Source organism: Caretta caretta, chromosome 7 (assembly GCF_965140235.1).
Source record: "Caretta caretta isolate rCarCar2 chromosome 7, rCarCar1.hap1, whole genome shotgun sequence".
NCBI lineage: Eukaryota > Metazoa > Chordata > Testudines > Cheloniidae > Caretta > Caretta caretta.
The window spans coordinates 66,430,933-66,503,021 of record NC_134212.1 but is presented as its reverse complement, the minus strand read 5'-3'; the positions used below and the strand labels follow the sequence as shown (position 1 = coordinate 66,503,021).

General features: G+C 41.6%; 1 long non-coding RNA gene across 2 annotated transcripts; it reads left to right on the top strand.

The window, feature by feature from the left end:
• Positions 1–26,170: 26,170 nt before the first annotated feature.
• On the top strand, positions 26,171–50,880 carry LOC125640492 (uncharacterized). Of its 2 annotated transcripts, XR_007357795.2 has the most exons (4): positions 26,171–26,276; positions 35,149–35,252; positions 37,351–37,509; positions 46,732–50,880. It is a non-coding gene; the product is annotated as an uncharacterized LOC125640492 (long non-coding RNA). The 2 variants fall into 2 exon arrangements; XR_007357796.2 differs by lacking the exon at positions 37,351–37,509.
• Positions 50,881–72,089: the final 21,209 nt, after the last annotated feature.

The following is a 72,089-nucleotide window of genomic DNA, read 5'->3' as shown; positions in this document are numbered from 1 at the left end:
GGCCAGGAGCCTGTGCAGGCAGCTGCTCTGTACCCACTGTAATGAGCCCTCCAGTCCCATCCAGAAAGGGAGGACAGCATCACAGAACCACGTGTCACAATCTTGATACACGCCTCAGAGACTGTGCTGATCTCACCACTGACTTCATAATGCTTCGCTTTGCGCTGATAGATGACATGATGCAGAGCTAAAAGAGGAAACTGACATGCTTCAATGTATGGCATCTTTTCATGCCTCCCTAAATGATTTGTCAAACGATACAACTGATAATATCATGCAAACTGGTATTTCTTACAATCATACATACAGACTTTGGACTTGGTCTGATACTTGAGACATTGTGGCTTCTTGAAAACAAGCCAGGCTGCAAGAGAAAAAAATTCAGGAGGTATTTTAAATTGCTGAATGTACAGGGCATCCAGCATCATGAAACTAACACTCAATAGCAGGACAAATCTCTATAGCATCTAATTTGCTTGTTAACACTCTGATGAGCCTCTGCATTTCACATCCAGATCATACAGCTTTGAATCTAGACAGCAGGGAAACCATAGTTTCTCTCAGGCTTCCCCAAAAAGATGTGATCAAATAGCTGGCCTGCCAGCTCAATAGGTGCCATATCCTCACAGAGTGGTCTAGCAAAGACCCCAAGAGGGAGGACTGAGTCAGGAGTATTGATGAAACTGCATATTTATTCCCCTCCTGAAGTGAGTATTTCTTTGCAGTGGTTTCCCTGAGGCTCTTCCCTCTCACTCTTCTTACACTGCACTAAGCCCAGGTGCCCTTAGAGACAAAGAGCTGGTTTTTGCCCCCTTACTGTGACCTGGACATCACAGGGCTAGATCCTTTGTAGTAGACAGCGGGGCCACTCCCCAGCCACTTGCTCTGTGTGACTTGGGCACTGCTGTCTATCCTCCCTAAGGGGGTATGATTCCCCACACTTAGAATCACCCTGCTGGTACAGATTGGACTATCATCAGGGGGTGAACCCTGCTGTCTAGATTCAAAACAGCAACTAGACCCAAAGAAAGATCTCCACCTGTGTCCCTCATGGGAGATACTTTACTCCACAGAGCTTAGCTCTCTCACACTATTCTGATGTGAAATCTGTTTTGTGTTAGTCATGTCAGAATTCAGAGTGGGAGAATGAGGGGAGGTTTGTAGATTATACATATAGCAATAATTAACTACATACCTCTGGTTGGGGTGTGTGTGTATATATATATATACACACCCACACACCCCTCCACCCCCCAAATAGAGGCTGGGGAATGGCCCTGCTCTCGCTCTCTCTCTGTATGTATTATATACATAAAATCAAAGCCCACCAGAGACATGGAACAGAACAATTTCACAGAAATTCCAGTAGTGATATATCTGTATACAATACACACACACATATATATAGTTACATAGTTATATAGATATAGATATATAATTGAATTATTTTTTATATGTGTGTGTGTATTATATACAGATATATCACTATTGGAATTTCTGTGAAATTGTTCTGTTCCATGTCTCCAGTGGGCTTCGATTTTCCAAGGCTGCCCCAGGTCTCTGCCTGATGGCTTTGTGAGGAGGAAGTTGGAAGCTACCCAAATTTAGTCATCTTTCAGCGGGGAAAGAAGAAGTGAACAGTCTGGTTCTGAGAAGCAGAGTTAGCAATACAGCAGCTGATGCAATCAACTCCACAAAATATCCCACTGCAATCCTTCAACACCAAACATCGTTAGACCCATGAATCCTCTGCTTTCTACCCCAGTCCCTCTCAGCTAAATTCCTAGAGATGCTCAAAGTTCCCACTCTTTCTCCTTGCAAACTTCCTGAGTCTCTATTCAACTGGGATAGACGGAACATTGCTTTGTTTAATATACCTAATCCATTTTTATGAGAACTTTATCATTTTCAATCTGTACTCAAGTTTAATCAACCAAACAAAATAAAAAAAAATCCAACTCCTTTAATAGGGGAGCTATTTTTTTAAGTAAGACAATTTACACTGGATCTTGCAACAGAAAGAAAGAAAGAACTTTATAACCTCCCAACTCCCTTCTATTAAATACACCACAGGACAGGAAATACTTCCCACCGCTGACTTCACAATGCTGGGCTTTGTGCTGATAGGATGACATCATGGTGCAGACCTAAGGCAGGAAGGTGCCTTGCCTCAAAGTATAGTATCTCTTTATATCAGTCTAAATTACTTGCCAAGTAATACAACTGATAATAGCATACAAAATGCAGTGCCAGTCTCCAGCCCTGGTTTGACAGTTGAGACATGGTGAGTTTTACAAAGCAAACCAAGTTTGAATAAAATCAGTTCAGAAATGTTATGGCAATGAAGGCGACCCTGTGGACTGTGTGCCATATTTTACTTTAAGGCTGTCTGAACAGAAGTTTGAGTGACTTTATGCCCTCCAGCAACCAGTCAATCCAACTGAAGCAAGTAGTCACAGTGGCCATGCAAGGAGAAGAGAGAGAGGACATGCCATCATGGGTAAGTGGTTGGAGACATTCTGACACTAAGCACATAGAGCCTGGTCCAAAGCCCATGGACATTAATGGGAATATTTCTACTGACTTCCACAAACTTTGGATCAGGCCCATTGTTAGTAGTGTGGCTGGAATAGATCAAGTAGTGAAGCCCTCCCCTCTCGCATGCTCCCTCCCGGCATCCCATTTCCCCACTTACCTCAGGGCTTTAGTCTCCTTCCCCCGGTGAACCTAGCTTAAAGCCCTCCTCACTAGGTTAGCCAGCCTGCTTGCGAAGATGCTCTTCCCTCTCTTCGTTAGGTGGAGCCCATCTCTGCCTAGCACTCCTCCTTTTTGGAACACCATCCCATGGTCAAAGAATCCAAAGCCTTCTCTCCAACACCACCTGCGTAGCCATTCGTTGACTTCCACAATTCGACGGTCTCTACTCAGGCCCTTTCCTTCCATGGGGAGGATGGACGAGAACACCACTTGTTATAGTCCAATATTTGTATTCAGGGTGATTCCAGAGTGGGATTCTGGAGATCTCAAACTTTCAGCTCAAGCTTCCCCCCACATGAAGCATTAAGCAGGTCTGAGATAAAAAGGATTGGGATCCAAAGCATCTTTATACAGTTTCAGGCATTCTTGTGACAGGTCGGAGTCCTTTGGCAAACAACAGGCAATTATGGGGACTTTTGAAGTATATCAATTTCCTAACCATCACAATTACCTACACCGATTAACATAAGGCAATTGCCCATTTTTCATCATTCTCAGGTGATTTGCTATACATTTCAAAGAGAAATGAATACAACGATATCCTATGTTTACAGTTCATCTAAATGTTAATATGTCCTTTTGATCTCTGAATTAACAGCATAGACGGACTGTTTGATTAAATTGTTAACCTTTTACAATATATATGTAAATACACAAAAACACCAAACATTATCTACCAAAACGGCTCTAAGGGTTGAATTTGGGTCAATTATCCTGCAGGATGCTTAACCCTTTCTGGTCATGCATCACACAAGCTACTAGAGAAATCTGGGAACTTTTGAGAGAAATCTGAAATCTTTGACAAAAATGTAGGTACAAGATAGTACAGCTACCATAGCAGAGGATATCATGGGGAAAATTGCCAGTATAGCACAAAGAGAAGTTAACATTGTGCCTCAGACATCAAAATGGAGACAGGTGGTATTCATCATATTTATACATGACCTGGAAGAAGAGGGTAAGTAGTGACATGGAAATATTAGCTAACAACAGAATTTTGTTTAGGATAGTAAAGACAAGGAAGGTTTTTGAGAAACACAAAAGTAGGGTCAGAGACAAATTCTCCATGACCAAGTCAAAGAAACGATGTTGCTTTGTTTGGTGCATTATGGAGTTTGACACATTTCTCAGAAACAGCTCGCACTGGCCATTATGGCAGACAGGACATTACATGAGATGGCACGTCAGTCTGCACCTGAACAACCATCTCTATGTTAATATTCAGCTAATTGAGATTCCCCCAACAGTAAGAAAAGTCCCTCTAACAATTTTCTGACCGAACCAGATATTTCATCTTTTGTTGTCTCAGCCACGGCACTGCATAAACTGTGTCCTGTCTGGAGCCGAGTGCACAATTTGTAATGGATAATTTATTTGGCTAATTTAGCCTGTTTTCTTCCTCTTAGTGAATTGTTCACATACAGATAATGAAATTACCCACTCTCTCTGTTACTCACATTGTGGTGTGAATTTTTGAGCTGATAATTCTTGGTCTGAAAATCATTCAAATTTTGGATTACAAATTTTTGCAATATGCAATCTGGGCTGTGTTGGATTCATAAATTCATAGATATTTAGATCAGAAGGGACCATTATGATCATCTAGTCTGACCTTCTGCACAACGCAGGCCACAGAATTTCACCCACCCACTCCTGCGAAAAACCTCTCACCTATGTCTGAGCTTTTGAAGTCCTCAAATCGTGGTTTAAAGACTTCAAGGAACAGAGAATCCTTCAGCAAGTGACCCATGCCCCATGCTACAGAGGAAGGCGAAAAACCTCCAGGGCCTGTTCCAATCTGCCCTGGAGCAAAATTCCTTCCTGACCCCAAATATGGCGATCAGCTAAACCCTGAGCATATGGGCAAGATTCACCAGCCAGATACTACAGAAAATTCTTTCCTGGGTAACTCAGATCCCACCCCATCTAATATCCCATCACAGGCCATTGGGCCTATTTACCGTGAATATTTAAAGATCAATTAACTGCCAAAATCATGTTATCCCATCATACGATCTCCTCCATAAACTTATCGAGTTTAATCTTAAAGCCCCCCCAGATAGATCTTTTGCCCCCACTGCTTCCCTTGGAAGGCTATTCCAAAACTTCACTCCTCTGATGGTTAGAAACCTTCGTCTAGTGGATACTTATGTAAGTCACGTGGTATTGGATCTCTTCTCTAATTTGGCTTACTAGTGTAACTTATTAGCACTAATTTAAGTCATATTTTTAAAATACAATTTTTGCATAAATATTGGGGATTTGAGCTGAAAAAGTATGCTTTTTGCAGGTATTAATTTTAGTCGAGTTTCAATATTTTCAGAGTAAATACAACTGAATCAAAAGACCCATGGAATTTGAAAACTTTTTTGCAAATTGATGAAGAGACCATTCTCCCACACCTAGTTGTGATACTCTGATGAATAAAATGCTCCCCACCCCGTAATTAAAGAGAAATATACCATTGTTTTCAACTCTGAATTTTTTTTTCTGATAGTAGGGTGCAGAAGGCTTATGCAGTGGTGGAGATGCACAGAATGTCATGGTCTAACCAACTATGCAGAGATCTCCGTAATTCCTGCATGGTACAGAAGGGGGCTTCACTTCAGATCCAAATAAACTGGCACAAAGTGGGAGCAAAAGGGGAAGATCTACACACATACAGTTATTTTGGTGCCTTGCCTAAGTGGCACAGAGCGTCCCCAACCATGTTTCCAGTCTATGGGCTGGAGTAGCAGCCGTCAAGAACCTCAATCGCAGCTCCCGACCTCCTGCTCATGTTTGAATTTCATCCCTCACTCCCCCTGGAGAGTCCATTTAAAAGCCTGATTGCATTGGCTTTGTATGGAAGGGGTGGATTCCCCCTCCCCAAGTACATACAGCCATGGTGCCACTTGAAATGAAAAATACAAATATTGTCTTAGCTAAATGTCCTCTTCATTCAAAGACATGGAGACAGGCCAGGAACTCTGTTCAAATTACCAGTGAACCATTCAATCCATCTGAGCAAAAGTAGATATTATAATATGTGAGAGGGTACAGAGAAAACTTGACTTCTAGGTTGATCAGGGGAGCAAAAGGTATGGCAGTGAAGATAACGTAAACCCTTCATCCCTATAATCTGAAGGATGAGAAAGGATTAAGAGGAGCACATTAATTGAAATACACCTGATTTTAAGAGTAAGGATATCGCTGGGTAGATAATCAAGCATAAATTGTAGGACAGTGGGTAAAATGGAAAGGAATAATTTCACACCTGACAATTGAATTACTTTTCCCCTGAAGAATAATGACTGAAATGTTACCTACCAAGAAATGTTGTTGAAATGGGAATCTTAGGGTTCTCTTGTGGCCTTCTAGAAACAATTAGTGCTATTTTAAGGCAATCTATATTAAAAGAAATGAGACTCAATGAGCTGAAGAACCTTCCTTCCTTCCGACATTCCCAATGTTCTTCATAATGTATCCTTTCTTTAAACATTACACCCCTCAATTAGATCATAATTGCAGTCCATGCCATATGAATTATGCATTATTTGATACAAATTCAGGTTCTCTGGCACAGAGAAAATCTGAGACAGTTACAGAACTTGGAGAAATTACAAAAGTAATCCCCTAAGACCCAATAAGAAAATGAATGTTATCTAGTTTAAAGACACCAATTGGTTAGCATGGCGCCCCGTGCTAGGCTCCCCATTAGGCTGCCAAGGAAACATATGAGTTTGTTGCAGTGGGAATTAAGGTCTACATCCTTAAGTGGTGTAAATCAGTAGAGTTCAGCTGAGGTCAATGGAGTTACACCAGTTTACACTAGCTGAGGATCTGGGCCTAATTAATCTGTATTGACCCAAATTTTATCCTTGATAGGGGGTGCTTGATTGAAACTCTTTTTATTGAATGAAAGGAGGACTTGAGAACGTTATTGATAAAAACAAAACAAGCCCCACAAAACACTATGACTTGATTTATTTAAATGCTGAAACAGCAGGAAGAGGAGGAGACTGTAGCTCATTAGTATGTTAAAATATATGGCAGTGCGTGAACTACCTGGACAAAGGAAGCTGTTTCTCACTCTTTGGTGTCTGTGTAGATTTAGATAGCAATACTTAAGAGAGAAAATAAATGTAATACATTAGAAGGGAGCCTAACTTGTACAAGTGATTTCTAACTAAATAGTGAGCCATTTCAGAATAATTTGGTTCCCTCAACACCTGGCAAGCAATGGATATCTGGTAAGAGACAAATCCATCATACTTTTTTTTTTAAAATCTCCATGGCACAGGCAGAAGTGAAACTGTCTGATTTAGGTGCTTGTTTCTATGCTGGAAATATTTTTGATCCCCAAAGACCCATAAATACTTAAATAGAATTTGTACAATGTGGCCATATTTATATCTTCCAGGTTAAAAAAAGTCGCATTGTAAATTCTTGCCATTTTTGTTCCTTGTGGAGATCAGTGGGAATTCTGAGTGCATGAAGACTGAGAAAAAATTTATGTAAAGACTTCAATATCAGGATCCACACACATTTCTTTGCTGAGCTGGTATTTTCAGTCTGATGGAGAGCAAAGTAATGGTTGTACTTTGTTATCCCACCTCCCTGGCTCCCAAAGCATGCAGAGGAACTGTAAGATCTATGCCCAGGGAAATATCAATAGAAAATGCATTTAATGAGTTGGCGTGAAATGAACTGGTTAAGAAGTTATTTTGATTGGAAGGAGCCTTCTTTGTGAGCTATCTAGACACTTCCTACACCCTGTGACAAAACTGAATTAATTACCAGAACTGTGAAGAATGTTTACAATGGAACCAAAAACCATAGGAGAGTCACCTGGTTTCAGGTTTCATCACAAACTTGAGACCCATCCTAGGTTCACCAGGATGTTTACTATGGCTTGCAAACCTTCTGAGGGAACCTGGGCTTTGTATCAAGGAGATTTGCGCCAATTTACAGTTTTGCATCAAAACAAATGAAACTCTGATTTTGACTGACTTTCACTGACTTTTAAATCTTGGAGTTTATTTGCAGCTCAGTATCAAAGGGTACAAAATCCTTGTGAAATGAAACTGAAGACAGTGTTTTCAAATAAGCCTGAAATCCTAAACTACCAAGTCTCACATAAGGATCCATAAGTGTCTGTATATGAAAAGGAAGCCTAGTTTTGCTATCTCCAAAAATCTTTATCCATAGCTTGTTTAAATGACCCTTAGCCCAACAGCCAATTAAACAAGCAGCAAAGAAAACACATTCATTTCTATTCAAAATAGGAAATTAAATTGCACAAATTCTTTAGCTTTCCCGAATTCTTATATCAACCTATTCTAATTCAGGATTGTTTATATAACTTCATTTGCCAAGAAAATTTGTATCTGAAAATGAAGTTGCATAACCTTTAAACTATTACAGATCTCTGGCAGATCAAACACATTCAATTCTCTAATGATAGAGTTATCTCCTTAATCTCCTTGAGTAAAAACTCTTACTTCTAACAGAAAAGTGTTTTAACTGCTGTAATTGCAAGAGACTATGAGCTCTGAAGTGATCATGCTAATTCAATAAATTAGATAGTATTTTTCAAGTCTTTTCTACCTATTTATAGTGCACCAGCTACCCGAGGGTGGAATCCTAGACTTCAGTGAGGGGACAGACTTTGAAAGGTCAGAAAGATCCCATGTTCACAGAATACCAATCTATCTTGACCCCCGTCAGCATAGTATCTGAGCACCTCACAGTCTTTAATGTTTCTATCCTCACAATACCCCTGTGAGGCAGAGAAGTTCTATTACCCCTATTTTACAGAGGAATAGAAGCACAGACTTTCCCAATGTCACAGAAGAAATCTGCGGAGAAGGGAGGAATTGTATCCAGGTCTCCCAAGCTAGCACCCTAACCACTGGATTGTGTTAACATAGAGTAAGTCAAATTCTACACCCATACAACCCCATTAGCTTTCTCAGTACTAGGGTGTAACAGAGCACAGAACCTGACTCACTCTGAAAATGGAGCTTTCTACAGGAACAGAGATTTGAAATTACTCACAGTCAAAAAGTGAAAACTAAAGGATATTACTACCAACTAAAAAATAAATATTAGTTGTTTATCACTCATTTCCCCCTCTATTTCTGATATCTAGGGTGGTGTTTCCTCACCAGGACTGCCTTCAAGATGGCATCATCACGTTTTCAAACATTCTTTCATATTAGGTTCACTTTGTTCCCTCTACTATTGCTGCCGTTCATCTGCCCTTTTCAAGTGTCCAGCAAAGACAAGCATGTTAGTGTCTACCAAAGACAAATATTAACTTTGTTAAGCAACCAGCAGAGGGAGCTGGTAAAGCAAAAGGCCAAGAAGGCTTCCACCTGAAAGCTTAAGGCAAAATTGATCTCTGGTGTAACTCCACTTTGATCTTCTCTTTCTGGGTAATTTCATCACAGTATCTGAGTGTCGCAGGTTCATTAATGTGTTATCCTTAAAATACCCCTTTGATGTCAGAAAGTATCATTATCCCCAATTTTATGGATGGGGAACTGAGACACAGAGGGTAAAATCTTGGCCCCCACTGAAGTTGATGGTGAAGTGTTTTGCCATTGACTTTAATGCGTCCAAGATTTCACCCAGAGAGATTACATGAGTTGTCCAAAGTCATGCGGGAAGTCTGTGTCAGAGCGAGGCACTAAACCCAGGTCTCCTTCGTCCTTGATCCAGTGACTTAGCAAAAGCGCATCCTTCCTTTCTGGATCAGAGGCTCCAGCAGCCCTAATACTGTTGATCCCTGGGTCCTGCTCGAGGCATTGCCTTGCAGGGTGATCCCAAAATAATTTCTCTGAACCAAAATTACTTGTATATGATTTTGTAAATATCCCGAGACAGCATAGGAAATCTGACTCTATCTCCTAAAACTTGGAAATAAAGTTGCATTTCCAATAATAAGAAATCCACAAGCAATTATGTATCTGTCTAAATATTTGTCAGTAAAGCTTCCCCCCCGCCCCCACCCCAAGCCTGCTACATCCAAAATAGTTAGTCACACCACGGAGCACAGCGATTTCTTTTTGAACGCCAGCCATCCAATCCCTGTTTTTTAGAAGCCACCAACAAAACTATGACCCTTTCCCCACACACATAATACAGCCAGTCACTCATGCATTAACAGCCATAAACCCCCAAAGGTCGTTTCCATGGCAACCCCAGGGTCCTTAATGACCCTGACAGTTCAATGATTTTGTTTTGTTTGAGAGTGAAGGAATAATAAGTCTTCTCCCATCCCCACCCCCTCTGCTGCACTGATATGCTGTTCATTATCTGATTCTAGGATCAGCCCTGGAGACAGAGTGGCAGCCAGCCCTGAAAGACAAGAGCCTCACTGCAGACAAAGAACAGTAAAGGAACTGAGCGTGCTCAGCATACTGCAGCAGCAGCAGCCTCATTAATTCCATCACCAGCCCGATGAGTTTAAGCAAGCGCCAGGGGTATTACAATAGTTTGTAGCAATATGTTGCATAAGTGAGCCCCAAATCACTGTGCAGTTATTTAGAAAGTACATCTTGCATACCACTAACAGGAGGGCTTTTATTAATGATGTATACCAGAAACACAATAAGACATCACAGCTACTCCGTAGCAATCCTATCATTTTAATGATGTGATGAATAAGGCAATTAATGTACTTCAATCTATTCCCCATATGTATCATATTTAACGTCAGAAAACTAAAGAGATCTCCAAGAGAAAGTAGTCTAATAATGCATGGTTAAAACAGAGGAGGCTAGTCCTCTGCCACTGAATGCATGTTGCCTGCTCTGCTGCAGAGCGGGACTTTCTATTCTTTCATTTGAAACCAGTTTCAGGCATCTGTAGACTTCCACTTGTGCTGTGAAACATAGCCCATGTATTCAGTGGTCTAGAAACTGGCTCATTGTCGACCCTATATAGTTCTCTATTAAGCTCCGGGAAAATCCGCTTCCGTTTTTTATGTGAAAGTGTGTACATTCACCGAATCACATTCCACCATTATCCCATCACTGTTGACCTCAGTGCAATTATTGGCACTACATGGGGTGGCTATGGCTGAGATGTACAGTGTGTGTCTTGGAAGAGAGGGGGTCCAAAGTCTCTTGTATCTGCCCCAGGCCTGAACAAAGCTCTGCTTTGGGCTGGTCCCCGGACATAAATTGCAGAGCAACTTTCAAAACTCTAAAGTACACCGGCTGCCAATGGCCCCACGGTGCTCTTATAGTGGCAGGGGTATTGACTGTCGGTGTGCAGAGGCCTTAGCCACCCCCCGTTTGCCGGGGCTACATTCCCTATGCTGGCAGTTGGGAGGCTGATTGAAGGAGCCAATACCACTGGAGGATCCCTCTACAAGTGGGATGTTCACCCCTTGGCAACTACACTAACATTAGGGCTGGTTTGTGCCAGTGATATGATACAGAGTGACCACAGTGTGACCCAGGGTCATTATTACTGTATACACATTCTATTCCTGTCTGAACTGTATGGGCCTGATCCAAGTCCAGTCAAGTCAATGAGAGTCCTCCCACTGACTTCAATAGGCTTTGGATCTGGCCCTATATGATCTATCCATCTCATAACAATAAGGCTTATTACTTAGGACCCAAGCCTATGAGTTACTGAGCATGTACAATTCCGAATGACTTCAGTGGGGAAGCTGAGCATACTTAACAGCTCAGGGGCCACTCAGAACCTGATAGCATTGGGCCGAAAGGGCAAATATCTTTGAGGGCTGGACCCTGTAAGGTGCTCAGCATTCTGAATTGTTCCTAAAGCACTTTAAGCACTTGGATAGTCCCAGTGAAGGCATTTTCTTCTGTAGATGAAGTCAGTGGGACTACTTGTGTTTACAGCTAGGCATGTGCATAAGTACTGTGCTGTCTAGGGGCCAGCAGCTGGCAGGATGGAAGAAAGCAAGGTCAGAATGAAATAACAGAGGTGAAAATTAAGGTGAATTTACTTGCCCAAGGCCAGAGAAGAACCAGAGTTGGTATTAGGACACAGGAGCTTCTGGCTGCCAGTCCTGTGTTCAGGCCAATAGACCCCTTTGCACTATCCTAGCATTCTTTTTCCTTGTCTATTACACCCTCAAATAAAGGGATTCGCTTTTTAAGCATGCCTGTGCTGTGTGTATTTCTCCTCCCTGCAGCCTAATGCAAGGTCACTGGAAAGTAGCACAGCAGCTTCCAAGCCTCCTGTGGGAAGAGAAGGAGATTTAAAAAAAAAGAAAAAAGAAGAGTTGAGTGTCTTGCTTCTGCTGCTAATCAGCCTCAGCAGCATGCCTTGGTTGTATACTACAAAGGAAATCCAAATGATCAATTACAAACATATTCTTTAGACTAGCCCCTACGCTCCCAAATATCACATTTCTTCCTGTCCTCCATCCTTCTCTGTCTTCATGTTGGGCAGCAGCTCCTTTCCCACAGTGCCCTGCCCCCACCCCTTCAAACAAATTCTCTGCTTCTCTGTCTTTCGCCACCTCATATGTTATGTGGAAGGAGCTAAGAGTTTGTGATTCATCCTCTCTCCATCGTCCCCTGTGTAGCTTGATAAAGTAACTTGTAATGTATGTCCGATAGCAATTAGAGATGCACAGATGTAGAGGGCTGCTCCCCCCTCCAAGTGTGCACGTAACACACATAAATGTTAATGGGAGTTATGTACATTATATGCATCAAGGGGTAAGAGTGGTCCCTAAAAGTGCTTAAAGTTGGGAAAACCCAGCTGGTGATCTTGATCATTTGGTGTGTTCATGCACAGGAAACAGCCCTCTGATTTCATCCAGTTTATGAGCCTAGGACACGCTTAATCAGAGTCAAGTCAGGAAGAGAATTAAGGCTGATATTTTCAGAACTAACCTAAGGTAGTTAGGGGAGGGAGTTGGGCATCTAATTCCTTTAGGATCCTTAGACAAGCCTAGCCTAAGAACATTATTGTTTATTTCTGTCCCTACAAAATACGAAAAAGTTAACTATGAAATTGTAAAGTTAACACTTTGGAGAGTTACTATGATTATCATTTGTAATATAGTCACATCTCCAGTGAGGTGAACTCTGTACAAACACATAGAGACATTCCCTGCCCCAAAGCATTTACAATCTAACCAGACAAAAGAAGTGCTACGATGCCCATTTTACAGACTGCAATCTGAGGCACAGACCTAGATGAAGTGTCTTACTGAACTTCACATAGACAGCCATTAACAGAGCCAGAAATAGTCCGCAGGTCTCCTGCAGTCTAATTCAGGGCCTCGATCACAAGACCATCCTCCACCTTCACAGTTTACCCTGGTGCTCTCCTTTTAAGTTCTTTGGTACCTCATGCAAGAACAACTTACAACTGGGCTGTTTGAAGGCACCAGGTCTCATCCTCTCCCTCATTTTTATTTCGTTCTGGTCACATGACACATACCAGTTCAAACTCTGGCTCCATCCAGGGACCAAAAAAATCACATTGGGTCAGATTCTGCAGTGCATATACCCTACACCCCAAGTCATGGGCACTTGAAGGCACATATTTCTTGCCGCTTCCACTAACTGCAATATCTGTTGAAAACTGGAAGGGATAGTAAAACAGGTTTTAACTATGGGACAACATGAGGTGCAACAGCATCTGAAACCTTACAATGCAGATGTTTCCTCTGGGGATGTTAACGAGGAAGAAAAAAACCCAACATCTACAGTTTCTTCTTCCCCATGATTTATCTCCTCTTTCGACTCTGCTATCATCATTATTAAAGTGTAATTTATTTTAAAAGGAAAATGTTGCATTTGATTTTTTTTCACATGTGCAGTACTATGTGAAATTGGTCTGTTCCATGGAACACGGGATGGTTGCAACAGAGCACAGGGAGACAGGAGCGATGGATTCTATTCCCAGTTATGCTAATGACTCATTGCATGAACTTGGGCAAGTCCCGAAATTTCTGTAAACATCTGTGAAAGGGGTATAATAACCCCTTCTGCTAGGTGATGTGAAGCTTACTTCATGTTTATAAAATGTTTTAAGATTCCTGGATAAACAGTGCTCTATAAGTGTCAAGTATCCTTAGCTCTACACCGCTTATTTTTTCATTATTTTTTCAACTAACGTAGCCTATCCCTTTGCTTGTATATAACAGACTTAAGATGAGGCATCAGCAGGTGACATAAAGAAAAATGAGATTCCAAACTATACCCATACTTGTTTCTAACAGTACTTGCCCTGGCTGTGATTTCCCTGGTAATCAGGGCATAGAGACTGAAATAAGAAAGACAGAATAACTATGCGTTTTCCATTTCAGTGTGAAAAGGAAGACAATAACAGCAAAGGTTCAGATACAACAGACCCCAAAAGCCATCTTTTTATTACCTGGATTGCTCAAATATAATCTATAGCAATTCGCCCAGGCCTCCTGAGGCTGAATCGGAAGATACTACTGTTATTCCTCTCAGTACTAGCTGTTTGTGATACTAGGGGCACAATTTGATGTCAGGACATAGGCTTCCACTTCCAGAAGGATAAGTATCTAGAGCTGGAAATAAACAGAGCATCAGTAAATTTGGGCTCTGATGCTCTGGTTCTTTAGACTGGGATAATCATGAGATTTGGATATCCAATTTATTTCCCTTTAACTGCCAGGATCCCAGCTATGGGGGTATAGGTTGAGGCCAGGGTCTGGGTTGGAGGGGACTCAAGAACATGGGCTAGGTCAGTCTAGAGGGTCAAGGCAAGAAGCTGTGACTTGTATCAGTGTCTCACTGTAGGAGTCAAGGGTCAATGAGCGGCACCAAATGAGCCTGCCTAAGTAGGGTTAGTGGAACAGAAACAGGGCAAGATATCAGGAGCAGAGCAGGGGACCAGGAACCAAGGCAGGGTGAGATGTCAGGAGTGGAGCAGGGAACCAGGAACTGTGGTATCAGGTATCAGGAGCAGGGAAAGATAGCAGGAGTGTGCAGCAGGGTCTGTTTTAAGCAGCAAGCCAGAGATCCACCCAGTTTCACAGACAACCTTCAGCTCTTTCCCCTAGGCCTTAAATAGCATCTGTGGGCCAATGAGGGAATGCGGTAGGCTCTGCCAGTCAGGACCTCCATGGGCAGGACATCCAGTGGTGCTTGAAACCACAGGGCTCATAGGCAGGGATCTACCAAATTCACAGCCATGAACAACGCATCATGGGCCATGAAATCTCATCTCCCCCGTGATATCTGATATTTTGTGTGCTTTTACCGTATAGTATACTAGATTTCACGGGGAAGACTAGCATTTCTCAAATTGGGGGTCCTGACCCAAAAGGGAGTTGCAGGGGGGTCGCAGTATTGCCACCCTTACTTCTGTGCTGCCTTCAGAGCGGGGGGAGGGGAGCAGAAAGTGGTGGCTGTTGGCCGGGCGCCCAGCTCTGAAAGCTGAACCCAGCCTGTAGCCACACTGGAGCAAGGGTGGCAATACCATACCAGGCCATCCTTACTTCTGAGCTGCTGCTGGCGGCGGCTCTGCCTTCAGACCTGGGCTCGCAGCCAGGAACCGCTGCTCTCTAGCTGCCCAGCTCCAAAGGCAGTGCTGCCGCCAGCAGCACCACAGAAGTAAGGGTAGTAGTACCACAATCCCCCCTACAATAACCTTGCGACCCCCCAACTCCTTTTTGGGTCAGGACCCCTACAATTACAACACTGTGAAATTTCAGATTTAAATAGCTGAAATCATGACATTTACTATTTTAAAAATCCTATCACCATGATATTGACCAAAATGTACAGTGAATTTGGTAGGGCCCTATTCATAGGTTGCTGTCCCCTGCTTCACCAGAGCTGTTGGGCGGGGGTGTGGACATGGCTGCTGCCAAGTAGCCTGTAAACCGAGGTTCCTGACCTATGCTTCCTTGCACCAACCAACATAAAACAAGTTGACATTTATTGCAAAAAAAAAAAAAAAAAATTAACACGTTGGAACTGATTTCTGTAGGTTTTTCAGCCAATTCAATGACAGATGAGTATTATCCTTTATTCACATTGCAACTGATTGCTAGGCTGGTTTCCTGACACAATTATAAGAGCCTAAGGGTTGCTCTAATTTGTCTAATAGGACAACCAGGTTGTGACAGCTGTTGGGGATTGCAGGGGCAAAGGGCAGCTCTGGCGACTCCCCATTTCTGGCCCTGTCTTACAGCAACCACAAGGAGAGGCATGCTGTAGGAGCTGCTACACAGATTGCCCCCAAAGATTGCCAGAATTGGGGTAATCCTCCTGTGAGCAACTATGCCAAATCAGAGCCAGATCCCTAACTGGAGTTTTGCAACAGATTTTAGGAAGATGAGAATCAGCCCTTCAGTTTGCCAATACATTTTAGCATCTTTGATCAATGAGTGACTTGCATATAGCTACCTCATATTCAAGTCAGATTTGTAGCTTGCATACCCAGGCCAATTCTTCCCATTGCTGTTTTTCTGGATTGGGGGTATTTGCCATCTGTTTCTAAGCACAGCTTATCTAAACCAGCAAGAAAGGAGATGTGTCACAGGAAGAAAGCATGCAAGTAATTAAAACTGGCTGTTTTGGGAAACCTTTCTCTTCCACATTCACTGCAATGCCTGTTATTTTTCCCTTCTCAATCCCTAATTTTTTTGCTTTATCTGTTGATGTCCTGATGAAGGACAGGACAGTAACTCCTCACTTATAGTTGTCCCGGTTAACGTTGTTATGTTGCTGATCAATTAGGGAACATGCTCATTTAAATTTGCTCAATACTCCCTTATAACCTTGTTTGGCAGCCGCCTGCTTTGTCTACTGCTTGGAGAAAAAGCAGCCCATTGCAGCTAGCTGGTGGGGGCTTGGAACCAGGGTGGACTGGCAGCCCCACTATCAGCTCCCCTCTCCCCTAAGTTCCCTGTGCGACAGCTGCCCAGCAGGCTACCAATTGCCGGCAGTTCAGCTGTCCCTCCCCCACACTGCCACATGCTGCTCCTGCCCTCTGCCTTGGAGCTGCTCCCTGAGCCTCCTGCTTGCTGTGCAGGGGAGGGGGGAAGGAGGCACTAATGTCAGGGTGCCCTGTCTCCATAGAGCAGGGAGGAACACGACAGGGCTCAGGACAGAAGGAGCTTGCTGGAAGCAGCTGCTGTCTCAACTTGCTGATCTACTTAAAAAGGCAATGTACTTAGAGTGGGGTCAGAGTACTTAAAGGGGCAATGCACAGCTCGCTCGCTCTCACACACAAGGTGTGTGTCTCTGTCTCTGTCTGCCATGCTGTCTCCTCTCCCTCCATTCGTGCTGCCTTGTGGAGTGTGAGGCTACATTAACAACGTGTTAACCCTTGAGGGCTCAGCCGAGTGCTAGTTCATCATTTAGCACTAAGGCATCCCCTGGGAAATATCCCACCCTCTTCCGCCCTCTGACTTCACCACCTCAACCAAGCTTCACAATCATCATTGCTGTGTAGAGTATTAAATTGTTTGTTTAAAACATATACTATATATATATATAAATATATATTGTGATGGGGCAAGGCCAGATGGTTATAGGAAAGTAGTGAGAAACAGGTATGTTAGCCCCAGGCTAAACAAATCCCTGTTACCATAGTAACCAAATGGCAGTCGTTCCAGGTTAATCAAGACACCTGGGGCCAATTAAGATCCTTCCAGAAAGCAGTGGAGACAGCTTGGTTGATTGGGACACCTGAAGCCAATCAGGGGCTGTCTGAAACTAGTTAAAAGCCTCCCACTTAGTCAGGGGGGAGAGGTATCAGAAGCTGTAGGAAGGAGCCATGCTGCTGGAGAAACTGAGCAGTACAAACCTTATCAGGTACAAGAAAGGAGGCCCTGAGGTAAGGGTGATGTAGATATTGAGGAAGTGGGGGCTGCTGTGGGGAAGTGGCCCAGGGAATTGTACTTGTCCTGTTTCCAAAAAATCAGCTACCAAGAGCTGCTACTATCAGGGTCCCTGGGCTGGATCCCAGAGTAGAGGGTGAGCCTGGGCTTCCCCCTTCCCTCCCTGATTAATCACTGGGACTGGAAGACAACAGAGACTGTGCAAGGGAGGATAGCTTCTCCTCACCTCCCTTGCTGGCTTATGATGAAAATGGCTCAGTAGGCTGTGACCCTGCGGCTAGCATAATCTGCCAGGAAGCATGGGACCCACTGAGACAAGGTTGGAGCTTTGTCACTATATATAAAATATAGTCTTTTGTCTAGTGAAAAAAAATTCCCTGGAACCTAACCCCCCCCCCCATTTACATAAATTCTTATGGGGAAATTGGAGTCATTTAACATTGTTTTGCTTAAAGTTGCATTTTTCAGGAACATAACTACAATGTTAAGTGAGGAGTTACTGTAATACACCAATCTTGAGGCTGTCTTAAAAATCCTATTTTTTAAAAATAATCAATGTAGGATTTGTTTCCATATGCTTTCTGGTGTGGGAGCATTTAGAGTTCATGACTGCAAGCTTTTCTCTGCAAGCACAAGGGATGGAAATGTAATAAAAAAAATCTCCAGTAATCACAGGACTCCTGGAGCTGGGGCTTTAAGAAAAATACTCAGTATTGTAAGATTTTCAGTAAAATTGAGAGAGCTGGTCACACTGGGATATTTTAAGCATCACCACTTCCTTCATCGTCTCACCAATAGTTGCGAGCATGCTGCTGGAAATGAAAGAGGCAGCACACAAGTTACTAAAGCAGGAACAAATCTTTCTGAGGAAGAATTTTGTTTTGTTTTTCTGTCTCCCTTTGTCTCTCCTGCTCTGAAAACAGCTGAAGGAGAACTCTTTGCATTCCTTTTAAATTAATTATAGTTTCTGTATAGGTGTGATAGATCTATGCCTCATATTTTACACAGGCTACTCAGTGTATTAATTATAGTGCTCACTGATCTTGTGAGAATAATTCATGATTTTTCATACACAATACGATGAAGCTTGGCAGGATTCAGTTTAAATAGGTAGTTGTCAATTTCACCTGACACACAGAAATCAGTGCGGAAAAAAGTCTATTGATAGCAGTGGGCGAGCACAGCTTTTTTCATCGTGTGTACCCCAGCCACGCAGGAAACCCTCTGTAGGCCCACTGTCAGAGCCTTGCCCATTCAGTTATGGGCTGGGCGCACAGGGGCTGCCCCTGAGCAGGAACCATTCATCTGCGGTGTAGCTACCTCCATGGCTGGGGGCTCAGTCTCCTCCTCACGGCCCTGGCTGGGTGGTGTCTGCACTGTCCCACCAGGGCTGCTGCCTTCCCTATACCTTATGTCTGCAGGGATCCGGTGTCACCAGCCCTGTGGCTGCGTGCGGGCCCCCTTCTAAAATTTATTACAATTGATAAAAATTGAAAGAAAAAGGTTAAAAGTAAAAGTCAATATTAACCACTGAATTTACAAAAATAAAAATCAAATTCTACCAAGCCTAACTAATTTGTGTGTGTGCATCTAAATTAGATGTGTGCATGGGGGTATGTATACCTACATACCAACACGCATACATGTGTACCTATTCATTCAGACAGACATGGTATGCAAACACACATGTACCTCAGACGGTGGCATTCCGGCTAAAATGCTACTCAGATTTCTCACCTGTTCTGTCATATCCAGGACTAAATTTACTGGTTCCATTAGCCTGAGCAGTTTGCAGTACGTTATTACCAATTGCCATCATGAACGTATTTTGTAAGCAAGGCCATGCTACACTTGTGGACCAAATGGTGTATGCCAAATGATTATACAGTCCTTGAGGCACTCTGAGTGTATAAACATTTACAGTACAACAGATCTTTGGCCAAGTGGCCAAGTAATTGATTGCAAGCCTCTGAATGTCACTGGATTTTATTTATAAAACCTCATATCACTGGCTCTACTTCATGCAGAACTAGCACTGGCAGTTTTTAAAAGTAGGATGCTCTTAGGTGAACTCAGGAGCAGACCATCTTTGGAGCAAATCGAGTAGAACAAATAAGAGCAGGTCTCACCCCAGTTACCATTTCTCCTGAATTCATGGTATCTGACAATTAAGCAAATGTATTACATAGATATCCTGTCTTGCTGTAGCATGAGTGAACACAAATAGAACTTCTCCATAGGGATAATTACAAGAAAAACAGCATTGCAATGAACTCTGTTAAAAATTATTGGTGGGGGGAGAGAAATCTCTTTGAACTATAATAGCCGAATGTTAATTTCTCTTGTTTAAAATGAGGGACTGAGAATGTGATTGAGGAAGCTATGAAAGTGATATTACATTTGTTTTCTCATGATGCACTTTATTTTGGCTTGCTTTTCAAGACTTAAAGGGAGGTTTTCAAAGGAACAGTGACAATGCCAGTGGGAGTTAGGTGTCTTTCGTAGCAATGTAAAGGGACATACTATAACCGGTTAGATTCTTTTTAAAATTTTTTCAAATGAGTAGGATCCCGATCCTACAAAGACATATGCATAGGCTTAACTTTACACACTATATGTAATCCCTATGACTTCACTGGAACTACTCACAGTATGTAGAGTTAAACACGTGTGTAAGACTTCGCAGGATCAGGGACTGGGAGAGTTTCTGTCAACCTACGGCACTTAGAGAAAATGTTGTTTAGCCAGTTTCTTTTTCTGGCCCCGATTCAGCAAAGCATTTAAGCATATGCCAGACATTAAGCAGGCGCTTAAGTATATCGCTTTTCTTCTGTTACCTGAGGAACATCATTCAGGGAGAAATCCACCTCTGAGAGAGACACTCATAAACATTACAAATTTGTGTAGGCCTTTGTGCACCAGTAGGCCAGGGCACAGCATCTGGAACCCTACTCTCTCTCTCTCCCCTCCCCTCAAATCTGGTTTTCTTTTAAATATCATCCCTGTCACATGTGCTTGTGCTGCTTCATGGCTGGTAGAAATGTTAGCTTTTTTCAGGTAAGCAGAGCAGCATTGGGACAGTAAGTGTGCATGCCAGGGTCTAAGTATTTCACGTGACATCATCCTAGCCACTATCTTTATAAACAGAAATATTCTGACAGGGAATTAATGTACCTTTAAAAAGCCTGACACAGAAACAAATCTGAAAAAAACCCACATTTTTAAATGACTGAAGATGAACTACAAGAAGAATTAACTGGATAGTAGACCTAATGTGTCCAAGTTTTGATTAATCTGAGCACCTCCTTGCTAGAGGCAATTGTTCAGAAAGTGTGGGGTGCTGGGTTTAATATCCAGCAGCACTTTAACTTGTCATATGGTCTCCACAGTACAGAGTAAGAAGTTGATACTAAATGAAATCATTTCAAAGGTGAGTTACAGAAGAGTGCAATGTACCCAAACTCTAGTTAGAAATTAAACAAAGACAGGTCTGATGTATAATATTTATATTACAGTAGCACTCAAAGGCCACACTCAGGATTATGCTGGCTGCTGTATAACACTACTTCAAACATACTGAAACCTACCCCCATCTGACACAGTCAGGAAGAAACTCTCCTTCACAGTCCAGTGGCTGTGTTGCTATTCCACAACCACAATGACAGCCCTGCTTCAAATTACACAGGAGGGCATGCCAAACTGGCCCCTGGCAGCTGCAGGGATCTGTGGAATGCAAAGGTGGTTTAAAGCCAGCTTTGCTTCCCCTCTAGCCCTGCACTGAGCACAGGCTGGCCAGATCAAGGACTCAAAACAGCTAATGTGGTTTTCTTTGCTCAAGATTTATAATTATAAAGCTCTTGAAACACTGGGACATCAGCCCCACAGTTCAGAGAGACTGGCTAGTGAACTGCATCTGGCAGACAAACTAAATCCCTTCCAATAGGAAGAGGGCAGCAGCAGCAGCATCTCCAGAATAGATACGGAATAACAGAACTATTATTGTGAGAAATGGCAATGACCTATTGATCCATCTGCCAATGCTGGATGGCTTTTACAACATATTTGCTAGGATTTTTTCTGGTCTAATTTCAGAATTTGTTCCCTGAGATTTATCCTAAATTTTGAGTTTCTTAATTTCATCCCTGTGTGTCACACAGTTCATCTCCCTCCTTGGCGTTTACAAATATTTATGAAGGGTCTAGATTGCTCTGATGTCCTCTCTTAGCCTTCACAATTAACTGCTTAAATCTTGCCTCACATCAGTTCCCCCAGGAACCCATGATCATTTTTGTTGTTCTTATCTGTTCCCCTCCCCTCTCTCTGACTTGTCGAGCTCTTTCTGTCCTTGCTGTGCCCATGGTAGAGTTCTGGCAAACAGCAGCAGTGGAGCAAACACACTGGAGAGAAAAGGAGACCAGCAGCAGCAGAGAAAACTACTGCGCTGAGCACCAGTAGGGTCATGCACATGTTGGGTTTCAGACTTTAGTAGAAGGATGAAGGAAAAAGGATGAAAGTCTTTTTAATGTTGTAAGTACAGGAGTTCTTACAAAACATTGGGCCAATAAGCACTAGAGGTGCCTAAGGCTAACCAGCCTTTAGGGGGCTGATAAAGGACCAGCATGTGTCAGGTCTTATTTAATGGAACCAAATTAATTATTATTCAGAATTAGATGCCATTTAGCATAGCTTACATTACTGATGACTCGCTAATTTGGCTGGCTCTGATGTAATTACAATTCATTTACGTCCTTAATCCTAATGCCCTAACCTGGTTTTGATTTAATCAGGCTATGTAGAGGTATCCCAATCAAAGCTGCATTGAAGAGCTCAGTGCTAAAAAGAGATAATTACACCTTACAGAGCATATACTTTCCTGCCACCTACATATCTTGAATCACTGAATAAGAATAGATAATTCTCACTCAATATGTCAGTATCCTGAAAATCCAAGATGGCAAAGTTGGTTAAAGAGCAGCGGAGAGCTGCAGACTCTGCTCACTATACTAAGGTCTCCTCTTGGGAATGTACCAGGAATCTTCCAAACACCTCATCTGGAAACTAAAATTTGTGCAAAAGCCCAAAGTAAAAAAACAGATCCTCAAGCCTGTGCGGAGGGCACAGCTGAAAGGGACAAAGCAGAACTGCCTCCACCATCTAGAAAAATATTTTCATGCAGGAGAAAATGACTGACAGAGGGTCTGATTCAACCCTGCACTGGCACAGAACACTGTGATGACTGAGAAGAGATGGTTTGTGCTTCCCCACTTGTGGGGGGGGCGGGTCCAGTTCAGTTTTTGGTGCAGCTGAGGGTAGTCCTTAAGGCTGCTCTACCTTGTGCGCTGACTGGTATGGTCCCTAAGGGCCTTCTGGCAGTTGCAATGCCCCCTTCCACTCCTAATATACCCTGATATACCCCCTGTACCAAGTGGTCCTGCAGGGGGGAGGAGTGCGACAGTAGAGTTGGCTCTGCACCTACCAGACAGGTGCCTTCCGTTGAAGGTATTCCCCAGTGGGGGTCTTATAGCTGATGGTGCAGAGGAGCTGAAGAGTGATCATGAATCAAGCTCCAAGTCTCATCTGAGTCTCATCCTGAGAAGTGAGAGTATAAATATCATGTCACCACACTATTTTATTAGCCTGTTGATGTATCCACTTAGCTTCCTGATTTTTCTGACCCTGTGAATAAAGTCTAATCTCTGTCTAATTTTCTTCCATAGTCCTTTTGTTATACTCCAGGGTTGTATGGGTCTCGAACATTTTTCTTGCTACAAGTTTAATGTGCTTTGTCTCTTTTGACTGTTAACTCCTAGGACACCAAGGCAAGGTACACACCTTGAGCAAATGGCAGTGAGATACTGAGGAGGGATATACTTGTCTAGGGCACCTTAGGCCACCACCGTCACCACAGCTAAGAATGCAATTGGCAGTGAGCGTGACCATTTCTTTAGGATGTAGATTTGCTACACTCATCCTTTTTACTTCACAGTGAGACTATAGTAATGAGCTCTACATGCAGCTACGTGTTGGGATCACTCGGGAACATAACAAAACAGAACACCACAACATTTGGCCCATGTCCCAGGCTAGCACAGTTCCCTCCATTTCTCTCTTCTCCTCAAAACGAGTCCCAGTTGCAACCCTCACGATAAAGAGCCCCTCCACTCCAAGTTGGCTGTCAGCCTCTCTCCCTGCTCACCTCTCTTCGGCTTCATTCAGCAAGGCATGCTGCTTACTGAACTGAAGAAAGGAGAAGGATTCGCACCTCTCACTAAGAGAGCTGACTGTGGAAAAGTGAGTGGTTTCCTCTTTGGGGATAGCTAGGGTGGAACTCTTAGGCAGGCATCCCAACCCAGCTCCAGTTCCCACCCATCACAAACTTTTTCCTCCCCATGTATGGCAGCCCCTAGTGAGCTCATCACAAACCAGGAAATTAGCCAATCCCCAGGCTATATGCACCTGGGAACTGGCCAGTTTCTTGACTGGAATCTAATTCTAATCACCTTAATTATCATGCTTTGTAACTATCACAGTGATTGGCTCTCAGCCCTTATAAACACCCTGCGGTGTCCTAGAGTACTGTTTCAAAACAATGACCGTTAGCTGTGGCATTTCTGGCAACTGTAGTAAAATTCCCTCAATCTTGCCTTCTCCCTCTGGTTACTCTCTCATTTGCCCTATCCCAGTCATAGTCAGTGGGAAGGATGGATGGCAGACCTTTCTGTCCCAATCTTGTCACATGCCTATCCTTGTAGAATCATAGAATATAAGGGTTGGAAGGGACCCCAGAAGGTCATCTAGTCCAACCCCCTGCTCAAAGCAGGACCAAATCCCAGTTAAATCATCCCAGCCAGGGCTTTGTCAAGCCTGACCTTAAAAACCTCTAAGGAAGGAGATTCTACCACCTCCCTAGGTAACGCATTCCAGTGTTTCACCACCCTCTTAGTGAAAAAGTTTTTCCTAATATCCAATCTAAACCTCCCCCACTGTAGCTTGAGACCATTACTCCTCGTTCTGTCATCTGCTACCATTGAGAACAGTCTAGAGCCATCCTCTTTGGAATCCCCTTTCAGGTAGTTGAAAGCAGCTATCAAATCCCCCCTCATTCTTCTCTTCTGCAGGCTAAACAATCCCAGCTCCCTCAGCCTCTCCTCATAACTCATGTGTTCCAGACCCCTAATCATTTTTGTTGCCCTTCGCTGGACTCTCTCCAATTTATCCACATCCTTCTTGAAGTGTGGGGCCCAAAACTGGACACAGTACTCCAGATGAGGCCTCACCAATGTCGAATAGAGGGGAACGATCACGTCCCTCGATCTGCTCGCTATGCCCCTACTTATACATCCCAAAATGCCATTGGCCTTCTTGGCAACAAGGGCACACTGCTGTACTCAGGCCCCAGTTTAGGAAAACATTTAAACACTGCTTTATGCCCATCCTTGTTCAGCAAAGCACATAAGCTTGTGCTTAACTTCAAACATATGATTAAGTCAATGAGCTTTAAGCTCAGGCTTAAGTGTTTTGTTGAACAGGGATGGACTACTGAACCAGAACCTCAGAAACCAGCCACAGGCTTCTGACCAAAAGGTGGGAAGCACTTCACTTTAGCTGTTTCATGGGTCTCTAAAGTCAATTTTTATATTTGAGTTTTGCTGGAAGAGAGAAGAGCAAGACCTATTTTTGGGGGGAAGGGGAGGATGGTATTAACATAGTCAGGAAAATGCCACCTCTACAGCAGATGGAGCATTCCCTGGCACTCCAGAGCTGATGTTCTGAGCTGACTACTCCATCTACAGTAGGCTTGCTCCAGAGACAATAATTCTTGCCATCCCACTGAGAAGGCTGTTATGAGTCACTTTCAATTATTTGAAATATGGACTTCACTCAGAGAATTCTAGGAATAGCTGCTCCAGCTGTTCTGGAGAGAGAGAGAGCAGCCACAGGAGACATCTTTAGACCTCTGGTAAAATCGGAGGAAGCGGAGCGTGCATTAAAGATCTCACATAAACATTTAAGAGTTTTTCCTATTCAGCTGGGAGTCAAGGAGAAGCAAAATGTGGTCTATGACTAGAAGGTGGTTTGTATTCCATGCATCAAGGCTGCTCTTGAATTTGGCAGACAGAATAGCAAAGACCCTGAATGGATCCTTTTATCAAGTGTCTGAACAGTTACTTGATGTAAGAGGTTTGTATACCTGTAGCCAGCAATGTAAACGTCTGAGACAAATTACAAGGCAGTTGTAGTGTTACAGTGAAGGATGAAAGTGCACACAGGAAGGCGAACAAGCAGAGCATTACAACAGCCACTTAATGGCAAACACATTTATTAACATCAAGTGCCATGTTTATAGGTTTTCCCCACTGCAACCAGCTGCAGATACTAGCTATTTAAAAAGGGTGAAACAGTACAGTGAATAAAATGGAGGGTTTGGGGTTTTTTCAGTGTACTCTGCCTGTGTTCTTGGCAGTGGAACCAGCTCTTAGCTCTGCCTTCTATGGCACAAAAGCCATGTTGGCACACATTGAGTAACTTGATTTCACAGGGCCTCCTGGGAAGAATGTGCAGGAGGTGGGCTCTGAGTCTGGCAGCCACATCCTTGAATAAAAAGAGAAGGAGAAGAGCAGGAAGGAAAGAGCAGGCAAGGTCGCCATACCATACGTGAGAAGCGCTTGCACACACTGCCCCAAAGTACTCAATGAAAGAAGCATTCAAGGTGAGCCAATCTACTTAGTGTATATTATCGCAGCACATTTCACTGACTAATGTTCTTTTATTAGTGACTCTTCTCATAGGATTTTATTGCAATGTTATAGATCTGAAAGGAACAGATCTTTTTAAACAATGGGAAAAATAATAAAATGGTAAAAATGCATCAAAATTTGAAGTATTCAAATACACTAAAAAGCAGGATTAACATTTTTTCCTTCTATCACTGTGACAACACTGGACCACATCCAGTGTTGGAGGGATAGCTCAGTGGTTTGAGCACTGGCCTGCTAAACCCAGGGTTGTGAGCTCAATCCTTGAGGGGGCCATTTAGGGATCTGGGGCAAAATTGGGGATTGGCCCTGCTTTGAGCAGGGGGTTGGACTAGATGACCTCCTGAGGTCCCTTCCAAGCCTGATATTCTATGATCCTCAGCCAGTGTAAATAGTCATACTCTGACTTTGATGGAGCTATGCCAAACTTACACTAGTTGAGGATTTGCCCCATTGTGTGGGTTTTGTGATGACTTTGGTAGGATATTTACAGAGAACAATTACAGAAATGAAAGTATGCTATCATGGAATTCCAGACCAATATAAAGGTGTGTTTACAGTCAGGTTGGATGGCTCAAGGATACAGAAACTTTAATCTCTGGGGCATTAGTATGCACCAGACCAAAGATGAAATGGCTAGAAATTGTTGCCATGTGCGGCATATGAAAAATGAGCTAGTGGCCTTCATCTAGTTCCTGTAGTACAGGTGTCTGTCTCAAAAACATCCATTACCATACACACTTTCAGGGGTGCTGGAACAATTTGTATAGTGGGGTGCTGAGAGCCATTGAACCGACTGTAAACCCCCTTCAAGCTAGGGGGTGCTGCAGCACCCCCTGCACCCATAGCTCCAGCATCTATGCACACTTTACCTGACAGCTCAGTAGAGAGGTGAAGGACAGAATAAGCATGGGGACCGATTTACTGACTCTAATCCCTTGAGGTGGTCCCTCGAAAATGGAGATGATCCACATTAACAGGTTGGGTTGCAGAAGCAGGCATATTGTCAGAGGCAGTACTGTATCTGCTTTGCTGAGGACTAGAGATATCAGCTGTGTTAAACCAGCATCAACTTTAAAAGAATACATATTAAAGTTTGCAGAACTACTGGACCATAATATATATTATATTTTCATCCTCTTTCTCTTTCTCACTTTCTCATCTGGGTAATCTAGCTAGCCTATTGCCATACTGTCTGTACACCATTTATAGCTTCATGTCTCTGCCAGCATAGCTATATACCACTGAAAGAGTTTAATAATATAAAGCTTCTAAAGGAAAATTGCAGTGCAAAAAAGAATAACGTCACCAAGACCAAATGCCAGAACTGCTTCGATTTGCTTTGCAGAGCAGGCTACAAGTATCTCTTTCTTGTCTACAAGTTTCTTGTCTACAGATTAGGGCAAGGTTCTTGAACTACGAAGCAACTGAAAACATGGGCAGTCCTGAAAATTACAAACTGCTACAAAGCTAAAGTTAAATCATGGCAGGACTTTGTTTTCCCTGTGTTTGTAATTTCCTGCTTTGACAGGTACGAACCGTATCCAAAGCACATTAGGGGAGAAATGGACTACGATTTTGACTCTCTCCAGTGGTGTCTCAGAGTATGACTGGGATTGGTCATTTAATTTAACATTGGTGTGTTTACTCTCATGCAGAGGGTTAAACTAATCATCACACTGGACGCCAAGGCAGATTTTCTTTCTGGGCATACTGGTATTCTACACCCCCCTTGACGCCACCATAGGAGCTGTAATGGAGGGAGAACCCCTCTCCTAGTCTTCTTCACATTGGTATATACTATGGGCCAGATTCTGCTACTCTCCTTCATGATGTAGCTTCCTTGGCAATGGATTAGCTACTCAAGGCACAAAAGCACCACTCAGCAGGAGTAAAGACATGGGAATCTGGCCCAAAGCAAAAAATATTAGGTCCTCTAATCCAGAATGCATTAATAATAAAGAAAAAGCAAATATTATTCAGCAATAATCATGGGAACCTCCGAGTAAGTTACATTGAAGTAATAACAATGCCGGATGGATCACATTCTTCTTTGCTCTCCCAGTTTGAATCTTCTATATTTTTTTAAAGGTTCCCGACACATTACTCACATAAGTAATCCATCCTCACATAATTCTGTTTACTTCAATGGGACTAGTGGCAAGAGTAAGCATTACTCACATGCGTAAGCTTTGCTTAAGCATGGATTTTTTTTTATTTAGGAAAATAATAGATTATGAAGTGGCAGTTATATGCTGGCTCCTTGATCGATATGAGTTATCTTCTGAATCAGTCTGAATGAGCTGCTGGTTGAATAATGCAGATGTTTCTGTGGTTTGATAACTGGGTATCCCAAACAAAATTCAGACAGTTTTGGATAGTTTACGATGGTCACTTCATTATTTTTGTTGGCATATCATCCTGGGTTAGTAGGTTAAGTAGTTTATCCTCAACTGAACCAAGTAATGCTATCAGAACTCACTGGCCATCCACTTACACGTTAGAAGTCTTTCCTTGTTCATCTCTAGCTCAACTGATGTGAATGGTGATCTTGAACTTCTATTTTTGTTCCTTGTTTCTCTTAGTGTTCACGTGCTTCCTATCGTATTGCAGCTGCTGTGTCACTAAGGCTCCAGCTTCTTGTCTCTCTTGACAAGTCATGCACAGCACGTTCTCTGGCTCTTGTTAAGACAATCTCATTCTCTCACTGACTTACATTGATTTATCATCATTTTATTTCAGATATAGGCTACATAGCAATTGGCATATTTATTTCTAATCTGCTCTTTAAAATGGCATCATTCAGAGGTGCTTAACCACATTACTTAATTTTCAGTTTGTATTGCTATTGATTTCTAATATTCTTAAGATATGGCACATCACTCAATAAAGCATTCTGTTTATATAATTTATCTGCTAAATATCTGAGAATTTCCACTGGAGGATTGTGAAACAAAGGTTTGGACTGGTTGCTAAGTGAGCTGATGCGGTTCATTTGCTGGATATGACGTGTGTGTTGTTAAAATAATTTGTGAAATAAAAAGGAGTGTAAAGCGTACTAGCAAAATGGATCTTTCGTAGGCTGTGTTGGCTCTTTAAGGGAGGTTCTAACTCCAGGGCTGCCCTATTCCTGCTTTCCACCCAAAACAGAGGCACTGGAGGGCAGGTTGTTCTTAGCTAACACGGAACTGGTAGGCTTTGCTGGGAAAAGGAGTAGGGATATCGGGCAACCAGAGTAGACCCAGAGTGAAGGGCTGGTGGTTGCGCTCTCCAGTGAGGAGAGGTACTGGAAGGGAACCAGACCTCTGATGGATGTCTAGAGAGCTTGGAACAGAGTCATGAATGAAGCCTGAGGAAAAGGCGTGGATGGGAGGAGTTTGCTGTACGAGGGCTACAAGAACTACTCTCTGAGCAGCTTGGTTTAAACCAGATCTCCTAAGGGTTTAACATGTTGACAATTTTTGCAATTTATTGCAAATCTCACGATACAAGGTTCTTTCCTGAAAGCCCCAGCGCCTGGTGTTTAGTGATTACATAAGAATATCAACTTTTACTAAAATCTTGGAAGTTTCTAGCCCTTCTGGTAGTAGAGAAAAGCTTCAAAACATAAACCAAATGTATCCCAAAGCCTCAGAAACCACAAGACAAATTAAAAAGAACTCAATATGTATTCTTTAAATCTCATGATTTCTGGGAGGCTGACTCATTTTTTAACTCTTGGGATCAGCAATATCGGGTACATTTGAGACTTCAGTAGGGTTGTCCCTGGACCAAACCCCAGTAGAGGCAAGAACAGGTTGGAATGGGCTGGAGAAGAGTCACTTCTCTACACAATCCTATGAAGTCTCAATAATTGATAGGTTTGGTTCAAAAGAAAAAGCCCATCATTATTTTGCAAATATGAATGTCAGTTCAATTTGTTTACATGTGAAACAGTTAGTACTTGTGAATTCACCATCCTTCATGCTGGTCTGCATGATTCTGTCAAAAACAAAAAATTGGTTGATGTAAAATTAGGAGCATTCGATGATGGATACATGAGTTTCCATTTGATACATGCATTTGCCCCACAGTGGCTTTGGTGCAGAAGTTTGAATATCAGTATTAGATACTACAAGAATAATCCACAGAATGCCACTTGGAAACGTATGCTATGGTTGAACATGCTGAAACATGAAATAGTCAGAAATAATAGGACTGCTTTGTAAAGGCGCAAAAAAAAAAAGCCCAATTTTGCCAGCTTCTGTCTTTGGCAAATGCTATTCAACAAGCTGCTGCAAAGCTAAAGTTAAAAGTCAAACTTACACAAGTTGAGGATTTCCCCCATTGTGTTTGTTTTGTGACCACTAACCAGTGCCGATGATTCTACTGTATGCAGAGAGACAGCCTTATTTTGAGCAAGGAAGAGGAATCCAAATCAAATAAATTGAGAATCAACCCCAACATTCAACCCAAACTAATATTAAATACAAATTCTCCTTCAGTTAATAGAAATGCTACAAAATGTACCATGAGAAAGGCTGTTCATTAAATATTTCTGCCCTACTGGAAGAAAGGTAGAGCTGGAAATCTTATGGGAACAGCTTGGTCTCTTAAACAGACCTGGGCAAACAGTGCCAAAATTTAACTCTGAAGTTTTGATCCCATTGTTTAAGCTTACTCACTTTGTGTGAGTATTCCAGCAACCAACTCTCCTGCTGAAAAGGGATCTATAGATTAAGTCGGCAACAGGTTCATAGACCGTGAAATTCAAATTAGCAGACACAAGTACTGGCACTGGAAATCTGGTCCTAAGCGTTATGCTCATCCAGTCAGAAAAAAACATCACCTATGTGTGCAGTGAAAACCATTCAAATGGCCAATATGAATTTGGAATATTGAATACTCAAAGGACCTCTTACAGCAAACAGCTGGTTAACAATTCACAGCCTGAAATATGTTAGCACCAAACGTTGGCTGAATAATTTTGGACAACGAACAAATTAGTAAAAACAGCCTGACGAATCATTTACAAACAGAAAAAAGGGCAAAATGCAAAAGATAAATTGTGTGTTGTGAAGGCTTTTGATGGGCTTTCCAGCCCATTATTGGCAGACTTGAAATCTCACTAAGCCTCTACACTTTTGAGTGTTTATGCTAATTATGATGCTATTAACAGCGCTGGGAATCCAAGTTATTTCTGCAGCTGGAGTTCTATTGTGTGTGACTTCAAATGACACTTTATACCACGGCAGGTCAATCAAAAGCCATTTTCTCCATAAGAAACAGCAACTTGTTGGAATTATTAAATATTGTGACTAGTATTTTGAATTAATCGGCAAGAATTTCAAATGTTCATCATGCAAAACTGTACACACATTTTCATCCTCCTGATTTATAGGCACCTACTTAGTCATATACATGTTCAAAATCCTAATTCTCATACACATGCCCCAGTGCTTTTGAGGTCAATATAATAAATTCAGCAACATACTGCCAGCTTCATGTGATAAAGAAAAACAAGGGCAAAAATGACTTCTATCTAACTAACAGATCGAAGAACCATTCCTGCTCTCACTGAAGTCGAGCCAAATTTCCATTGATTACACTAGAGTAAGACTGAATCTAGTGATGGTGTTCCTCAATTTGAATTATTCATTGTTCAAAACGGGGACTCTTTAGGTAGAAGACAATAGGTGCATAAGGGAATAGACGATGAATATGAATAAAACCAAGAGAAGGTAAAGAAGCCAGAGAGGACAAGGCATAAACAAGCCAATTACACTAGTTCTTGAACTGGAATCTTAAATAATGCATAAAGTAAGACAAGGACATGCAGCAGAGCTAATGCTTGCAAATAAATGACTGTACAATGCATAACATTCCCATTGTAAGGATGTCATGAAGAATACAAAATTTGAAAGAATAGGAAATACATTGAAAAAAGTAATTCAATAAAATAGAATTTTTAAAAAATAATTTAATAAAAATCATGGTCAGAGAAATTTAACAGAGAACAAATTGAAATCTAGTGGAGACAAGCGTATAGCTGTAAGCTAAACAGCCTATAAAATTAGCATATTTCCTCAGTCTGTGAGCGCTATTAGTTCAAAATCTTTGCAACTATTCCTTTCTAACATTATTCAATTAGTAACCACCTCCCAGTGTTAGGCCTGCATGCTAAGGGTCCCAGGGAGCTGTCTGCTCTCTCCAGCTTTTCATGTGAATTTAGCATTGGTGGAAGATGCCAGAGCAACAGCTGTGAAGACTGGCGTATTCAGTACAATCACAGACAAGACTTAGCACTGCAAGTGTCAGTACAAGTTTCTAATGTGCCTAAATTGCAGATGGCTTCTAGAAGTGAAAGAGCAGTTCAGTCTCTATGCCCATGCAGGCCTTGGCTTCACTGCAAAGGCTAGCAGGAAGCTTACTGATTAGATATGGACAACAGTCTAGTGGCCAGTGGAAAGACCTCATTTCAAGCAGGCTATCATCAAAGGGTCACTTGTGGTCACCCTGCCCCTGCAATGAGCTCTGTGCGGGTAGACTCCTTCAGCTGCAGAGTCCTACTAAAGTCATGGGGGCACCACATGGGCACAGCAGCCTGCGCTCATAAAGTACATTGCAGGAGCTTGCGTAACATTGGAAGGTCAATGAGGTCAGTCTGAAAGTGACAGTCTACACTTCCTTTTCCCAGTCTTCTGCCTCATTCAGTCCTGTAGAGAAAGATGTTTTCATGTGGAGGTTGAGTGAAACCATGAATTAACAGGTTTACTAAACCAACCCCATGCCACAGGGAATTCATTATTAAATATGAGGATCTCTCATATAAGGAGTTGAAAACCAGAGCAAAAACAACGATTGTCACAGGTAATACTGTTCGCACTGGCCTCATATCTCAGCCAAGAAGATCTTTGTTGATGTCTCACCAAAAAGGATGATTTAGTGGTTAAGGCACGGGACTGGGAGCTGGGAGACATGGGTTTTGCTCATGGCTGTCGCATAGATGCGGCACGTGACTTTGGGCAAGTTGCTTCCTTTCTGTGATTCAATTTCTTGATCTATAAAATGGGGATCACTACAATTTCCCCCTAACATGCAAGAGATCCTGAGGCTAAATTAATTGATGGTTATATAGGGCCATTCAGTCCTCAGATAGAATGTGCTATGTACTATAAGAACAAGATATTGTTTTATAATTTTGATTTGTGACCTAGTGAGCACTGGCTGAAAGTGCCTTACTGAAATATCTTTAATACAAAGACTGTCCTCTTTGTAAACAAATTTGCCCTTTACTTTATCATAAGCAAAGGAGGTATGACATGTCATGACCTATCAATCAAACTTCAAATAGCAATTGCTAGCGCTATCATAGCAAGGTTAAATGTGACTGTACACAGAAACATTCCAGTAATGAAATTATGAATCAAACAGAAATCTTCTTTGGTTCTTAATGTAAATAGAACAGTCTTAAAGGGTTACTATCCAGGCTAAGCAAATCATTTTCAGATAAATGATATACTGAATACATTTTCCTTTTTGGATGTTTGGGAATAATCCATTCTGCAAACAGATCACAGAATGCCTTGATGCTTCTCAGATACATTTGTTATAACCACATTTCTTCAGTGGGTAATTTTTATAGTCTGCTGATCACTTGCAAAGACTGGGGAATACTGACATTTAAAATTTGTGCTGTTTCACTGTTAGTTGTGTGTGACGTGGTGGTATTTCCATTCCCTGAATGGAGCACTTATGTAACGTAGCACAAAACTCCAGTTGCAAATTTTACAATTAACATACAACTCAAAATTTGCACTATGTTGGTTGGTTATCTACTGTAAGGCATCAGTTCACACACTTTGGGCCTGATTTTCCTTTGTACCTTCTGCAAAATAGTAACATATGCCTGTGTAAAATGAGTGCATCAACACTAGTCCTGGTATACATTTATTTTATTATTGTTAGATTTAAAATAATAAAGATGGCTATCCAAGACTCTAGACACCCTAACATAATTATCTATCTAATGGTTATGATTAAATTAAATCTCAGCAATATTAAAATCTTTAGTTCCACAGAAATCAGCCAGCCACCTATCCCCTTTATCCTCAAGGAAGGATAACCTCAGCTCTCCCTAAAACCCCTCTCAAACAGATTCAGGCTGTTTCAGACCAAGGGGGATAAAACAAGAGCCCTCATGGAGAATATCCTACCAGACACCCCCCTCTTTTATAATGAGGCGAACCCAACTTGAGCACCCCTGCTTGATGTTGCAGACCATGGCCTGCTGCCACTCACCCACACAAGGAGACGCAGAGGCCAGCATCCTCTCTGTGCCTCAGGTTTCCCTGAAGGGGCTTGACTGAGAAGCTGACTGCAGCTGTGACAATATGGGCCAGTGAGAGAGGATCTCTTGGGTGGGCTGGTCCTGGGCCATTTAGAGCTTTATAGGTGACCAAATACCTTGAACTCCCCCCCCAGAGACCAATGGGAAGCCAGTACAGATCCTAAAGCACCAAGGTGAAACGACCCACTCAGTAAGCAAGTTGCTGCGTTCTGCACCAGTTTCAATTCCAAATGTTTTTAAGGGGTAGCATCACATAGAGCACACTGCAACAGTCTAATCTAGAGGCGACAGATAACAGTGGCATAATCCATATCCAAAAGAAAGGTCACAACCTCCTGACTAGACGCAGGTGGTGAAAAGCTGACTAGGTCACTGCTATAATACAATTCTCAAACAGCACCTGGGGTCTAAAATCACCCCTATGCTGTGAACGCTTCACTAAGGGCAGACATACTCCTTCAATCAGCGGCTGATATCACCTCTGCTGTCTCTTCCAGCTGCTTCCCTCACCCCAGCAGGATCACCTCAGTTGTGTGCTGGCAGAAGCTCAACCCTGATCCTTTCATCTGTGCCCCAATCCTGAGGACGTTATTCTGATCTGGTAATGTTTTATATCCACTTTATTCTATCATTTAGGCACCTACATTTGGATTGAGATGTCTAACACTAGCAACCTATGGTTGAAAAATCTGGCCATGATTACTACTATTGTGCCTTCCCACAGTCAGTCATTTGTCCAAGCTATATCTATTTCTACCTATCTACTTGACAAGGCAGTGTGGCCAAGTGGATAGTGCACTGAACTGCCTTTCAGAAGCCCTGGCCTCTATTCCTGTTCTTGGCCTGCTGGGTGACCTTGGGAAATCACTTAACCTCTCCATGCCTCAGTTCCCCCTTTTGTGAAATGGAGAAAATTATATTTACCATCCTTTGTAAAGCGCTTTGAGATCTATGGATGAAGAGTGCCAGAGAAGAACTAGATAATATTATTTCTTTTCATCTTTCCCTATAATGTCAGTATTCCTGACCTTTATTATTTCTTTTCCTCTTTGAATTCCATCCAATTTATCAATGTATGTCTAGTATTGAGATGCTCAGAAGGGTAGCCAGTGAGGTACAGGATGTATCAACCTCAAAAATCCTACATAAGAAAAGATGGTCAATTTCCCTGGTCTGCAATAGGATGCCTTTTCATACATGGTCCAAAAATATGATTGGCTTTTTTGCCATCATCTCCCATTGCAAGCTGATAAATCTTAAAATTTGGAGAATTAGGTCATGGCCAAAACGTACAGAAAGAGGGCAAGGGAAGCAAGCAAGAAGGAATGAAAAACGCAGAAATAAAGGTTATTGGAAATAAAGGGATGATCTGGCAGATAAAGAATACGAGAGATGAGGAGACTGAAAAATAAAGTGACAGAGAATTTAAGAATCATGCAGAATATGAAAAGCCTGAAGAAGAAAAAAATCCACCATCAAGCCAAGACTCGTAGCAGAGATGCAACTGTTCTTATCTGCACTTCAGGGCATGAAATAATTCCTTTTTTTAATTTTGTCTTTTTAATCCTGTCAATTGGAGCTGTCACTATGGATGTAATAGCAAGTATCCCCATCACGGTATCAAAGACTCTTCACTGACACTCCTTGAAATAGCATTAATGGCTGCTCACCAAGGGTAGTACATTTAAATTTTCTCATGCAATGTTGCAGCTCCCCTTTAGTCAGGTATCAAGCTGCTATTTCACGCTCTGCTTGTAAAATTATTAACAGCTGGCCTAACATACGATCCAACTGGAGTATGGCTTGCTAGAATAAGACCATGCTTAATATGGCTGTTTCCTAGCCTCTCAAGTACTTAGCTCCTTCACGTTTTGCAATGATCAGAACTGGCCTTTAAGCACAAAGCAGGGAGCTGAGTTTTGGGCAGAGGTGAGCCTGAACCAAGACCTCAGAGCTGAATGATTTCAAACTTGGGGAATGTATAAAATCCAAACCCAGATCCAAACTTTTCAAATGTCCCCATTTGTAATAGGCTGAGCTAATACCCCAGATATTGAACACCTGAGGCCTGATTCTCTCTTATACTAAGGCCCCCTTTACCGCACATTGGCAGCGTAAAGTGGGTGAAAGTCAGAGCTGGTTGGAAATTCTCTGTTGTAATGGTCTTCTCTTGGAGAATGCAGATTAGTCCAAATCAAAGCGTTTCATTTGCTCTCAAAGAAGGCCCAGTGGAACCCAGGCAGGGCCCAGCTGGAACCCTGCCTGCCAGGCAGGTTTTGAAAGACTCTTCACTGGCACTTATTAGAAAGGGCTGCCAGCATTCATAACTGTCTGCCAGGGTGGCTTCCTGCCAGCTCACCCTCTTGGCTCCTTGGCAGCCCTCCTGGATGGCTGATGAGGAGCAGAGACCCTGGACACTCAGCTGAGCTTCCCAAGGCTTCCAGTGTCAAGTTCTAGTGAACCTGTACTATTTACTGACTTGAAAAGCCATTTTACATTGCCAGAGTGGTGCAAAGAGGTCCTAATGTAAATGAGACTAAGGCCCCCTCCATTTTTGTGTGGGATAAAAATCAGTATTTCCTCATGAAGCTATCAAATCTTTCAAGGTTCACCCTCGCTCATTAAGAAGGGAGGCAGCAGTTCCGTATTTTACTGTAAAGAACCCAGGCAAGATCTTATATCCCATTTCGTCTCCATAGAAAATCCTGGCAGAAAAAGGAGGAGCTGGATTTGAGTTAAGCCAAACAATTTCAGTGAGAATCCTGCACCTCCCAACTTTGGCCTTCAAGTCAATCGGGTATTTAGTTTGCCTGACCTTGCTGGAAAGCGGCTATGGATGCTAACTGCTTAGATTGCAAGTAAGTGAATTGTAAGTACTGCCCTACCAAAAGATACAGTAAGATGAGCTCTAAACAGTGTACTAATGGCTTATCTAGTTCAAAACACCCTTTTTAAATGATGCACCTGCTGTTGCCTGAAAGTCGATTCACGGCAGGTAAGAAGCTATGAGTCAGTGTTTGCATTGAATTTCTTTTACTTACTGCTACTTTCCAGCTGTATTAACACTGCCAAGCCAGTTGATCTGATCATAATATAGCAGTTTATATGCTCTAATGCTTTATATAGTGCTTATTTGTCTTCAACAATCCATTACATACGTTATATTATTTTTGTCAGTGTGAAAAGCATGGTAGGCAGTTAACAATGAATGGGAGGAAAAGTGCAGGAACTGGGGAAAGCAGCTACAGGCTATCTTACGAACACCACCACCACTGGGGGCAAGCCACAACAGATTTGCTTACAGTGCTGCTGGGCAGTTCAGTGACAGTTTCAGAGCCTCCAGAAGCTCAGAATCAAGGTGGCACAAAAATAACTTAAAGGTACGTCACCTCTTCCCCTTCCCATGGCCTATTAGCCTGTGTTGTACCTTTATGGTATGTCTACCCTTGGGCTGGAGGCGTAGTTTCCAGCTCAGGGAGACATACCCTTGATGGCGCCATCAGAGCTAAACTAGCCACCCTGAGTACATACCTAGGGTCTTGGATGGGTACATACTTGAGATGGCTGGACCCTCCTACCTCTTGCACTGCTGCGACTAGTGCACCAGCTTGATCAGAGCTCGTGCGGGTATGGCTCTTTAAGCTGGAAATTACACGTCCCACTTAGTGTAGACATGCCCTTGGCAGCAGAGCACAAAATCTCAATCAATATCTGCATCATTGGCATGCAGTATTTGTAGGAGTTTCTGATTTATTATCACCATCAGCCCTTTGTATTGAAGCAGCACGCGGGAGCCCCAGTCATGGACCATGACCCCATTGTGCTAGGCACCATACAAACACAGAACACCACCACAGTCCCTGTCCCAAACAGTTTACAATATTTTCAGGTGCTGGATTATTTGGCACATGTCTGTTTCTACTAGTTTCTTTGCCAGTTAAAGGGATTCTACTGAAGCTCCAAAACTGAAATGATGGCATGGGGTGGCAGCAATTGGCTAATACTGTCATGTCACATTGATGTATTGCTTTTTAAAGCTGGCGTGTGCCATGAAAACATTGTGGCTCTCAGTCCCAGACCATCTGTAACGTGGAAGAGTTTCAGTAACGGAATCACAACATTAGCAATGGAAAAAAAGCAAAAATGTCACCTGCGCTCCCACTCTTCAAGCAAAGGATTGTTCCCCACATACTCTCCAGTGAGTTGTCCTCTAGTTTAGCTTTAAATAATTCAAACACGGGGGCTTCTGGTGGGAGAGTAAACCAATTGCAGCACTTTGTGCACCATTTTATTACACAGCAACGGAGCATGTCTTATTGAAGACTTAAGGACTGGACTGCCTTAAAGTGAAGGCTATAACAAAGCATCCTAAATAGACCTAACTGGACTCTGCTGATGATGAACCTGAACCCCAGAGAGAAGAGGAACTGCATCCCATCTGAAAGAACTTGACTCTCTCTCCTGATCCAGCCTTCCGAACCACAGAGGGACCAAAAGCGAAACTGCCTGCTCGAGAAAGAAGCCAGTTGTTGGGAGTGAGCTGGTCACCACTCTCCTATTATCCAAAAATAGCTGAGCATTTGCTCCCTTCTACCTCCTCTTTCCCCTCCCCCCACCTCTTCTATCTTTTTCCTCTGTTTAGTTTTGATCTCAAAAAGTAAGCTGAGAATTCTGGGTTAAAAGCTAGTTAATATTTTCCATCCTAGACAGTTAAAATTAATTTTATCTTGCATACTGCAGTTAAATACTAGAGAGGCAGATTGTTTGATTTAGTCAAGCCCCATCCAGAGCAAGGCCAGAGATGATGGAGCAAAGATGACTAAAGATGCCAGGGGGCTAGTTATACCTGATTATCATTCCAAGAGGTCATTCGAGGAGCAGGGCATCATTGAAGCACACGGTCTCTGTGCCAGGCATCAGAAACGGACTGACATAATGATGATATACCCATGCTATACCACAGGTAGCTAGATCCACTGGCTTACCAGCTACTTTGCACAGGTGAATGCCACTCACCTGCCTCATCAGGTTGGAAACTTGGTCAGATGGTAGTGTGGAAGGCAGGCTCAGAGGACAGAGAGCATGCCTAAGAATGAAGGGACTTGCCCCTCCTTCTGCAGAGGTTCTCTGTATCAGATGGGTAGCCGTGTTAGTCTGTATCCACAAAAACAACAAGGAATCTGGTGGCACCTTAAAGACTAACAGATTTATTTGGGCATAAGCTTTCATGGGTAAAAAACCCACTTCTTCAGATGCATGGAGTGGGTTTTTTACCCCTGAAAGCTTATGCCCAAAGAGGTTCTCTTCCTACCATTGGCCAGCCAGAGAGAAATGGGAACTAATCACCTTCTTGCTCCCTCCCCTCAGTTTAAACCTGGTCCTTAGAGCCTCTTGCCCCTTTCTAGCTGCCGCACCATCTCTCTCTGTAACTGTAGTACAGGAGCTGTGTATTTAGGATGTGGTGGGTCCGACCAGTTGCGTGTTTTGCGGTTAGGAAGTTTTTCCTCATGGCATTTTGGAGGCACTCTTCACTTAGCAGAAGTAGGACTTTGAAGGATCATTTTGCTTGTTGCAACTTGCAGCTAATATTCACTGTGGTTAGAAGCCAAAAAGGGCCAGTTCCCAGAGGTAAGGGAACTGTGATCTTGCTGATGGACCTTGTGCCCTATGGGAGAAGAGGAGTCCTGATGTCTTCACAGACTAAAATCACCCCTTTTGTACCACCTTTCCCCTTCACAGAGGGAAGATGAGATGCTTTAGAAGAGTGAGCTGAATGCTAGGAGTAGGCTGAGAAGATTCTACCCTGAATTATGGGTTATATGGTGGGAGTCCTGTGACCTACTTTACTGGACCCACTTAAATGGTTGACATTGGGGCATCAGGGTAGAGGTGCCCCTCTCCAGCACTAATAAAAGTGCAGCCTGCTACTCAAATCCATTCTGGTGTCTCTTTGACCCTGACCAAAAGGCCCAAAGGTTTCACATCATCTGTGGTTATGAAGAAGTTTGAGACCATGAGAAAAGACCCTGAAGTCTTTAGTCACTAGTCAGAGAGTGAACCAAAGAAAATCTAATCAAACCACAAGCTATTATGTTTTATCAGTTAACAGGTGAGTTTTGGTAACTGTAATGGCTCTTTGCGCTGAGGAATGAGTCTCAATATTATGAGAGAAAGACACGTAGTGTAAAATCTGTTTTTACACTCTCAAATTAGCACTGGAAGTCCAAACCAAGGATCATATACTGCTTAAACAAATACATAAAATATATTCTTGAGCCATGCAACCAAAAATGGACTTTCCTTTAAATTTTAGAGCCCCAGATTTTCTATCTGGGCCATGGAAGCGGTTAATGCTAGGGTAAAAACACAATATGCTAATGTTCTTGTATAGAAAAAGTTCTGAATTTTCACCTTTTGGATCTGAAATCAGTGTGAAGTGAAAATACAAGTGACTGAGTGTGTATAATTGGGGCTGTAGAGCCAAATGCAATGATTTAGTACTCTGTGAACTATGCATAGATCATCCTGAAGTGACTTGCAATGATGGTTTAGCCCCTTAGCCACCTCTATCAAAAGAGCTGTTATATTTGTTCAAAGCTAAGTGGATGAAATGTATTGTGCCGGCTTTAATATTCATTACATCCAGTCAAAAAATCTATCTGTATTTAAATAGGTTCAGATCATTCTTTTATTCTAGTAATGTGTAAGTGTTTTGGCATAGAACAATGATGGTGGCTTCATTGTTTTCTACTTAAAAATAGCAATTAATAATAAAGTGTTTGACAAACTGAGTATGGTGTGTATGTGTGTGTACAGCATGCTGTGGACTACTCATCTTCAGAAGAAAAGAATGAAGAAAATGGTTATAAATGAGGGACCAAAAATGGTTTTATTTCTTAGAAGCTTTTCTGGCTTAGTTATAGAGAGGCCTTTTCCAGTGCAAAATGAAATCCATTCTTTTACATTGCAGGGTTCAGATTGTATGAAACAAATATTTCTTGTATTTAAAAAATTGTTTAAGTTTCTTAAAGATTATTTTTCATGTTTGCTTTTCACTGTACATCCTAGGAATGACCAGGACTGGATGTGCTGAAATATCAGCAGAACAGTCTCTTTTTTGCAAGGAGGCAGTATGATCGAGTGGCTAAAACTCAGGCCTAGCAGATCTCTGTTCTGTTCCTGGCTCAGCCACAGACAGTACAGAAAAGGCAGTATTCCCCTCTAGGTTCATAGCACTTTGTTTATTTACACGTTGATAGATTTCCTTGGTTAAGGATGTTACATTGCTGTGCCTTCAGCACACCACACAGAAGACTGAGGGGGTTTGGAATGTTAAACTGTCTCCAACGCATCATCAAGGATCTATAACCTATCCTGAAGGATGACCCATCGCTCTCACAGATCTTGGGAGACAGGCCAGTCCTTGCTTACAGACAGCCCCCCAGCCTGAAGCAAATACTCACTAGCAACCACACACCACCCAACAGAACCACTAACCCAGGAACCAATCCTTGCAACAAAGCCCGTTGCCAACTGTGCCCATGTATCTATTCAGGGGACACCATCATAGGGCCTAATCACATCAGCCACACTATCAGAGGCTCGTTCACCTGCACATCTACCAATGTGATATATGCCATCATGTGCCAGCAATGCCCCTCTGCCAGGTACATTGGTCAAACTGGACAGTCTCTACGTAAAAGAATAAATGGACACAAATCAGACGTCAAGAATTATTCAAAAACTAGTCAGAGAACACTTCAATCTCTTTGGTCACTCGATTACAGACCTAAAAGTGGCAATTCTTCAACAAAAAAACTTCAAAAACAGACTCCAACGAGAGACTGCTGAATTGGAATTAATTTGCAAACTGGATACAATTAACTTAGGCTTGAATACAGCCTGGGAGTGGATGGGTCATTACACAAAGTAAAACTATTTCCCCTTGTTTATTCCCCCACCCCCCACTGTTCCTCACACGTTCTAGTCAACTGCTGGAAATGGCCCACCTTGATTATCACTACAAAAGGTTTCCCTCTCTTCCCCCGCCCCCCCCTGCTCTCCTGCTGGTAATAGCTCACCTTACCTGATCACTCTCGTTACAGTGTGTATGGTAACACCCATTGTTTCATGTTCTTTGTGTATATAAATCTTCCCCCCTGTATTTTCCACTGCATGCATCCGATGAAGCTCACGAAAGCTTATGCTCAAATAAATTTGTTAGTCTCTAAGGTGCCACAAGTCCTCCTTTTCTTTTGCGAATACAGACTAACACGGCTGCTACTCTGAAACCTGTCTTAGATACTTTAGCCACTAGGTGGCACTGTGTGTAAAATGCCTTATTTAAACAAACTTCAGCCATAGCGGGCAGAGCATTAAAGGACCTTATGATGAACACATCAGGTGTGTATAAGTGAGTCTGTAGCCAGGCCAGATCTGATACAGAAGAACATGACATGGTGTCAGGAGTAAACTAAGAAGAGAAACAGAAGGAACAGCCACAAAGACCGCAGGATCTTATCAATGTGTCTCTCTTTGATGCCCCAGAGAACTTCAGCTTTGACAAACCTTCAGAACAGACAGACTGCAAACAATATTTTGCAACATTTCTCTTTGGTACCAAGCTGCACAAAGAAACTGCAGCTATAGAGGTAATGTCTTTTAATCTATGCTACGGGGAAGCAGGCAGAGCATATCTTTAAATCTTTTGACTTTAACTGAAAACAGTCACAAAGATGACTGTGAAAGGGTTCTAAGTTTTAATGCATACTTTATACCTCAGAAAAATGTGATTATGAAAGAGCATGTTTCCACTACAGAATTCAAGCACCATGGGGAAATGGTGAATGTTTTATAAGAGCTCTGCATACATTGGCTAAAAACTAAGATTTTGGGCATGCAACACATGAAAATATCAGAAACAGGCTGGTTATTAGATTAACAGATGGAAATTTTTCACAGCAGCTACAACTGAAGAGAGATTCAATCCTCACCACATTGAAAAAGATAGCAAAACAGACAGAATTAGTCAAACAGAGCAAAAGGTGGAGCAACTTGAATCTAACTTAGAAGCTATAAACAGATACTTGAGTATTAAAAGTCATTATCATAAAACCTGTGAAGCAAGGAGAGAGAAATCCCAGGCAAAGGGGGACAAATTCCACCCTACAGGCACAAGGTGATGCATGGTCAGCTAGAGGTACACTGTGTAAATACATGGATGAAATGTGGACATTTTACAGCTGTTTGCCACTCCAGAGCAGCCAAGAAGTTGACTCATATTACAGACTATCAGAAGCCATGTTTCTGGGACCTAACACTTGTGATGACAAAGAGCAGTGGTTCTCAAACTAGGGCTGCTGCTTGTTCAGGGAAAGCCCCTGGCGGGCCAGGTTGGTTTGTTTACCTGCCGCGTCCGCAGGTTCGGCCGATCCCTGCTCCCACTGGCTGCGGTTCGCTGCTCCAGGCCAATGGGGGCTGCGAGAAGTGACGTGGGCCGAGGGATGTGCTGGCCGCCCTTCCTGCAGCCCCCGTTGGCCTGGAGCAGCGAACTGCGGCCAGTGGGAGCCACGATTAGCCGAACCTGCGGACACAGCAGGTAAACGTACCTAGTTCGAGAACTGACATAGAGCCTCCCTGAAGGGGGGGGGGGGGGAATTGAATCTTCATGGCAATATTATTGACTTTAAAACTGATTCAGGAGTTGATGTTAGTTATCTCAGAAGGGACTTACAATCATTCTCAACCTCTCCCGGAGTTGAAGTCATCTGACGCAGCTCGGACTAGCCCGGGAAGTATTCTGAATTTCATGGGCCAGTTCACCACAGAAACAACTTGAAAAGACAAAGGCTATGCATTCAGAGTGCATGTGATAAAGACCAATAACCTTTTCAGTTTCTGTGTGGCAGCCAGGATGGGCCTAGTGAGAGAGGTAGAAGAACTCAGAGGATTTGATGATACTGGTCTTTTGAAAGGAGATCCAGTACAAATCAGTTTAAGAGGCAATGCCAAACCATACAGTGTGCAAACACCTCTACCAGAGAGACCCTGAACATACTAGTTGCAGAATTATGCAAATTCAGAGGACACTGTTACCTGGTTGTCAGACTATTTTTCCAAGTATATAGAAATAATGTACTTAAAAGAGAACATGTCACAGTGTTATCGATAAATTGAAGTGCACTTTTTGCTCACTTTGGTATTCCAGAAAAATATAGTGAGAGGCAACAGACCGCAATTCACTGCAGCAGAATTGAATTTATTCCAAGTGAAATATGATTCGGATCACATCACTAGCAGCCCACATTACCCACAAGTGCATGGAGAAGCTGAGAGGGCTGTTCAGACAGCCAAGACAACCCTACAGCAGGAAGAGCCATGCCTTGCTCTTCAGAGTTACAGATCAACACAAAGAGCAGCTGTTAGATACAGTCCAGCACAACTCCGAATGGGAAGACAACTCAGAACTACTGTTCCAACTTTGGAAAAGAATTATCTCCGAGGTGGCCAGACTAGAAGAGAGTTGCCAACTCAGATACATAGGCTATAAGAGCCTACAAACACATTTATAATATGTCACTCAGAACTGCCAGGTCTAGAAACTGGTGATTGTTAGTGTCAAACTGGATGGAGAAAAAGGATGGCCAACTCCAGCTGTCAAAGAAAAACAATTCCGTGCCCAGATCATATATGATCGAGTCCAGCAGTGGAGAATTCAACAAAAAACATCAACATCTACAGTTTGCTCCTTAGAGAGAACAATCAATAGAGCAAACTCTACAGATGGCGGATGCAGAACAAAAAGATGACTCAAGAATTCAAAACCAACCACAACCACTCATTGCAGCTAATGGACAGTCGGATGACCAAGTTGTTACATGTTCGGGTCATGTAATTAAAACGCCAGTACAATTCAGAGACACTCAACAGACTGATGTGTAATGAACCACAAAGAAAGCATGATTGTGTATATATTGTAAATGGTAGGGAAAAAAGAGGGAGATGTAACCGAAGGCTAAACTGTATTATACAGACGACACTACGTATAAATACTTTATTTAAATGTAAACCTGGCAGAATATTAAAGGATCTTATGATGAACACATCTGGTGTAAAGAGAAAAGGAGTACTTGTGGCACCTTAGAGACTAACAAATTTTTTTTTGCAGATAGACTAACATGGCTGCTACTCTGAAACCTGTCATTATGCAAGGCACTGAATTTAGCCGTATGGAGTGGAAAATATAAATTTGTTAGTCTCTAAGGTGCCACAAGTACTCCGATGAAGTGAGCTGTAGCTCACGAAAGCTCATGCTCAAATACATTGGTTAGTCTTTAAGGTGCCCCAAGTACTCCTTTTCTTTTTGCAAGGACTCCTTAGTCTGCGGATACAGACTAAGACGGCTGCTACTCTGACATCTGGTGTGTATGAGCAAGCTCTGTAGCCAAACCATACCTGGTACATATCCATACCCCAGACTAGCACACTTCAAACAAATGCCATTGGGAACCTCTGCGTATACTGACCTTGGAAGTGAGACTCAACTCACTCAATTTACTGCTGCTAGGAATATCTGACCAGGTAAATGATAAAACGGAACAAAGATTGTGCTATTGAGAAGGAGGTTACATAAGAATACAGGGAGATGCAAAACAAACTATCTATGCTAAATTCATTTGTAAAATAACATTGTAAGCCCAAGTCAATACCATTTCTGTCACTGCTATTATTTCATTAAGAATTTCTTAAAACATCATTAAAATTAAAGGGAAACAGGCAGTTCATCTTTAGCATTCTAGATACGTGAAGTATTCTTGATCCCTAATCTAGCAAAGCACTTCAGCCCATGGGACTTAAAGTTAAGGATGTGTTTAAATGCTTGGCTGGATCAAGGTTATACCAAATGTCAACTCTGTGGTCCAACAGTTTTAAAACAAACATGAGTGGGCAATCTAGTGGCGCAGCACTGCAGCTTACACTGTGGTATTTGTGAGAATAAGTTCTTTGCATGCAAAATTTCCATCACTAGGTATCAGAGGCAGGCTTTAGTTATGACCATTGTTAATTTCTTTTATGGAAAGGGTTGACATCTTCCACATTAAGAACATTATGGGACCAAGAGAAGAACTGCTAACAAAATCAAGGAAGAAAGCATAGGAGAACTACTGCAACTGGGGAGGAGCGCAAGTTACTCTGACAAGAAACAACATTCATTTAGGAATTTGCAAAGCACATCTCAAGCTGATGGACATTACTACTTGCAAGGAAACTCAGTCACTTGATCACTTTAGTAGACTGCTATGGCCTTTAAAAACATATGTAGTCTGGATTAACTCTTTGGGAATGCAGAGGTGGATTTGGTTTCCTTTCAAAAGGAAGAGAAAATTGCAAATTTAAAAACAAACAAGTATTTAAAAACTAAGAAGGAAAGCAACTCTATTCTAAGGGAGTTAGCTGAAAAGCCGATTAAAAGACTTCTAGGTTTTAAACAAGTCAAGAGTACTGAAAAGCAGAGAGTAGCTTCTAGATAGACATGCAAGAATGTTGAATTATTTCACTTTAATTCTGAAAAATGGTAAACTGAGGCATTCATAGCCACCACAAAAACTAGAGCTGATAACTATTATTCTCCTTTGAATACACTGTTGTTGAAAATAGAATCCATGGTATTAGATTCTTTTATCTTAGTCATATTCAGTGCAAGCTTACTTGGGATAAAATATGTAAAGGTTACAAAGGAATGCCATCTCTCATAAAAATGATTATAATTAATAAATCAGCAGCACACAAAGGACTCCTTGCATCACTCCATTCCCCCAACAAGTTCACTGTGTGCCACCCTCTCATTCCCGTCTATTTCAGGGATGCCTCTATTTCAGCATCATACTGGAGCATGATCCACAGACCGGAGCTCCTTTATGGGTTTTTTTCATTGGTTGTTCTTTGTTTCTGGTTTCCGATTTCATAGAGCTATTTTTTTAAAAAATGGGTTTTCAGCAGAGTTCTTTGGATGAGCACAAAGGGCCCTAACTGCATTAGCACCACATGGAGTAGCCGAGTTTGGGGAGCACATGCGGGAGAGGTGGGCAGTGGCAGCAGTTCAGTGGATAATTGGGGATGGGACTGGTTGATCTGTGTCTACAGATCTAGCTATTTCCCCACAATGAGAGGGGCTGCAAAAGTGTGTGCAAAGTGTCACTCTGTGACCTTCTGGGAGAGAGGATTCCTTCCCCCAAGCTTCATGGCCCTGCTTAGCGCACAGGCTGTTTACCTGAGGGATGTGCTAGGGCCAGAGTTGGTCCTTGCAGGGCAAGTGCTCAGCACTTTCTGAAAATCAGGCCCCTTTATGGCACAAAACACTTTTTAAAATCATGTCCATTTTCTCGTTTCCGTTCATGTAGGTTGGCACTCCCCAAGCTTCATGTTTGAACATCCCAACATTTCAAAAGGGAAAAAAAAATCAGAGTTTCACCTGGTTTCATGTCCAAGCTATGGAAAATTGAGATTTTCTTGTTATGATGACATAGGGTTGTGGTCTCTGACATACAAAAAACCTGGGACATCATGAGCCCATAAAACTGGACAGCTGGCAGTGTGTACCAAGCACCCTTACAGATTCCCCTGGATAGATACCTCAAAAAAGGGAGGATCTTGGGAAAACCTGGACAGGTGGCAGCCTTATACAAAAGCCATAAACATGTCATTCAAAAAGTTTTAGCGCCAGCAGAACCTTTCAGCCAAACAAGTCAGTTCCATAATCAGACTTAAAACCAGGCAAATTTCATTTCAGGTTCCACAGCTCTAATTTCATGAGATATGCGAGATCTGTCTACAGTCACAGAGTACCAGTCCCTGAGTTGGACCCGAGTTGGACCCAAATTGGACCCCTTTGCTGACTTTGGCCCTTGGGGTCCAATTCAGTGCTTGCTGAAATCAATGGAAAGATATCAGTTGGCTTCAATGGCCACTGGATCAGGCCTTTGATTGTCTTGCAGCATAGTTTTAGATCACCTTCACTTCACCAGACCTGCCTTCATGTTTGCTGGGAACTTAAATATACAGCTTGCCATCATGGATGTGCTTTTGACATGTTAAGTTGCTAAGTGTTAGTTTTGTTGGGTCCTTCCATAGAAGGTCATCTTCTCATAAGCCCCTGTTTTGTTCAGATGTAAGTCACATCTCAGTTACTGCACTACTGGAAGGCACCCAGATAACATGGTGATGAGGATGATACAAGAGCATGAGTAGAACTAGAAGAGCTAGTCAGTTCAGTCTTTGACACGTATGAGGTTTACTAGATAGTACTTTAAACTCAGTGGGAGTTTCAGCAGCTTATAACTGTGCAGAATTTTACCTCCATCACTGTAAAAAGAAAGACCTTACAGCCTGATTTCAGTGATGCTTAGCACCTACAGCTGCCATTGACTTCAGTGGGAGTTATGGATGGTCAGACCTACAGCAGGTAGAAAAACGTGAAACATTTTTTGTGAAACTTTTCATGAAAAAAGTCCATGCTTTTTGCTGAAAAACATTGAAAATAGAAAATTTTCAAATAACTTGACTCAGAACCGCAGATAATCCGACCTTTATGCTACATGCTTTGACTTTCTTCTTGTTAAAGCACTGATTCTGCCAAAAAAGATGATCTGTATAGCTTTAACTGTAGTCTCTCTCTCTCTCTCTCTATATATATATATATATATACATACACACACACAGGATTAGGAGATGATATTTACTGTCAAAGTACTTGATATGCTGCAGTGATTGTAAAGCACAGAGTTATTCCTGGGGCTCAGATCCAAGGCAGATATTGGAGTAAACAAAGACTCCAGAAGTGACATGATTATCTCATCAAAGAGAATTTGACAAGATTCTTAGTTCTGATCCTCTGTATTTCTAGGTCCTAAAATAGGGTTTTCAAGGCCAAAAAGGTGAAGACATTTTCTGGATAGGTCCCTCTCTCTTCTGTGAGAAACAGTTTTGTATTCTATCACTCCCAGTACCTGGAATGGACTGAAACTATCAGCACTGGCAATGAGTCAAACAGCATTAATAAAGACAATTGATTCAAAGTGATTTGTTTCATGTTCAACTTTGTAGCTCATTATGACTCCTCAGTGAAACAAAATATTTTTCATGTGTATTTGTGATTTTCAGCAATGATTTAGTTTGATTATGCAGTACAATATAGTCATCATTTTAATCTCTCTTTGACAGCTAAATCTAAATTAATACTCAGAAAAATCTCAGTGATAATATCAGAGTTGCCTCTGAAAGGGGGTAAGCAGAGCTCTGCAAGGCAACAAATTTCACATGAATTAGAATAAAGAAAGCATATTAAACCCAAATATAATGTAAATATGTTGAATCATATTAAAGAAGTTCTGTATTAAAATCACAAATGAGTTTGATTCCCCAGAGTTTAAATTCCAGGGTATTACTAATTAAGAGGTCTCTTGGTTTTTGGTACTGTTTCTCTCCCTCTATGTGTGAAACTTGCAAGCTGCTAATTGCGTTAGTACATTCTAAGACAGAGTCTGTTCTCAAAGCAATTCGCACAGAGAGAGACTCAAAGCAATACTCTGTAACAACAGAAACAGCACCCAGAGACTCCCCGCCCTTTTGCTGTATTAACAATTGTGATTAAAATAGAGATAGAGGATGTAGGTGGATGAATGCTTGGTGTGGATAATAACTGAATGATCAGGGAGGTGCCAGCCTAAGAATCCAGTGTCCATCAGCTGAAGAAGGCGTCAAGTGGAAATAACCAGAGGACCGCCCGGAGGGCAGACTGGAATCCAGCCAACAGCCTCAAGAATGGGAGAACCAAAGAACAAGATAACATCTAGCAGCACGGAGCCGTCAGGAATGTGCCATCTGCTGATTGATTCAGCAACAGCATGATGAAGCAATTCCCATAGACTGGCAGAGGAAGAAATTCCTATAAAAATGGACTCTAGAAAGTGAGAACTTTGGGGTCTGATTCTGCAAACCAACTTCCAAGAGCATCAGATGTGCATCTGACAAGGCCCTGCTCCCTCCTCATGTCCAGGCCACCTGGCCAGTGGCTTGGCATGAGCAACTCTAAGGCTGGTAACTATGATAACAACCTTGCAGAACCAGTGTGTGTGTGTTTGTATGAATGAATGTGTGAATAAATATGAGATTGAATGGAGTGTTATAGCTATAACTAACTACTTACTATGATTCTTTCTATATTCACAATAAATGTGGTATTTTGACTTTCCCCCTTTAATAAGATCCTGCTGGTTTTTATTGTATTGGTATAACAAATGTTTTAAACTCTTTAGTTACAATTTCCAAATCCCTGTAAAAAGCACACAACACCATTTTAGAGTGCAAACTAAGATGTTTTGGTACAAAATCCAGCACATCCTTGAGAGAGAAAAATCGTACTGCAAGGTTAAATAAAACATAAAATAAACTAACAATAATAATAGGCACTCATACTACAGTGCGTCTCATCGGAGGACATCAAATTCCTTAATATACATTAATTAGGCCTCACAACATGACTATAAGTGTTATCTCCATTTTGCAGGTAGCATAAGTAAGGCACAGAGAGGTTCATTGACTTGGTATGCCTCACACAGAAAACAAGTTGCAAAATCAATACTAGAGCTCAGATGTAGAGTTAGCTGAAAATGGAGGGGGAGGGTTTCCACAATGAAAAATTTGCACCTTCTAGCAAAAGTTTGAAAGCTGAAAACTTTCAGTTTTAAATTGAATATTTCTATTTATAAATGCTGCTACAGTGTCTCATGTGAATTATATACTGAGTACCCTCTGCTCCTACTCTACATTATGGGCCAGGCTCCCTGGCACAACTGCATTTCCCAAGATGCACCATGATCCCTCCCTCTTGATGAGCTACAATTGTGCAACATGGAAGAACATGGCCATGGTGCATTATAAGAGATGTAGCCCAAGTGGGGAACCCAGCCAATAGAACAGAAGGGGGGGCATGACACAGCCGTACTGGAGCTCCCATGAAGCACTATAGCAGTATTTTTAAATCAAAACTGTTCAGTTTGTAGCTGAAAATTCCGTTCTCAGGCGTTCAGTTTTTTGATGAAAATATTCAAAATTGTCTGTGGAAAGACGACACTGTCTCATGAAATAAAATTCATTTTTCAGTCAAAATACAATTTCAGTGGAAAATTTTCAACTAGGCCTAATCAGAAATTCTAAATCCAGACTTCTTACATATCTTTTCCAGCAGACTGCTAGTCTAAGAGGGAGGGCTGCACCATATTACATGTATTCTGTGGCTCTACACCACCATCCCTCAGGCCTGGTTGCCATGAATTACATTGGCTTGGGCAGAGACACAAATTATACTTCTGAGAAAGTGGAAAAATTGGGTAACGGTATACTTGCCCAGTGCACAATAGAGGTCCTTCTGGAATCCATACTTTGGAAGCTGTTGCATCCATAAGTTCTCTCATATAGAAGGTTCTCAAAGATTTTCATTGTAGGTGAAGCTGGGTTTTCTGTTGCTTACAACTTTGCCAAACATTAACCATTTGGGTTGAAATTGCCCATGCCATGTGTCTGCCTAACACAACGTTTTGGGAAACTTCAGCCATGCCAAACAATTCTGGTGACCTTTTCTTTGACCTTTCCAGTATACTGCCCTCACCCTTTGGTGCAGAGACTTTAAATTTGGCAGGGAATTCACCCTGGTGTCCTTAATGTGTTTTTAGCCATCCCCATGAAAATCCACCCAAATTTGGTCACACTTTTCACAACAAAGTCACTTTAATAAACAGAAGGGTGGCTGTTTGTTTATATCTCTGTGTGACAGATGTGGGGCTGTGTATAATAATGCTATGAATACAGCAATGAAATGTTATAAATACGGTAGGTGACCTAGGCAGGGATGAGAAGTTACTCTATAAGGGCGTGATAGGACTTTCCAGAAGGAATGCAATGATGTAGGGTAACAGGGGACTGTGGGTAAAGAAAAAAACAAGAAGGCAACACAAAGGTCCCAAAAAAGCAACTTTCCACAATCAATGGGGGGCAATTACAAAACAATGGCATGTTTCCAGGCTCTAAGCAGGCCAATGTGATGCAATTATTTTGTCAGACTGGGAGACTAGAGATCAAAAGAATAGTAAAAAAGGCTTGTGAGGAAAAGAAAGAGTATGGGTTGCTAGGCACTGTCGGTGAGCTCTGAGCGGGAAACAAGTAGCCACAGAAAAAGGACCTGTGGAAGAGTTTATTGGGAGTTAGGCCTATCATCCATTTGGAAGATGGCGCAACACCTGGCAAGCTGGACATGAGTTCAGTCAATTCACTGTTGTTTTTAAGATGTCCTCTGAAATGCTTTTGATCTACATGTGTTGGGTCACAGCTGTCATTGCCCCAGTGGTCTGGACCTCGGTCAGTCCTGCTGAGATAAATCACAGTTGATACCTAGGGGACTGCAATCCAGCGCCTAGCCTGAGAGCGAGAGAATCATGTGATTCCATCCTGAGAAAGGCGATGGCGCAAGGCCTAAGAGACCTCAGGAGAGAGCAGAGGAGTTGCTCACTAGGTAACTGACACCCTGTATTTTGTATCTGTGCTGTTTATTTCTTTTTCCTGGTTACAGAACTTTTTCTAGTCTCCTTCTGCCTGCAGGCTCCATTGTTCTAATCACTGCAGGTCACTTGGCTGCTTGGTTCTGTCCTCCTGTGTGTCTATACACCTCGGGGAGTCACATTTGCAAATTGGATTGTGGTTGAAGTCACACCAAAAGGAAACCTTTCCAAATCAACCTGTACAAGTCACACAGGACAGCCTCTGAGGCTTGGCTTTATTGGGTCTGTTTATTTTGTATGAAAGGGAAATCTAGGACAGTAGTTTTCAATATTTTCCATCCTTTCCCATACCAGGACCCATCCCCCACTGCAAAACCTCCTTCCCATTGAAATGGGATCTAGCTGTGACCTAATCTCCAGTTTATTAATCTGGTAAGGGTAAGGTGATTGCTAACTCCAGGTCGAGAGCCTTGTCATGAAGAGATTCTTGGAATGGGAAATAACTAGCTTCTGTCATTATTTGACACTGAAAAATGCTTCATGACTGTAACAGAAGCCATTCAATGGACTACCTGGAATGGCTCCTCAGTCTGCCAAAAAAGACCTCAATCTGAGAACTTCTCATGTAGCAGAATCTGGACTGCACAAAGTCAGAGGGCAATGCTGAGGAAAATGAGGGTGGCAAATAGAATCACACATAAAAACTTTCATGGTTCACTTCTCAGTGGCACCTATTGAAAGAGAAACAATATAAAATATCCTTGCACAAAATTAGTCAGTATTTTCACAAGTTTGTTACCAAATCATTGCAGCCATTTGAAATGTGAACCCTCAAAATTTCCTCCTATTTGAACGAATAAACTCACAGGGATGTTTTTCTGGGACAATGGGCTGTTTCAAATGAGACTGCCCCTCATGTCTTCTGCTTTGGGCTTATGGTTAATTAAATAATGCACATTCCCTTTTTCCTGAAATACATTAAACATGAAAAAAACAGCAATAATGAAAGTGCAAGGTGTTAGCGGATATAAATGTATATGCCAGTTTATGCCAGCTGAGGAGCTGTCCCATTGTGAATTTCCTCCCAGCTGTAAAGGTTTATATCTAAGATGAATATAACACAAACCCAGTTTAGGGCTTAGGATACTTCCATTCTTTTGGATCAAATTAACAACACTGGAATTCAGGGGTATTTCTTCTCCTCACATTGACTGCAGCCATAGGATGATGCTTCTGCACATTTCCAAAGAGCTCCCTAGAGGTTTGGCACTTAAAGCTTATGGCTAAAGACCAAAGAGCTCCCTAGAGGTTTGGCACTTAAAGCTTATGGCTAAAGACTGAACAATGAAGCAGGTCACCATGTCCTAAGAAATCAGGTCATTCTGCTGAATTTCATGTTATCTTTTTGACAACAGAGGTTGGAGGAGCAGATACGAGTGCAAACCAGCTTGTTGGAAGAGCAACTTACAGAGTGTAACAGCTAATACTTTCAGTGTAAAACCTACTTTATCTTTACTAGTGCATGATACAATAATTATATTTGTTATTTGCACTAATCTTTTCAATTTGTGTGTAGAGGCATCTATTTATCAGCCACACACATATATTTGATGTAAAGCCCACTGTAGGGCTCAGAATTTGAGAGGGGAGGGAAAGAATAGATGTTATTGTTGTGAGTGTTTGTAAGAACTAGTTGAAAAGTTATTACATTCCTATATTTTGATATTGTAGAATTTTAATTTATGTGAAGATGCCCACAGTTTGGGATGGGTACTTACTCAATGTTTATAAACTGAAAGGAATTGTATCCTTATCATACATATGATGGATTGAAAGAATTATTTCAATCTATATATATGAGCACATATAAGATTTCTTTCTCCACATATATACACTTGCTTTTTATCGATGAGGCAGTGAGGTTACTGAAGATTTCCTGAGAATGTGCAAAGTCTATTTTCTGATGTAGACTCTGGATCTCAGCTGGTGTAAACAGAAGTCAGTGGAGCTATTCACTAGCTGGGGATCTGACCCCCTACGTCTGTTACCTAACCCCTAGCTAGGCTGCCACATAGATGGTGATAACCTGGCACAGAGAATAAACCAGAGGAATGGTGAAGGGCATTATTGTAATTTTGTTGGGGCGCCGGACTGTTCTGGTTGCTTCTGTGTACATTGAGAGCAAGCTGCTCAGAAATGAAGTTGTGATCTGCTGACAAGCTGAAACAGATGGGAATGGGCAAGCTCTTCAGAACATCTGAAAGCTTAATTAAAAGGCAGGCATTTTCACAAGCTTTCACAGCTCTAGTCAGAAAGGTTCTACTTACACTTGTACTTGCTGACAGAAGTTTTTCCAATCCTTGTTTGGTGGATTGTCCAGTGAGGTGGATTGTCAAATGAGACGCAGCCTTAAACTGTGCCTCTCCCATCACCATGTCTCTAAAATGCTATTGGCAGACTGGCATGACAAAGAGGAGCAGTCACATCTGTAGAATGAAAGAAACTGTTGTTGAATGGGGATAGTTTTTTCAGTATAAAATTCACTATCAGTGGATCCCAAACCAGAGAGTTGGCTGGTTGCACAGGGCCTAATTCAAAGTTAGTTAAAGTCCACAGAAAGACTAACATTGACTTTAATAGCCTTTGGATCAAGCCCATGGTATTAGTTCCCCCTTCACGTAACCAGATGCTGTACCACATAAAAGACAGCTAAAATACATTATATGCTGTTGTAATATACTTTTCCCTTCTGAGCAATTGCCATCGCAGCTGCAGGGGTGCTACGTGATCACAAATGAGTGCATTTCTTCTGCTCCCACATGGGAGTGGGAGAGCAGGTGGGTCCATAAGACAAGCTCTCAATTAAGATGTGGTCCAGACTATGAAAAAGTTTGAGACTCCTATGCCAGCCAGAGAAGATCACAGTTGTATAATGCATCTTTCCAATAGCTATTGTCATGTTAAAACAATTGTTAGAAGGGTCTAGAAAGATGGTTCTTGTTATAGGTTTTTTAAAAATAAATGTAAATCAATATGGGTGAGATCACAGGAAACTGGACCAGAGAGAGAGAGTGACTAATTTTTTACTAAAGTAACCATCTTTCCTGGGGTTTTAAAAGGTTCGTTTTTTTCTTTTTTGATTGTCATGAAGCTCTGCAAATCTAGGTTCTACACAGAACTTTAAGGGCCAAACTACAGTGAAAAAGTCTGCTCTCTCTATAGTTCCATATCCATTAGAAACAGGAAGAACCAGAAATCTTGTTCCTGTGAGATTTCCACTCCTATATTACTGTTTCAGCATGGGTTAAATTCTGATTTCAGCTACACTGGTGTGAATCTGGAGTAAATCTGTTGGCACATGTGATTGATATCAGTGTAACGGACCTGAATCTGATCCAAAAGATTCAGAAAGTTTGGATAAGGATCAAACCTTTAGGGCACTTATAGAACACTTTTCCAGGTTTGCCCGTTACCATTAGGCCAATCCATCAGGTTGCATAAATCATCATATCTCCATTGGAGCCAATGGAACTGCACCAGCTGAAGATCTGGTCTATATTTTCTTTTTTTATCTTATAGTAAGTGTATATAAATTTATGCTACTTGCAGAAAATAGCCACTTTGCCTACCTCTGAAGCACTTGAACACATTGTCTGTTAGTGTTGATGCTAAGCAGTTCTACACTGTATCCATTATCAGGCATTCAAAATACATGATGTTCACTGGACAACATATTAAAGAGGATAAGAAGCAGTTTTGTACCATGCTAACTCAGCTGGCTTTTGGCAGCAGGAACTGCATCCATTTCAACAATCCTCCCTTTTAAAAAACACTTTCCCCCTGGCAGGAGTTCAATAGGACGATAGCTCAACTCATACTGAATATCCCAAACCCTTGAAGATAGTTTGCGAAATTCTAACTCCAACGCATCATAAAAACAGTGCAGAAAAACCATCTGTAGAGCTACATGACAAACTCTTCTTAATATCACAAGCACTCTGCTCAGACCATTTGGAAGAGACATTATCTAGATAGGCCCTTCTGTTAGTGCTTATCACAGAAATTTTACCAAATCTACCACCTTTTATTAAACCCAGGGGAGATTTTAAAATCACCCCATTATTCTGATGGCTTTAGAGAGACTATTTTCTTGGGCTAAAACATGCTTAAATGTAACATGAAAGAGACCTGGCTTAACTCGAACATTAAAATATGTGGAGAACTGCTTTAAATGGCAGAGCCAGATTGAAAGAAATATTTTAACTTTGGCAGACTTCACAAATTCAGGAGTAGTGTCTTTTGATCAATGTTCGCCTGAATGCAAGCTGCCAGGCTGCTGTTTGCAGACTGAGCTCCAGTTTAGAAACACTTTGGTCTTTCCAGCATTGGCCCTTGTTTAAAAGTTAGCAATCCTTCAGGTGATTCAAAATCTGGAGCCCAAGATATTCATGGAGCATCTGGACTCTGCAAGGTAACAACCTTTAAGAGTATTGCAAATTCTATTGTAAATGGAAAGTAGAAAAATAAATGGGTGCAAGGTATCAATCAATGCCCAAGTGCCACCTATTAAACTGAAGAAGATAGTGATGCAAGAATATTTAAACAAATATTTACAGTTTTAAAATCAAAAGCCATTGAAGCCCCCATTGTGTATTTACGCCCTCTAGCAAGGCACTTATGCACATGCATAACTTTAGGCTCATTAAATGCAATGGAACTACTCAGGTGCTTAAAGTTAAGCACATGCATGAGTTTCTGTGCTGGTTTCCTGATCACCAGCCTAACAGTTGAATATTCATTCTTCATAAAAAGAAAAGGAGTACTAGTGGCACCTTAGAGACTAACCAATTTATCTGAGCATAAGCTTTTGTGAGCTACAGCTCACTTCATCGGATGCATACTGTGGAAAGTGTAGAAGATCTTTGTATACACACAAAGCATGTGTGGGGGGGGCGAGGGGGGGGCAGGGAGAGAGAAAACCTGGATTTGTGCTGGAAATGGCCCAACTTGATTATCATACACATTGTAAGGAGAGTGATCACTTTAGATAAGCTATTACCAGCAGGAGAGTGGGGTGGGGGGAGGTATTTTTTCATACTTTGTGTGTATAAAAAGATCTTCTACACTTTCCACAATATGCATCTGATGAAGTGAGCTGTAGCTCATGAAAGCTTATGCTCAAATAAATTGGTTAGTCTCTAAGGTACCACAAGTACTCCTTTTCTTTTTGTGAATACAGACTAACACGGCTGTTACTCTGAAACCTGTCATTCTTCATAGTTCCTCACTGGATCAGGACGTGAACCACCATGCTTCAAGTGTGTGGTGGCACATGGGTATAATTTATTTCAGTATTTTGCTCAATATTCCAACCATTAAAGGCTAGATTGTGAGGTGGACTGGATTCCAGGGCAGGGGAGGAAGGAGGACCGGGACATACCGCCCTCCCCACCCTAGCTCCTCTGCACAGGTTACCCTGATCCTGCTCCAAGTGCACAAAAGTTAGGGGCAGTGTATGCCCATTTACTCCTGGGTAGAGAATGACAGGAATGGGTGGAAACTTGACTCTTCCCCTGCAACACTGTTTCTTTAATCTAATTTTCATAGAAGAAGTGAGAAACTAGATGTGCAGAAATTTTAGAGATGATGAATGTTGTGCCATCAGTTTTTAAACAAAACTCCCTGAGGGAATGATCTATCCCAATATTTGGCTACAAATAAATTGATAAATGTACCTTAAGTTTGGCCAAGTTTTTCGCAATCATGAAAAGTTCTCAAACAGGAAAATGTCCAGTTTGCTCCTCTTGGCCAAGTTCTGTTCTTCATGTATAATTTATGAGCCCCCTTTTAGACTTGAGTATCATCATCTCCTCATGAAACAAACTGCCATCATCCCTCATCAAGGCTGCAATGCTCAGTTTTAAAGCCTAGGAGTGAAAATTATTCGGTGAAGCCTAATTTGGTATAAACTGCCTGAGTCTGAAATATACAAGGTGCAGATGTCATCTGGTTAAAGAAGAGTCATATAATGATACCTATTTGTTGGTTATATCCAGGTCTGAAAAAAGATACTTGATGTGAATTAGTCTAGCTTTCTTCTAGAAATCTATTGTAAAAAGTGAGTTTCTTCCTCTGCAAAGGAAATGATGTTCTCTGCATAAGATGGGTGAGCCAATATATATTATTGGACCAACCAACTCTCTGTAAGAGCTGGAAAATGGCTGGCTCCCTTTTTGTGACCAAGGATGACAAGAGCTAGAAGATACACATTTCTAGGATCCAGGAGTTTATCATTGTACCATGCAAATATAATGGAAAACAAACCCACAGGGCCAGATCTGTGTAGTTCCATTGAAAGAGCTATGCACAAATTTAAATCAGCTGAGGACCTGGCTTTTAGTTTGCAGATGACTGTCTCTCAGTAAGGCCAAAGAGACTACTTAGATCATCAAGTTTAGCAGAACTGTTTCATGTAACCTTTCCTACTAATTAGATAAGACATTACCTTGTATTTCTAGTGAAGGTGCCCGAGCACCACTACTCTTGGCAGCCTTCTCCAATTTCCAAGAACTCTAATTCAACCATCCATCAACTTTTAGCTTTCTCACCACTTTCTAAGAGAATCTTTCCTGGACCACCTAACCTTTATCTCTCTGCCCTGGTCACTAAAACTAATCTGCCCAAGTCTCTGCTCATGTGTCTTGTTCCCAAATACTATATAATTTTTCCTTCTATGTATGCTCTTGAGTTCTTATGGTTTATGCAGAATGGCCTAACCATCATTACACATGTACATATCTGAAGATAGTACTGGCTCACTGCATATTTAGTTCACCCACGAGCACCCACCCACTGGTCTTACTGACTCACTGCTTTCAGGATTTCTGGCCACCCTGATTTGGATCTGTGCAAGGCTAAACACAGGCTACAAAGATTCCTGACTTGTGGCCTTTAGCCTACATGTTCCTCTTCCAAAATCAATTGTAAAGCAGACACATCAGAAACAAACAATTAGCATTTTTCAAAAGAAAGTTGAAGAAAACAGAGGTTTGGGTGTTTTCTAAGGGATGGGGAGAGATTTTATAGTAACATTTTTTAAAATGATTTTATCCCCAGGTGTTTCAGGACTCATCTCAATGCTTATGCTAAGAAACCCACTATGCCTTGATTTAAAATAAAAAGTGGCAGGTTTGATTTTTCCCACTTGTTTCCACAATTGTATTTTATAATCTGACTGGGCTGCTAAATTTTCAGTTATTCTTCTGATTTAACAAGGATGGCTGATGAATAGCTTCATCTTAGTGCATTTATGGGTCGTGGCACTGGACGCTGTCAGGCAGCTTAAGTGAGGATATCACAGCAATCTGTCTTTTCGCTACCCTGATTACTTTTCCAGCTACAGCATTAGAGATCTTGAGTTATCTCTTTGACAATCAAGCGAAGAAACATATTCATGTACAACAGCGAGAGACAATCCTGCAATCCTCTGAACTGTCCATGCTGCTTTCCTTTCTCCACAGACTCTGTAAACTTTAGAACTAATCTTTCTCCTTTGTGCATGTTTTCCTGGTTATGTTGCTGCTTTTGCACAGCTCTGCTCTCGTATTTAGTAATAACATGAATTAGCATCCACATTTCAGACAATACCACCTTTCACTGTACTTTGGCACTTTAAATTTGACAGATGCAGCTTGGAATCTGGAATTTCTGCAAATGCTGCCTCTTTCTATGACTAGTTTATAAGACTACTCACCTGCTTAAAGTAAAGCACATGCTTAAAAAGTTGCTGAATTAAGGCCAATGTCTGTAAAGGGTTATGCCTGCAGTGGAACCTCAGCATGAGAACCCCTACATTAGAGAAACCATTAATCTGAATATAGGATTTTATATTGCTGGGGGTCTGGCCATTCCTCCTCAGCCACACAGAGATCTGAAAATAAAATTATGCTCAGAGAGGTAATGGGCCAAACTTGCAGATGTGTTATAGGTTTACAACCATCTCTCTACAAGGCCTAAACATTCCCCCAGTTGAAAATCAATAACAGCTATAATAGAGTACATATGGAAGATTCTCCGGGGACTGGATAGCACCTAGTTGGCCAGATGGTCTATTTCAGCCATGCCTGGGAAAAAAAATAATGCAGCTGAATGGGTCAAGTCCAGTACCTCTTTAGCACACAGAGGCTTCCTAGTATAATCCAGTAGACAAGTACAAAAAACCTTCATCTTCATTAACACGCTATATTTTCCCCTTTGCTTTGTATCTGTTTTGCTTCTCATCAGCAGCAGTACCCACAGCGATGTACAATGCTGAGGCTAACTAAGCTGCATCACCTCTTTGAATGTCTCTATCCTATTACTCCACTCAGTGGGCCATAATTTCAGCAACACACGCTCAAAGCATAGTCTCGTATCTTATCCTCCTTTCTTATCCCTTTGGAATGATCATTTCAAGACATAGCACCAGTTTGCCTTTTTTTTTCTCTTCATATCAGTCAAGATCAGAAACCTCAGTGCTTTGAACATATTTGATTTTTTTTTTGACTGGCAGCAAAATTGAAGTCACAGCCTCAAAAGTATAAAGAGTCTAATATACTAAAGACAAGAGTGAACAACTATGTGTAATCGCTGCTTCCACTCTTTGATAATTTTTTCATCTCAGTTAGTTACATCATGAACAGACAGATGTGTGTTCTGTGATGATTACAATATACATTAATCAAAGGCATGTTATCCTGAGAGTTGGAAATTTATATGTTCTATTTCTAAAGCAGTAAAATTCATTTTTTGGTTGGATCCCACACAGCAAAACATTTTGCCCTATAAGAAAGCAGGCGTGAGCTTCAGTAGTTAAGGCCCAATTCAGGATACTGATGTACAATTAAAAGTTATTGCATAGCTATTTCATTAATTTGCCAGGGACCCTTCTTGAACAGGGTAATCAGACATTATGGAGACAGAATGATAATGCCAGAGTTAAGGTTGGAACCATTAAGTCCTGTGTTTAGCTCTTCTGTAACCTGTGTTAGCAAAATGGTTTTATCCTGAAAATTGCAATGTTTACTCTAGAGGCAGAGGAGAACTTTTCTGTCAAGTTTGAAGAAAACTGGGTCACAATGTCTGAGTTGCAGATTATCAAAATTTACCTTGATAAAGTGTTTTTACTTTTGTCTATTGTTTCTTTTTGCCTCTAACTAAAATTATAGCATTTTACTACTGCTTCAAACTCTCCATACAGTTACATCTCTTTGAAAACTTGTGCACAGTCTGTATTTGAAGAAAACAGATTGCAAGTAATGCTTGTTGTATCTAACTGCAATAGTAACACAGAAATGCATGTATGATGAAGAGTCTTTCTATACTTGACCATTATAAATAGCAATTTTTCCTTAGCTCAAATAGTAAAGGGCTTTGGTTTTGGAACTAAAGGAGCAGGGTTCTAGAACCCCAGTTTTGCAATTGTGTGTCTTAGCTTGTAATTCTGTTGAAGGTGTTTTGTTTGTTTGTAGCAATGGATTCATTACAAAATGGCACACAACTGTGAAAAGAACTAGCAAAGCTGTTTGAGTTAAAGATCATTAATTATGCTGAATACAGAGCTGCTGCAGAGCAGCTCCTTGGCTAAGTTTGCAATCAAAGTTTCATTTTAAGCCCTTTTCCTTTATACCTGCATGGGAGAATTATTTTTGCAATTACCTTCCAGGTACACTAGAATTTTCTAGAAAAGGTTGAAGGCAATTAGTCAAACTATTGACTGGTAAGGAATGGATAAAGATGAGTAACCGCTGAGAGCACTGGACACTTTTGAAAATCAGGCAATATGCTGTTTCAAAAATTTACTCAGTTGACGTCAATGGGACTTAAGTATCTGTTTCTTGAAAGAGAGGCTCTAAGAAGGTTTCTGCTCTATAGGAGAAATCTGATTGGGGAATACGGAGGTTACATTTGTTATAATATGCATTGTGATATTTTACACATGTACATTGAAGAGATTGTATAAACCTACAGCATATTTGAATGTTTTTCAAAAAACTGTATGTAATCTGAACCTTTTTAACTTTTCAAATGCATACTTTTAAATGTTTAGGATTTCTTACCTATACGGTAATGGTATGTTATATGTGTATGTATAAACTTTAGATACAGATAGCCTGTGATCTACAGAACGTTAGACTAGATGATCTGTTTAGACTAGACAAGATGAGATGATCCCTTCTGGCCTTAAACTCTTCCTCTATGAGATCGATATATATATATATATACAGAGCAACCTTAAAATAAAAATTTACTTTGTTTTTGTCTTTTAATTACATAGACTATGGAGCAGAGGGGAGGCAAGAATTAATGCACTAGTATCAAGTATAAATATATGTCCACTGTAGTATTATTCTTTGTATCATACGAGTGTCTAGAATCTCCATGAAAGATAAGAGTACCATTGTGCTGGGTAGTAACAAACAGTTCATGCCCTGAAGAGATTGAAATCTAAATAAACAAGACAAAGGAATCACTGATATCCCCACTTTACATATGGGAAATGGAGGAACATAGCTATTAAATGACAACCAAGATGTCACAGAAATCCTGGGAGAGCCGGGAATTCAACAGAGATCTGGAGCCCTTGTTCCATACACCACAAGGCTATCCTTCCCCATTGATGCCCGGAATTTACAGTTTTATTCTTTATTAGAACTCAGAATGTTTAGCATTTTCAGAATCTGGGGTTGTAGTGTGGGTGTGAAGTTTTCATGCCAAATTGTTCACTGCTATGAGAAAAAATGGCTATGATAAAACTAAGTAATTTACCCTGATGAAATCCGAGTAAACCTAACTTGAAAAGGAAAAGTGTATCTAAAAATAAAATGTGAATGGAGAAAAAAATTTAGGGTTGGGGGATGAGTAGTGTTCAGAAAGCATTGAATTGTGTGCCATGTAGCAGTGAAGACAAATGACAAGGGGAGCTACATTTCGGCAGAAAAGCTCAACATGGCCCCACAGCAGCAAAATGTGTCAGCAACAGAGTTTGCTCTCTCAACTCTTATCCTGAGATTTAGAGTTTCCAGGTCATAACTACAAGGAACACCACAAGGTTTCCACATAAACAGAAAAAGTCTTAACTCCAGCTGTATCAAAACCAGCTCTTTCAGTTATAAGGTGTTTAATTCTGCTCCATGAGAGACTCCCTTTTAACCACCACAGAGCTGATTTTATAAAGCTCCCTTGGTTTAACTCCTGATTGGGCCTTCAGCCATCAGCCTTTGTCTTGAATGCCAGCACTCTGGAAGGGCTTCTGCAAGGGGGGGAAGTTCTTGAGCTGGCCCCTTTATGCAGCTCCAGTGCAGAAAGAAAGGGCATAGAAACAGTCCATGGGAAGCACCACTGGTTTAAGGCAGGTTTCAGAGTAACAGCCGTGTTAGTCTGTATTCGCAAAAAGAAAAGGAGTACTTGTGGCACCTTAGAGACTAACCAATTTATTTGAGCATAAGCTTTCGTGAGCTACAGCTCACTTCATCGGGTGCATAATTCCACAGTATGCACCCGATGAAGTGAGCTGTAGCTCACGAAAGCTTATGCTCAAATAAATTGGTTAGTCTCTAAGGTGCCACAAGTACTCCTTTTGGTTTAAGGCAGTCTCTTTACAGGACTTATAACTCCCAGAACAGCCCTGTGCTGGCCTCCCTCCTGGCCTTTGTTATGGAGGGTGGGGTTCAGTGACTTATCTGCAATGTGCTATGAACTCGCTAGGCTTGTCTGACGACAGCCCATAGGGTAGCATTGTAGCCAGAGCATAAGACATAGCAGCCTATGGTCTTCTCTAACTTACACCTGCCTCCTCCTCCCCCCTTCCCCATGCACACTCCATTCCTGCACCAAGGGCAAAAACAGGGTAACGGAGTAGCCAGGGACTTTCAGATTCTAGCAAACTCAGGGGAAAGAACAGTTATTTTGCACATTTTGTGAAGGCCGAGACTATAGCAGGGTTCAAAAAAGAACTTGATTCGTTCATGGAGGATAGGTCCATCAATGGCTATTACCCATTGCAAAACCATGCTCTGAAGTGTCCCTAGCCTCTGTTTGCCAGAAGCTGGGAATGGGCCACAGGAGATGGATCACTTGGTGATTACCTGTTCTGTTCATTCCCTCTGAAGCACCTGGCAACGGCCACTGTCGGAAGACAGGATACTGTCATATGCTTCTTATGTTTTTATAATACACATACATAGACAGTATTTTTCTGAGTTCCATTTGCCATTCTTTAGGACATCTGTGATTTAATATGAAATCTTCTCCTTACAGCCCAGCTTCTATTTATTCCTGATCCACCAGTGAAGCTCTAAACTTCAACTATCTAGTCATTATGATTTCACCAGTTCAGCATCATGAACATCCAATTCCCACTGAAATCAATGGGAGTGTTGTCAGTGAGTGTCAAAAACGCCTAGAAGCCTGACTTTAAAAATCTCACCATATGTGCCTTCACTGGATGGTCAAACAGGGTGTGAGTGGCCTATCATCATAAAAGCCATCAAAATAACTCTTGAATGGTAACAACTTTTAGCCACTACCCACAACAGGTGGGATGAATTTTAACTGATGACCAAGATATAGTGTTTGTTAATTTAAAAAACCCTCCAACAATCTGCTTCTCTCTTTAAGCACAAATTCTGTAAGTGGACTTCAAGAAATAAACAAAGCTTTTTTTTTGGCTTTTAATTTCAAAAGACTAAGTTGTATTTTCCCCAAGCTGACAGTCAAAACCACAAAGTTTTACCCAAATACTGTAAGCATTAAATCACAAATTGAAATGGGTTGAGAAAAGCCCAGCGACTGAAATGAAAATCTTTTTTCCAGAAAAAGCAGTTGGTGCCTCTGGACATCCAGTGAGTCATGGGGGAGCTTGGATGCAAGATCAAAGGGCAATGGCAGTGGGAATGACATGAACTGTAAAAAAACTATGCCAAATAGTGGAAATGTCACGTAACTTTTTCATACCTAATCTGAGGATGGTCAGCAGCTATAAGCCACACTGTTAAGTGATCGAGGGCCATATCCTATACCCCAAAAGTGGGTGGAAAGCCTCCCAGTTGTATGTAGACACTTGTACCCTTATCCCATCCTATCCGCACACCCCATAATCATTAATGGATATGAGCCATACATCAGAGGGGTAGCCGTGTTAGTCTGTATCCACAAAAACAACGAGAAGTCCGGTGGCACTTTAAAGACTAACATTCATTTGGGCATAAGCTTTTGTGGGTACAAAACCCCACTTCTTCAGATGCATGGAGTGAAAATGACAGATACAGGCATAAATATATTGGCACATGAAGAGAAGGGAGTTACCTTACAAATGGAGAATCAGTGTTGACAAGGCAATTCAGTCAGGGTGGATGTGGTCCACCCTGTATGATCCATACAGAACCCCTACTGAGCTAAGGGAGAATAACGACCATTTTATAAATGGGAACTAAAATGCAGCGTGGATTATGTGACTTGCCAAAATCGCACAGAAAGTGTGTGGGAGAGCTAGATATTGAACCACATGTCTTGAGTTCCTGTCTAATGCCCTGTCCATCACACCATTGTTCCTATCACTCTTCCACCAACTTCAGGGGACTTTGGATCAGGACCTGAATGAAATGAGTGGCCTCTCAGAAGCACAGCAAAAAAAGTTAATCAGATGTTGTTCCTTTAAAAAAAAAAAGTTTTGGAAGTGACACTCCTGTCTATTAACTTTTGTTGAATTGAGCTGTGAATTCTACCAAGGGCAAGTACACTCTGACAGCCACATTAATGCCAAATGAATTAATTCTAATGAGTGTTGTTACAGTGAATTGCAAATGAATTTGTAACGATCACTCAGCTAAAATAAAGGTGTCACTGTTTTCTCCTACAGTATGATGTTACTAATTTAAACCAAAGAAATAAACTCTAAAGAGCTTTGCTGTAAGAATATTGCTTTAGGCTGACTTTTGACAAAGGTCTCAAAATGGTAATTTTTTCTGAATAAGTGTTATAAATTTGCAGTTTTTAACTTTAAAATGAATAAATATAATCTAGACGTATTATGACTTTGGAGGCTTATTGGCATTCCTATAATTCAGAAAAATGACTTGGTCTCTAAAATAACCTATTAAATGTAAATATCAATGACAGAAAATTTTAATACCGGATGTAGTGGTTACTATTCTGAGTGGAGAATGGTCCTACTGTGCTCAATAAGATGTCTCATGGTAGTAAGCATGGTGACATATAGTAAGCGTTTGCATAATCTGGCCCGAGTATTGTTGTGGGTTTTTTTGTTTATTTTAAAGTTAGGAATGAACAACAAGAGTTGGAGTGAATTGATGGCTAAACCTTAGGAACATCAAGGTCCAAATTCAGAGGTGTAAATCACAGGTTAAGGAGTCAGCATAAGTGAATATTAGTTGCTGTACTCTACATGTTGATGGAGAAGAAAAGTAGGATTCTAATAGGAAGTGCAGCACTCTTTACTTTATCTTACACCTTCTTACATCTCCTGTTGGCTGCCTTATCCGTTATAATCCTATCATAATTGATGCAATTTCAGTCCATCTGAGACAGGAGGCATTTATTATAACTGAAAGAGCTATCACTATAGAAAAACAACCTCCCACACAGCTTGAGTTCTAGCTTTTCCTCCACTATTTACCAAGTATCACACCCTTTCTGGAACCCTATGTGGCGCACAGTGTCATCTAGTGGCTGAATGTTATACTACAAGTAAATATTACAAAACTCACCCTTCAGTCACAGTAGTGGGTAAATGACACACACTGAGCAAGATCCACCTTTGCAGACTGGCAACCAATGGTTTGATCCAAAGCCCATTGAACTCAACAGACCGTAAGTGCATCTCTTAACAAGTAAGACCCACTGTCTTCAAGAGAGCATTACCCCACTGGAAAGAAGGCAGCACTTCCACCAATGCCCTCGCTCTAGTCTGGTCAGCCAGAGTAGCGTTTGTTTCTAGCAGATCCTCCATAGGAGCTCTGTTTGAGTCATCCTAGGAAACATGGTGTGTAACTGTACCACTTAGGTGCCCTAGTCCTGCTCCATCCCCACCCAATGCCACCGGCACTTCATGACCCTTCAAGACATCAGTAGGCTATGGTTCCTTTCCATCATTGCAACCTCTCAACTTTCTTTTGCCTGAATGTTGAGCTTGGTTTACAGAAATATAAGCCAAGGTTGAATCTGGCCAACTTTAACTGACTCTCTTTGACTTAACATTATGAAGCATACCTCAAATTTATGTGACCTCTGAATTTGGCTACTATTATTCTTCCTATCCCACTTGGCTAAAATTCCTCTCCCTTCAAGAAACATGAATGAGAAGGTGATCAAACAAAGCAGATTACACATTTCAGTTGAACTATAAAAATAGTCAGAATTAAAAGATTATTCCTATAATAAAACATTAGCCTATAGTGTGTAGTGCGGTAGAGCGGCCTCCCATGTACGGGGTGGGGAGTGGGGGGAAGCAGAGCCAGGCCATGCTCACCCCTCTCACTGGAAGTCAGTGGGCAGGACAGGAAGTATAAAAGGTGGGTCTGAGAGCTCAGTTGGGCTGCAGCAGCCCACCTTCTGCTTGCTTCTGAGCTGGCAGACTGTTGCAGGGCCCTGGGGAGCTGAGGACTGGCCAGAGCTGTATGCTGACCAGACTACGGAGGAGTTGCCAGGACTACCATAGGACTTCTATCCTTATGATCTGGACAACCCTCTACAGACTCAGGTACACCCCAAGGGGAAGTTAGGATGTGGCTCAGGGACAGCCAACTCGAGTCCGGCTGTGTTCTTGCCGTAGACCCAGTCAGCGTGTTGTGGTCAGGATCCCCTCTGTCACTGTTGGGGCCCTGGGCCGGGATGCAGTGGAGTGGGTAGGCCTGTGTACCCCCTGCCACCCCAAACCTGGGGTGATGGTCTCCCCATCTCTAGACTGAGAAGTCAGTGCTTGTCGGCCATCCGCCGGAGCCAGGATGCCTGAACCCCCTGCTGCTTGACCCTGAACACTGTTTATAGCTTGGGCCAACCCTGCTTGGCCCAAACTATAAACTCTCCTTGCCCTGCCCTACTTAAGGGCCTGGGCACCCTGACTGTGTTTGTTGCTTGGCTCCTGAAGACAGGCCCGAGATATAGACTCTCAGTGCTCTGCCCTGCCTAAGCAACTGGACACCCTGACTATATTTGTTGCTCGGCCCCCAACCACAGGCTGAGCTAAAGACTCTCATTGCCCTGCCCTGACTGAGGGCTGGGGCTCCCTAACTGTACTTGCTGCTAGGCCCTGACCACTGACCTGAGCTACAGACTTGGGCTGTAGACTGTTGTTGCCCCGCTAATTCCCCATGGTAGTCTACGAACAGAGACTTATTGAGGCAGAGTGGCCTCCCATGGACCCAGTGGGGGAGGAGCCCCTGCCACTAAACCATGATATAGCAACATTCACAAACACTGATGAGCCAACAAGCCTAAAAGAATCTCCAAAATAAATAAATACACAAACACACCAGAGATTGTAATAATTCTGCTATTATTCCTTATGGGTAAAAAAAAAAAATGTTTCAGACATGCTAGATCCGTCAGCTTTACTTTTAAGACAAACATTAACCGTTCATTTTGAAATATGTTTTAATATTAAACTGGTCAGAATATTGTGGTTTGCAAAGCAGTTTGGGAACATGCTTCTCAATTGTTTTTCACATGGGATTTCTTTTTAAATATGCAATTTGTACTGAGTGTACAGAATAAACAAATGCATTTAGAGAATTCTATGTAGATGGAAAATGAGGACTATTATTAAAATGTACCATTATCATGTAGGCACGTAATTTAGGGCCAGATTCTGCCATCTTTATTTACCAGGAGTTGGAATTTATTTTTCAAGTAGACTTACTGAAATTAAGCATAAGCACAAATAAAAGCTTCTCCCCAAATATCTGTGCAAACCAAAAATAGCTGCAGTAATAATAATAGAAAACAGAAAAAATGGGTTTGATAATGACCAGAACTCTGATTTTGATTTTACAAACATATTCACAAATACCTATTTACATTATTTGTCCAGCTCTAGTTGCAAATGTTTAACGGTGCATGGTGACACTACATAGCTGCTTAGGACATGATACAAAGAATACCAGGCAGGAAACAATTATCCAGCTATCCTGGAATTTTGTCAAGGCACATAGGTTCAACCTATCCTCTTTGGACCTCAGGATTTTAAACAGCCATATTTGGTTGGCTCCATTTTAGGTCTTAAACTCCATTAGATTTGAAGTTTAGTGATTACAATCTTCTAGCCCCAACTCTAGAGCTGCAAATGACTGTCCTGGAACTCTTCCTGTTAAATATATACTGACAGTATGTACCATGACTCCTGGCTTATACATTTTCAGAACCCTGTAGTTTTGAATCTGTTATGGTCCATGATGTTTTTAAAAAAAGATGTGTTTTTAAAAGCCCCAACCAGATTTTTGTTCGTATATGCCATCAATTCCTTAAAGCTTCCATTTAATTAGAAGTTATTTCTCTTTAAAAAGCATCCTAACTTATATCAAATAGATGCTCCCGCTTGCATTTAACAATATTTTACAAAAAAGTCCATTTTTATTTAAATGTTTCAGGTTTGTCAAAAACCTAAACATTTGTTTGCTTTTGTCAAATTTCTGAAGGAAAAAATATAATTTGCCTAAAAACTCTAGTCTCGTAATTGCTAATGTGATGCCTTTCACCTCTAATGACCATTTCAAATCCAGTTGAGACCTGTAATGACTGGATGCCATTAGTACAGCTAGTCAAAAATTTTCAAACAAAAGCATTTGTTGTAGAAAAATTACTTTTAAAATCACAAAAATGTTGCAGCAATATTTACTATTTTTAGACCAAAAATTTTACTCAACTGAAATGTTTTTACCTCCAAAATTTAAAAGAAAAATATGTCACCAGTCTAACTTTTGATTGGTGAATTTTGTCACATGGGCTCATGTGATGTTATCCTGCTTCCTTGAGTGTCGACATAAATATTGGAAGACTATGCAATCTGATCAGTTGACTTGCACATCACAGACGGTAGATTGCTGCTCTTCTTGTGATGAGGATAGGTCAGGATACTGAATCAAACTTAGAGGAAAGAAAAACATGGTTTTGGACTGGGTAAACCTTACACGGTGCAAGATTGACCACCTAGATTTAGGGTTCATTTGAATCTGATTTGTTCCGGTGACTGGATTATAATTGTATACATCTGGAGTTTACTGTGAACACCTGCATTTTTTTCCCCTAAAAACTTCCCATTTTCTAAGTGTTTCTCTCTCCTCCTTTCTTGGCTGCTAAAATCTCTCACACAGTGGCTTACATTCCCACATCCAGCCTGCCTTAGAACATGACAGCTTCACCTTTGCAACACATTTCTGGCCTGCACTGGAAATCTAAGTGCATACCAGTTCCCCACCAACAAGCAAGTATTATAAATGGAACCAGAAGACTATGCGTTTCCTTAATAAACCTGTGTGATAGGACACAATTCTACAAATCATAGATTTCAGTGGAGTGCAGATTTTTCCTACATTGAGTGAATCCTATACTTACATTTTCAAATCAAGGTAACTTCTGAGAGATGTATGATAACTAGACTTGTATAATTACAGTCCCAAGTCATAAGAACACGGAGTGACAACAGTCTTATAATACTAGAAAATTATAGGGCATGTTGGGGACTAGTCAACATGGTTTTTGTAAAGGAAAAATCATGCTTCACCAATCTACTAGCATTCTTTGCGGGGGGTCAATAAGCATGTGGACAAGGGGAATCCAGTGGATAAAATGTATTTAGATTTTTCAGAAAGCCTTTGACAAGGTCCCTCACCAAA